The sequence below is a fragment of the Chenopodium album genome, chromosome 23, assembly GCF_948465745.1.
Source record: "Chenopodium album chromosome 23, dcCheAlbu1.1, whole genome shotgun sequence".
Lineage (NCBI taxonomy): Eukaryota > Viridiplantae > Streptophyta > Magnoliopsida > Caryophyllales > Amaranthaceae > Chenopodium > Chenopodium album.
In genome coordinates, this window is record NC_137856.1 from 23414475 (window position 1) to 23485225 (window position 70751).

At 38.0% G+C, this 70751-nt stretch overlaps 6 protein-coding genes and 1 long non-coding RNA gene across 12 annotated transcripts in view; 5 read left to right on the top strand and 2 right to left on the bottom strand.

Moving 5' to 3' along the window:
- The first annotated feature begins 11363 nt into the window (after positions 1–11363).
- On the top strand, positions 11364–18680 carry LOC145607963 (protein CDC73 homolog). Of its 5 annotated transcripts, none has more exons than XM_081663562.1 (4): positions 11364–12449; positions 13206–13288; positions 13409–13523; positions 18368–18680. In XM_081663562.1, exons 1-3 carry the CDS (start codon positions 11405–11407, stop codon positions 13496–13498), a joined length of 1218 nt encoding a protein of 405 aa, XP_081519688.1. In that variant the 5' UTR covers positions 11364–11404; the 3' UTR covers positions 13499–13523; positions 18368–18680. The 5 variants fall into 5 exon arrangements, with proteins under 5 accessions (XP_081519688.1, XP_081519687.1, XP_081519685.1 ...); XM_081663561.1 differs by lacking the exon at positions 18368–18680 and adding an exon at positions 17578–18103; XM_081663559.1 differs by lacking the exon at positions 18368–18680 and adding an exon at positions 17622–18103.
- Positions 18681–19956: 1276 nt separating this feature from the next.
- On the top strand, positions 19957–23571 carry LOC145607801 (MLO-like protein 1). 2 transcript variants are annotated; one of them, XM_081663395.1, is made up of 14 exons: positions 19957–20140; positions 20229–20286; positions 20377–20561; positions 20825–20941; positions 21073–21136; positions 21247–21335; positions 21480–21554; positions 21749–21837; positions 21915–21964; positions 22068–22108; positions 22230–22439; positions 22535–22602; positions 22706–22766; positions 23194–23571. In XM_081663395.1, the coding sequence occupies exons 1-14, from the start codon at positions 20006–20008 to the stop codon at positions 23332–23334; spliced, it is 1383 nt and encodes a 460-aa protein (XP_081519521.1). In that variant the 5' UTR covers positions 19957–20005; the 3' UTR covers positions 23335–23571. The 2 variants fall into 2 exon arrangements, with proteins under 2 accessions (XP_081519521.1, XP_081519522.1); XM_081663396.1 differs by having other exon boundaries at positions 19958–20140; positions 21079–21136.
- A 1968-nt stretch (positions 23572–25539) lies between these two features.
- On the top strand, positions 25540–27684 carry LOC145607153 (MLO-like protein 15). The gene is made up of 9 exons (XM_081662901.1): positions 25540–25551; positions 25633–25749; positions 25861–25918; positions 26019–26104; positions 26816–26890; positions 26993–27081; positions 27162–27211; positions 27296–27336; positions 27451–27684. The coding sequence occupies exons 1-9, from the start codon at positions 25540–25542 to the stop codon at positions 27682–27684; spliced, it is 762 nt and encodes a 253-aa protein (XP_081519027.1).
- Positions 27685–27755: 71 nt separating this feature from the next.
- LOC145609407 (uncharacterized) lies at positions 27756–28501 on the top strand. The gene is made up of 3 exons (XR_014106024.1): positions 27756–27824; positions 27934–27994; positions 28096–28501. It is a non-coding gene; the product is annotated as an uncharacterized LOC145609407 (long non-coding RNA).
- Positions 28502–29613: 1112 nt separating this feature from the next.
- On the top strand, positions 29614–33457 carry LOC145607154 (MLO-like protein 15). Its single transcript, XM_081662902.1, has 14 exons — positions 29614–29733; positions 29976–30033; positions 30121–30320; positions 30768–30884; positions 30977–31040; positions 31178–31251; positions 31936–32010; positions 32090–32178; positions 32273–32322; positions 32442–32482; positions 32605–32814; positions 32929–32996; positions 33089–33149; positions 33263–33457. The coding sequence occupies exons 1-14, from the start codon at positions 29614–29616 to the stop codon at positions 33455–33457; spliced, it is 1422 nt and encodes a 473-aa protein (XP_081519028.1).
- Positions 33458–69024: 35567 nt separating this feature from the next.
- Positions 69025–69543, bottom strand: LOC145607156 (uncharacterized). The gene has a single exon (XM_081662903.1). It carries the CDS (start codon positions 69541–69543, stop codon positions 69025–69027), a length of 519 nt encoding a protein of 172 aa, XP_081519029.1.
- A 205-nt stretch (positions 69544–69748) lies between these two features.
- The window catches only part of LOC145607157 (uncharacterized), a 1203-nt gene continuing 200 nt past the window's right edge, over positions 69749–70751 (bottom strand). Inside the window, exon 1 of the mRNA XM_081662904.1 lies at positions 69749–70751. This exon is cut by the window's right edge and continues 200 nt beyond it. Coding sequence (XP_081519030.1) covers positions 69749–70751 — 1003 coding nt within the window.

A 70751-nucleotide genomic window follows, 5' to 3' on the forward strand; every position in this document is an offset into this window, starting at 1 on the left:
AGGTGGCATGACCATGGCTGGGCCCCACTAACGGCAAACTTAACAGAAGTTGGACGGAGGTATTGAAAGCTACAGTTATGTGTTTTTGGAGGTACCAATTTAAAAATAAATTTTAAATGGGTACGAAAATTCAATTAGCCCCATATTTGAGGTACCAAAATCCAAATTTTCCTTATATTTATAAGGAACAATCTTTTCTTAACTAGGTGATACTTCTTTGTTAAACTGATGTCTAACCTCGTTTGTTAAAGCAAGTTGTACTTGTTTAACTTGTTCTTTTAGCTCACTTAAATTTTTATTAGTCTCTGATATTTCTGTTAATAGCTTATGTTCACTGCTCATGCAACGACAATGTATGCTACCAACTTCTACCTTTAGCTCACCAATTTGATCTACTATATAATTAAGGATTGGGCCAAAATTATTAGTGTTTTCAGGACTATGATAATAATGCTTAAACTCAGGCTTCTTACACTCAGTAGAAGGTCTAGTATTCTCCAGTTTTACTTGATTATTAATAACCTAGTTTAGCATTTAATCGTATGGCTCTGATACCAATCGAACGCAGCTAGATACCAACAAAGTCGGAATTAGGATACCAACTAATTAAACATAGCTTGATACCAACAACAATATTTGTTTATTTATGACACCAATCGCAGTAATATGACAATACCAATCTATCGTAGGATGGTATTTTGATACTACTAAGGATGATATTGGCTATATGTCTTGTTGGTACTGAAATTTAGTTTACAGATAAGGTACCCTTTTTTTTTTTAAATTAAGAAAATGACCTTACTAGAGACCACTTTGGTCTCTACGTGAAAGGAATGGTGTCCATCGGACAAGTGTATTATTCTGATAGTGGGTTCCGAAGTATTAAAAAGATAATATATTCAGTAAGGTCAAGTGATCGGAATGCCTAGGTGGAGGCCGCTTCCGATCAGTAATATTAATGCATAATTAATATTACAGCTTTATCTTGACTGAACCCTTCGGGTCACACCCATAGCAATGTACGAACCGACTCGACGAATTAATCCGGAAGAAATTAATTCGTCGCCCGAGTATTAAATATTTAGACGTCGGAAATTCGAGCTTGGAGCGTCAAAACCGAGCGTCGGAGAATCTCAAATGTCAGGCCAAATTTTAGGATTTGGCGAGACAGGAAAATGCTTCAAGTAACAAGTAAAATCCTACCCACGCAAAAGGCTAGGACAGCGTGCCACGTGGCAGCGTACCATTATGGCGGTGCCCCATGGTGGCGATACATTTGGCAAGGGCCGTGGACCAGGGGTGAAGGGTCATGGTCACAGGCCAAAATAAAATGGCCCAACCGAACCCAACTTGGGGCTCAAGGTTAGGTGACACATGGTTAGTTCACATTGCATGTGAAATGCCTTGGGGACCAAGTGAGCAAGTGGTCCACTCCTAACCATGTGACACTTGTTACTTATTCCTTGGTTTATTTGACTAAGTGTTGAATTCACCAATCTTTCCATGTGGGATCTTATGTTAAAAGTCCCACATTGAAAGATGAGTGAAATTCACAAAGCATCCTTCCTTATAAATAGTCATGGCATGGCTTGGGAATTCTTTGCTTGTGTGGGAGTTAGAAAGAGCATTGCATTTTGGCAAAAACTCTTAAACTCCATTAACACTCGGGTTTTGGTCGGACCTTGCTAACTCCTAGGTAGCGGACCTAAAAAGTCGGTGTTCGTCCTTGCGGGTGGATACCGTTGGAGGCTCGGTATTTTCGGAGCTAGAAGCTTTCAAGTATGAGCCCGTTTGTGAGGGCGAAGCACGCTTCAAAGGTATATTCCGGTTTTAACCTTCTTGTGTTTATTTGTTATGCTTTATGGTTTAATTAATTGCGAGTGGTTCTTGGGTCGGGGTTGTTTCCGCTGTGAGTCGGACTCACCAAACCCCAACAGCGGTATCGGAGCCCCACTCGTTTATATTTAAAATCATGTTTTTCAAGGCTATTTATGGCTTTTTTTCTGGTTTAAGTTGCTAATTAGATTAGTAGTTCGGTTTTATTAATAGTGAATTTTGGGTGGAAAAGGCATTCTGGAAATGGTTTCACCCCTTTGGAACAGTGATTTTAGCCAAATTCCGACCAGAAATGCCTTTTTTGGGGGATTTTTCATTTTGACGAAAAAATTTTAAGTCTTTTCTTACCTTGAAATTAATGGCATAACATGGTGATTATGTGTTTGATTATTTGCATTATTTTTCTGCATTGTTAATCTCTTTAAAGTATACTTACTTGGTAGTATTTGATGCTTAAAAGATTGATTTATTTTCACCTAATTGCAAACTAATTGCATTGTAGTGTGAAAATTTTGTTTTTGATGTTTCCAAAGTGCTAAAGATTCAATCTTTAATTATGTTAAGTGATTGAAACTTTAAAAGTCACTAAATTCCATGAATTTTGTGTCGAACTTTGTTGTTTTAATCATTTTGGTTGATTGGAAACATAAAGTTTCAAACTTTGTGATAGAAATTTGGTTATATCTTCATGTTGGAAGATATAATTTTCAAGGATTCACAAAAGTTAGAAGTTGGATTTTTTATTTGAACATCAAAGTTCATATTTTTCCAACTCCCTCTTACTTTGTCAAAACCTCAAGATCAATTTAAATTGATTAAATTAATAGTGAGTAATTGCCTTTTTATGTTTTTGCACCAAGCTAAACCAATTTAATAAAGAATGGTTCTTGGGAATTATTTTGGTTGGATGCACTTTGATAAATTTTGTTTAAGTTAGACTTGTTTAAACTTTTCATTTTTTGCTCATTGAATTAAATCTAAAATTAATTTAGAATTAATAATTTGTCACGCAAAATTGGGATTGAAATCCCGAGGCTATGGCACGCAAATCGAGCCAAAGCTTCTCTTGGCTAGCCGGGTTGCATAGCAGCCCGCATTTGGCAGCCAAAGGGGATGCTCGAGGGTTGCGTGCGGCCGTGTGCGTGAGTTGTGCATGTTGGTTTTGGTTGAACTCATCGGTATGAGTGAGGAGTCCTCACATACCGTGGCAAAAGAGATACATCGTCAAGATGCATTAGATGCGACGATTATCTAACCAAGAATGGCTTAGAGCCATTAGCAAGGAGTTGCTTACCTTAGAAGATTGAGTGTTGTTAAGACAAGCCAAAGCATGCTTAACCACTCTTTGTTTCTTTGGATCTTGGAATCGCCTTATTTTCGCCAAATAGGGACAATTTTTATGCGTAAATAAGACGTTTAATAAGATTGAAGTTTGCATGAATGCTTTTAAATTTCAAACTTATTATGTTCTTGATAAATGGTTATACTTTGCACTTATATTTATAGAACTCTAAATCAAATAGTGTTGTTTCCATGATAGGTAAAGGAGTTCCTTGAGAACTAGAGAGGAAAGCATTTCTAAAATACTATTCTCATAAATGACATTTAACAAAGTCCGAAAGGACGGTTGGACATCATGTATTCAAAATACTAGGTAATTTTGATAAAACATGAAGTATTGAGTTGCAAACTCAAATTGTCAATATTTGACAACAAACGTATCTTTTCGCCTCATACATAAATAAATGAGTAGGACTTATTGATGTAGTAATTCAAGCATGAATTAATGGAAAAGATGGAACTTTGTTTACGGCGCACTAGGTGCTTGATTATGCCTAAAGAAGTATAAAAGTCAAGGTACTTAAAGAAATGATTCTTAAAGTAAGATTATAGGAAAGAAGGAACGAAGAAAAGGAATTGGATTCCATTTTAACCCATGAGTTCATGTTATTGTAGTTAACTTAGCAATTCGTTATCTTCACAAGTATCAGATACTGCTTGAGTGTTCCACCTTGAAAGTGACCTCAAACTTCAAACTATTGAAGTGAAGCTAAGTTATCGACTTAAAAGCTTAGAATGAAGCAAGAAGAGCTACATAAGTTGTAAGGTCGTATGCTTTGTTTAAAGACCTTTTAAGCAAAAGGCTGGAACAAGTAATGGTTATTATTATGTTCCATAATCAGCAATTGATCCGTTTACACACGGAAAGACTCACATTCAAAGTAATGAGCAATAGTTGCGAGATTTATTTGAATGGCATAGTTATCCAAGAGTTGAGTCAAGAATGCTTGATTATAAACAAACATTTCCCTAAACATGATAAACTCACTAAGTTCAAGTCATGGGCATACTTTGCGTTCCGAATATCTTTAGCAATATCACATCGACAAGAACGTACTCAAGGCTCTATTAGATAGGCTCTTGATATTTGCTCGATTTGGAATCGTTCTAAGACAAGCAAAGTCTTACTTGTTGAAACCGACAAAGCAGAGAGCTATTGTTCTTGGTATAGACAATTGACTACGAAGGCTAAAGAGGATTCAATTACTTCAACGTTTCACAAAGAATTTGAAAGGATATGGCTATATTCATCAAATGTGAACAAACTTGACCTGAGTAGCTCAAGAGTATTTTGAAGTATAGAATCAACTTGGCAAGATACCAAAACGTCTAGATTAGATCAAGTGATGTTTGCTTGAGCCAAGCGTGACTATCTCAAAGTTATGAATGGAGATTTTTATAAATAACTCCACAAAGAACATAGTGTGTCCTCACGGAGAGCTCGATGTCATTTGAAAATGACTCGAACGATGATGGTTCACAACCCTTCCTATAAAGTTCTTAAAGATTTTCACAAATGACTAATGTTACACTAAACGAAATGTCGAAGCTAAGAAAGGACGCCATATTCAGTTATGGATAGAAATAACTTCTAAACGTCTTTTCAGGTATATGTCTAAGGCTCTTAGTCTCAGAGGGAGCTCACTGGCTCAGTGGGAGCTAAGTGGCTTAGTGGGAGTTCACCGGCTTAGTAAAAGCTAGGTGGCTAAGTGGGAGCTGAATAGCTCAATAAAGACTAAGATAGCTCAAGTGGGAGCTAACTGTTTGTTTCACAACGAACTTTTACCCAAAGACAATATACATGTCTCTTTGTAAGCATTCAAGTGAGACTACGGGCATTAACTCCACAACCTAATTGAGAACATAATGTTTGTTGCAATAAATGGTGTCTTTCTGGAAAGTAACACATTTCCAAAACGACAAGTGGGAGGAAAATAAACTCGATGACCATTGAGCCTAGCAACAAACTAGAACTGAGAAATCTCGGAAGACCTTAAAAGGATTTCGTGAGAATGCTTGATCAATACTACTCAAAAGGACTTTACAAGTGCCTTAAAAGAGAATTCATTACTCAAAAAACATCAGAAACGTTGGAGTAAGATCAACATAATAAAAGGGCTTTGGAAGAGCCTTGAAACTCAGTGGTTGATGCAATTGCCCCGTATAGGTATAGAATTCACCAAAGGCTTGGATTGAATCCTATAAATTTATATTGAGTTAGAAATAAACCTAAGACTTACAAGCACACTATTAGATAGAAAATGAACAATGTCTTGTAAGATAGCTACGACAAATCCAAATTCCGAATAATGGTTAGAGGCCATGAAAATCCGAAATAGACCCCATGTTTGAAAATCATGTTTGAAACTTGATTAATTTTCATGAAGGGTGAAAGACCCATCAGTTGCAAATAAGTTTTCAAGGAGAAAACTAACAAATATGGAAATGTATATGCATACATAGTTAGATTGGATGAAAAGGATACAATTAAATTCACGAAGTTGATTTTAATAAAATTCCATTCACCAATCGGAATGCTCAAGTCTTTTCGTGATTGATCTAGCAAAATTGCACATATGAAATATGGCAAAATAGATACCAAAACCGCCTTCCCAAAATAGGATTTTGGAAGTGACTATGGGATAGTGTAAGGGTTTTGAAAATCTAAATAATGCTAGGTTTGAAAGCAAGCTCAAGGAATCCGTCATGGGATTAAAGGAAGCATTGCATATAGGAATTGGAACGTGTTTTCTCATAAATTTAATAAGAGGATTGACTTATGGAGAAACATAGAAATTCTGATGAATAAGAAGTTTAGTGGGAGCAAAAGTAAAGGTCCAACGAGAAGTTTACGAACTCTATTCTGAAACAACTATCAAATGCTAAGGGCTCGTTTGGCATCGCTGTGATTTTTAGTTTTTTGGTTTTTTGTTTTTTAAAAGTGTATTATATATTTCACATAATGAATCAAAAAATATATAGACTTATTAAAATCATGATAATTTTGAAAATTGACAACAGAAAAGTGGAAACACCTTTTTCTTGTTTCTTTTTTTTTTGGTTTTTGGTTTTCAAAAAAACAGAAAACTAAAAACCAAAATTGATGCCAAACAAGCCCTAAATGTTTAGATTTGAAAGTATTTTCGACAATGGACCAAGCTAAAGACGATACTTAGTACATGTTGGGAATTAAGTTCTATAGTATAGACTTAATTAAATGTTTAAATGAGTAAAGGAGTTTAATTACCATGTTAAAGTTGAAGGACTTTGAAAAGCCTTTTGACCCATATGTATAAAGCTAAGTAAATGTTTGAACTTAGTATAAGCTAGGCTAAGTACTAAGTCAAACAAGAAAGACTCTAGTAAGAGACTTTCAACCATATCACATAGCGAACAATTTGGCAAGACTCAGTGTAACTGAATGAGCTAAATGTCACATAGATGGAATAAAATTGAGAATCATTCTAGAATTAAATCCATCATGTAAAGCTACGATATGGAATCGTCAGAAGACTTACTTGCTTAGAGCACGTGAAGTACGTATGTAATACCAATCAACATTAATCTAAGTGTTAGATCACTAGATTATAGTCAAGAACATCCAAAGCACTTAGATGAGCTAGAGAACGAGTTCTTGACGCATGGAAACGAACATAATTTGAGCATTGATGTTGCAAGCACAAATTAAACCTTAACAAGGATCAGATCCGTAACAAGGAAACCATTTGTAAGCAAGAGGCAAGAATAGTCGTGGCTTGAGAATGGTAACATGGATATGCATCCATGTATAATGTGCGGAAATTTAAGGTAAATTTCCATGATCACAAGTTATTGGGGTATCCCAAATCATTGTGAGTCATTTGGAGTGAAATCCAAGCAAGGCATCATCAGGGAGTCTACTAAAGTATATGTTGAGAATATTGTTGCATTGAAGGCAATAATAAGGAAGATGTTAAATGGAAAGCTCGTTGTTTAACGTTGATGATTGTAGGTTGTCAAGCTAAAGGTCACAAATCATGAAAATGAGTGGGAGCCTTCGCTTGGACAAAAAAAAAATCCTAAATCACATGTAACCCATTAACACTCTCAAAATTTTATCATCTTATTATGGAAATGGTGGATAATGAAGATGCTAAGATTTGCAAAGTAATTATAAATAAACCTATGCAATAAGTGAACGATAACATTCACAAATTGCGTGAAAGAAATCAAGCATGTTAGATATGGGTGTGATAGATTTCTATAAATGTTTTATGAAGAGTACTACTCTTAAAACATTCGGGAAAACCATTTATCATTAGATGAAACATTGTGAAGTTTCATAGTGGAATAAGATATTTCTAAATATTCCACAAAACTATTTAATTGTGGTTTAGAATTAAATAATGAGTCCATTCGATTTTAAACAATATTCAAAATAGGGTATCAAGACAATGTCTTGGATAAAGAAACACCTATTAAGTGAACATTGAATATTTTAATCGAAAATTATATCTAATCAAGGTCATTTATATGGTGGACGATTAATGAACAATAGAGATTAGTGTGTAGTATGATTTATAGCACTGTTTCTTATGCTATGAGGATATAAATCATTTGCACAGGTATTGGTTTAGAACCATACTGGATCGACCTATGAGAATACTTTAAGAGATTCAAAAATCGTCATAAGTATTTTTCTCATTATAGCTATCGGAACTCTTTTCCTCGACCATGAGTAATGTGAGGTCTCTTGTTTGAGTAACTAGTTTGCTTTGATGTCGCTCAAACGTTTGCCGTAAATGGGGATCATAACGACGACTATCGGGCGGCTAAGTTCTCTTAGTAAGAGAAGCTACATTACAATACTGGGAATGTCCCCCTATTAACAATAGGGAACATGTCTTGTTGTTTACAAGGCCTCTCGAAGAGCGAGACTGTGAAAATGCATGGCCGTGCTCAGATGGATTTTAGAAATCATCTGCTTATTGATAGCCGAACTCGGATTTCAAGAAACACTTCTGGACGTAACAGGGATGACGAATAATCTTACCCTGTAGTTCATGAAGAGACATGAAGAGACATAGGAAAGGGGCTATACACTAAATGCTCACTTGTCCGGAAGGACAAGTGGGAGATTGAAAGGAATGGTGTCCTTTGGACAAGTGTATTATTCTGATAGTGGGTTCAGAAGTATTAGAAAGCTAATATATTCAGTAAGGTCAAGTGATCGGAATGCCTGGGTAGAGGCCGCTTTCGATCAGTAATATTAATGCATAATTAAAGTTACAGCTTAATTTTGACTGAACCCTTTGGGTCACACCCATAGCAATGTACGAACCGACTCGACAAATTGATCCGGAAGAAATTAATTCGTTGCCCGAGTATTAAATATTTAGATGTCGGAAATTCGAGCTTGGAGCGTCGAAACCGACCGTCGGAGAATCTCAAATGTCGAGCCAAAATTTAGGATTTTGCGAGACGGGAAAATGTTTCAAGTAACAAGTAAAATCCTAGCCACGCAAAAGGCTAGGACAGCATGCCACGTAGGCAACTTGCCACGTGGCAGCGCGCCATGGTGGCGGTGCCCCACGGTGGCGATACATGTGGCAAGGGTCGTGGACCCAGGGTGAAGGGTCATGATCACGGGCCAAAATAAATGGCCCAACCGAACCCAACTTGGGGCTCAAGGTTGGCTGACACATGGATAGTTCACATTGCATGTGAAATGCCTTGGGGACCAAGTGAGAAAGTGGTCCACTCCTAACCATGTGACACTTGTTACTTGTTCCTTGGTGTAGTTGACTAAGGGTTGAATTCACCAATATTTCCATGTGGGATCTTTTGTGAAAAGTCCCACATTGAAAGATGAGTGAAATTCACAATATATCCTTATAAATAGTCATGGCATGGCTTGAGAATTCTTTGCTTGAGTAGGAGTTAGAAAGACCATTGCATTTTGGCAAAAACTCTTAAACTCCATTAACACTCGGGTTTTGGTCGGACCTTGCTAACTCCAAGGTAGCGGACCTAAATAGTCGGTGTTCATCCTTGCGGGTGGATACCGTTGGAGGCTCGGTATTTTCGGAGCTAGAAGCTTTCAAGTACGAGCTCGTTTGTGAGGGCGAAGCATGCTTCAAAGGTATATTTCGGTTTTACCCTTCTTGTGTTTATTTGTTATGCTTTATGGTTTTATTAATTGCGAGTGGTTCTTGGGTTGGGGTTGTTTCCGCGGTGAGTCGGACTCACCAAACCCCCAACACTACCTACTTAAGACCAAGAATTTCTCTTTTTGCATTTAAATAATGTTTGTTAATTGATTGATTATGCAGACATAAAGGTTCATACTTTATACTTAGTATATGCTGACCCGAACTTACCAGACCTACCCGAATTGACCTGACCCGAAATTGACTCGAAACTCGAACTTGACCAGACCAGAATTGACTCGAAACTCGAAGTGACCTGACCCGATTTTAACCCGAATTGACCCGACCCAAAGAGACCCGAACCGAAGTGAGCCGACCCTAAGTTACCGGATTCCTTTAGTGAATATGGTAAAATTGTGAATTAGTTAGTTTAGGGTTTCTTTCTTTCGTTCCTCAGTAATAGGTAATCATCATGGTTTTTTTTTAACGATTTTAATTTATTTTTTCAAATTTTTTTTAAAGTAAATTTATTTTGGTGACCCGACACAAACTTGACCCGACCCGAACTAACCTGACCTGACCTTAATTGACCCGACCAGAAATGACCAGACCTGAAATTGACCCGACCTGAAATAGACCATAAAATTAGTCTAATTGACCCGACTCGAACTAACCCGACCCGAATTAACCCTACTCGAACTTGACCTGACCTAAACCTGACCCGGAGTGCTGACCCAAATTTGATCCGAACCCCGAATTGACCCAACCTGAATATGTGCTGACCCGAACCTGACCCAAACAACCCGTTTTCCAGGTCTACCCCACAAGTGAGAAGGCTGAGAACAAAATCCCCAATTTCTTCCCCAATTCTCCGCCATTTCAACCCCAAAACCTTCAAATTCAGCGAATTTCCGGTCGAAACTGGCCTGCAATCCCGGCATTATTCCAATCAACTACTCTAAAACCCAAAGAAACCCTTATTTCACTTTGTCAGACCCTTGATTTAATTTGTATTTTGGTATATGGTTCGATTTCTGGTTCAGTTCGAGGGGTTCGGATTTATCGAGTTCGATTGCTTGATGGTTGGGAATTGTCTAGTTGTTTTAATGATTCTGATTTGTTAGGGGTTGTTAAGTCGAATTTGGTTGTATAGTTCTCTCCTACTCCTACTCCTGCTCCAATTACTAGAAACAATGGCGTCAAATCAGATTGCAGGTTTTCCTGCGTTTTCACCTTAAATTGAGCAAGTTCAGGTGCCGAGAGTGGGAAAGGGGAGGGAGATGGGCAGAGTGGGTGGGAAAAAGGGAAGGGGTGGGGTCGCCGACCGGGGATGGTTTGGGCGCCGGCAGCCGGCACATGGATGGTGGAGGGGTGGCTGAAGCAATGATTTTTTTTTAATTTTTTTAAAAATAAATGAAATCATTATTTAATGAGATAATGAGTCCACTTAACAGAACCCTAACGATTTCTATTAAATGGTAGCAAAAGCTATGTTTTGTAACTTTTGGTGGTAGCAAAATAAAATAAAGTTTTAAATAGGTAGCACAAGTCAAAACACGGTATTTTGGTGGTAGTAAAGTTCAAAATTTCCTAAAAATTAATCATTAATGTCATAGGTAATAATTATAAATAATTTATGATTATCGTTAATAATTAGTATTTATACAATTACGACTTAAATTAAAAAATATAGTGTTACTTTTTTGTTTGATAAATTATATAGTGTTAGAATCTGTTCTTTTCAGATTATTTTCACTTCAGTTCAATTTCAATAAATTCAATTCAGTTTAGTTTTTAATTTCCTTGTCTCACAAAAGATTCAATTCAATTTAGCTCTAATAAATTCAGTTCAGTTTAGTTTAATCAATCAGAATACACTCTGTGTAAAAAAGAGATTGTAATTTGAGAATTGCGGAATTGGAGTTTTCCTAACATTATTTTAGGAAAGGACTCATATAAACCTCTTTTTTTTTTTTTTTTTTTTTTTTTTTTTTTTTTTTTTTTTTTTTTTTGCACTGTTTTCCCCAAAAATAGTCTCACCTTCAACTTCAAATTCCCTCCACTTCACTACCACCTCTCTCTCTTTCTCGCAGGCTTCCATGGATCCTCTGTCAGCGCTGCGAGATTACACCATTCGAGGTGACCTAGACAAAATCCACCGAGTCGGAGACGAATTCCGATTCTCAACTCACTACTCTTTCCCCTGTAAATCCGAAACTGCTTATCGTTCTAAGCAAGGTAATCTCTACACTCTCGAAACCCTAGTTTTCTTCATCAAAAATCGCCATATCAAGCAACCTGAGTACATCAAAAATTCCACCAATCAAGGGATTCCTCCTGTCACCTACGTCGATCGGAAGCCTCTCCTTGATTATCTTGAAGGCCGGGTTTCGTCTTCTGAAGCTATTCAGTTTGTTCTTCCGAATGTGACCGATGTTGAGGAGTATCGGCCCGATGATCCCCAGTTCTTTAATTCGATTCCGAACAACAATGGGGTGAGTAATTTGGGAATTGAGGATGATTCTGAAATTAGGGTTTCGGAGGAGGGGGGTGGGGGTGGTGGTGAGGGGGTTGATTTGATGGGGTTGATTAGGGCGAGTGAGAAGCCGCTTCGAGATCGAAACGCTGTGTTGCAGGTTCGTAACCGCGATTTTTATGGTATTTATGTTGGGGCGTTGAGGAGGGAGCAGGAGAAGCCGCAGCAGAGGAAGGAGGCGAATGTGGGTGGGAATAAAGGGCGGCCTTTAGGTGGGGAGAAGGATGAAGGGTTTCATTCGGGGCCGAAAGCGAAGATGCTTAAAGGAGGGGGTAAGATTGGGGAAGGGGTGCCTATTATTTTGGTTCCTAGTGCTTCTACTACTTTGATTACTATTTATAATGTGAAGGAGTTTTTGGAGGATGGTGTTTTTATACCTACTGATGTTAAGATGAAGCAGATGAAGGGGCCGAAGCCGGAATGTGTGACGGTTCAGAAGAAGTTTAGTAGGGATAAGGATAAGGTCATGACTGCTTATGAGGTTAGGGATAAACCCTCGACTTTGAAGGCCGATGATTGGGACCGTGTTGTGGCGGTTTTTGTGCTTGGGAAAGAATGGCAGTTCAAAGATTGGCCCTTCAAAGATCATGTTGAGATATTTAATAAGAGTAAGCTGCCAAAACTTTGATTTGGCTTTCTGATGATCACATTGTTTTCTGAAGTGTTGTGGATTGAGTTTTGTAGCTGTTGTAGCTTGTTTCATATTGTTATTTGATGCCGACATCTGTGTCATGCAATTGTTTGTTATATTTGTATTACTTTGTTGTGTAATTAGAAATACTACGTAACCAGAATTTTTTTAAAAAAACTCTAGAGTAGAATCTTATTCTTTGGTTTCCTCTTGGAATCGTTTGATTAAATACTGTGGTATGTATTGAGACACATGTGGGACCTATTGTGTCGGACACTCTGAAGTAGGATACGAGCTTATGTCGAATGTATAGAATAGAAAATTAAGCTATTAGAAAGTTTGTAACATTTTAACTGCTGAGGGGAAGAACGTTTTCTAATTCCTTGTCAATTTGGTGTGATTGCTCAGTGATGTTTCCTGCCAGAGTTAAGAATAATAACGATGATATCTGATAGAAACGGGGAAGCTGTAGTAATGCAGCCCTTGGTAACTTTGTTGAATTTGAAATTTTTGTAAGCTGGTTACTTCTTGCTTTCTTGGTGAAACTCAATTATAACTTAAATGTCATCTTTCCTTGTTTACTTTACAGTTTATGGATACAATTGAAATGTATTCGTTATAATTAGTAAAATACGAGTTCAAGCTTTGGGATAAAAATCATAGCATTTTTTACAATGTGTGGAACTGAAGCATTTTAGTATCTGTTGCCTTATTTTGACTGTATATTTGACAGTTATTGGTTTTTACATGCGATTTGAGGATGATAGTATAGAATCGGCAAAGGTTGTGAAACAGTGGAATGTAAAAATAATCTCGGTAAGTGTGACCTTGCCTTTATTTCCTTTCATATGCATTTGTTTTTGTTTAAATTCCTATTGGTTGGTCAATACAAGTGTATCATTCTAATATCACAAAGATTTAAATGTATTGATACAGATCAGCAAAAACAAACGACATCAGGATAGGGCAGCAGCCCTTGAAGTATGGGGCAAGTTAGAAGAATTTGTGGCACGATCACGCTCTTGAGGCTATCTTATGTGTCAGAATTCTTGTAAGCTCTTTTGGCAACTATTTTGGCCACCTCATTTTTTGAGAGTTAAATTTTTAAATGACAGGAATTGAGATCCTTGGATTGCTTTTATGGATGTTGTTAGTCTTTTAATAACATTTGTATGATTGTACATAATGATTTAAGTTTTGTTGTTAGCATTTTTTTTGCTCTATATTGCCCTTTTGCATGAGCTATGTTTTAGCTGGTTTCTCTAAGTAGCGATTTTTTCTATGTTCATGTGGTACTTTACCTTTTATGTCAATTTTAAATGAGCCTTGTAGATCTTTTCAAAACTCTCTTGCTATAAGCAATTTAAATTTTGTCTTTAAATAAGAAAACTTAACAGGATTAATCTCAACTATTGGAGGTCTTCTCAATTTAATCTCAATTGTTATTGCCGCCGACAACTTAACATCACCCTACCATTCTCTCTTAGATCTGGAAGTTGGGTGGATTTCATTCATGTGGGGTTGTTTTTGGGGTGGACAAGGTGATTTATAAGGTGGGCAAGGTAGTTTGATTGTGGGTAGGTTGATTGCAAGGTGGTTGTGATGGCTTTTGTGGGGTGGTTGGAAGTTGAGTGAATGGTGGTTTTCAGGGCTATCCTGATGGGGCGGTTACTCTTTTAGGGTGGTGTTGGTTGGATGACGACATTGATGGTGGTTGGGAGGTTGTTTATTATTGAGCTGTCTAGGGAGTGAGGCTTGGAGGTGGATAGGGTGGGCTGGTTGTGGTTAGGTTGGTGGTCAGTTGGTGCAGCAGGCTGGTAAAGAGAAGGGTGGTGGGGGCAGGATGTGCAGTGGGCTGGTGTGGTGGTCAAGTTGTGGGGCGGCATCTGATGCATAGGATAGGAAGAGGATTTTTTTTTTAAAAATTACCTTTTCTACAGGTCACATATCATGTTGAATGATTTGGGAAGTATTCTCCGAATATTGGTACTTCTTATTATATTGGGTTAAACAACAGTTGGGATTAAAATGAGAAGACCACTCATAGTTAAGATTATGCCTATTAATCTTTAACTTGAAATAATACAAATAGATGTAGATATTATGATTACCCTTGTATACAGGATATAAATATTTTTATTAGGAAATTAATGTGATCTTTTCTAGTAAGACCTATGTGTAAATAGAGTTGTGTAAGCTACTTTCTAAAGAGATTTTCTTTAGTAAAATAAGTATATGGTAAGAGGGTTAGATATATAGAGCTGGGATATTTCATTTACTCAATATCCTTTCCTAGTCTGAGAGTGTTGATATTCTGAGATGTCAAGTTGCAGTACTTATTTCGATGGGTTAATTCAGTAGAATATTCTGTGGATGAATTTCTAAAATTCTAGTACAAGTGCCAATTGGTTGAAACTGTTTGGTGCTTTAATTGTGTGTCACATCAATAAATCATTTGAATGTTCAATTTGGACAAGGTTTACTTACCATAAAGTATTTACGTAATAATACAGCTGATGAGCAGAAATATAGATCAATCCAAAGTGTCCGAAATGGTGATGACATCAAAATGTTGTTATTCATAAGCCACAAAGAAAATTGTAGCACATGAAAGTGTAGTTATAGATGGGAGTGCGAGGTTCAAGGCTGTTTCTCTATCACATCCGTAAGATTCATTCTGACAACCCCCCCACTGCAACGAACTAGCGTGGTGTTGATAAATAAAATGGACGGAAGGTTGATTCGGATAAATAAAGCTCGAAGCTTTTCGTACAATCGTCAATGGCTTTAGGCCATCACTCTCCAAGACTCTCTAAACTTAATACTTTCTGCCTAAAACTCTCTACTCTAGACTAATACTATTTATACTACTACTACATTGCATAAGTGGCAACAAGGCCTTAATTACTACAACTACTACTCTTGTCTTCTTCCTACTTTACCACAGACTGCTTGTTGTTGGTCTGCTGCTCTGCTTGTTGTTGTTGGGCTGCTGCTCTGCTACTGTCCCTTCTGTTGTCTGCAGTAGGTGAGAACAGTGGGTGGTGCATTGCACCCACCCACCCCCCACCCCCCCCCCCCCCCCCCCCCCCATCTGCAAAAAAAGGAAAGAAGGGAAAAATAGTGAATACGTTGAGCCAGTGTCTCTCATATCCAAAGTAGTGATCTATATGGAATATTTGTGAACAACTAACTGACATAGTTCCCGTATTATTTATTTTTGGGTCGTGGCACTACCAAATGACGGGTTCTGTCCAGTTACTTGTTTATGGGTCTAATTCTAACATTTGACAATTTACTATTTCATTTGGTTTAAATGACAATGAATGAATTTTGATTTATAATATCTCTTCTCATGCTCATACTCATATTCATCACTTGCTTAATTACAAGGGTAAAGGAAGTTCATAAAGTGCATCTTCGAAGAAGGCCAAACCACCTCATCCCATGCAAAAGAAAATGATTAAATTCACACATATAGTTTTCAATTTAAGGGAATAGAATTAACATTAGGGTGTGTCAATGGATCTAATTGGGGGTGAATTCTGTGTACTTAGAGGGAATTTTTAAGATATTATGGCTTTTCTTATTGCCGAATATTAATAAAAAGTTCATATTAGTTTGTTTATAAAAATAAACGTATTTGGTAGTTCGTAGTTGCTTCAATAAATAGTGTTAGTGTTAGGTAGCACACAAACATTTTCCGATTTTATTTCTTCTTTTATTGGAGTTTATTAATATTGAGTGGCTGGATTTATTTTCTCGCCACACCCGCATTACTCCCATGTGAATTGTGGCTAATGGTGTTAGTTGGTCATAGTTAAGGACTTGGAGGACCACTTCTTTTGCCTCCAGATGGTTGATCCTATTACGTTGAAAGAATTGGCATCCCCTAAAATTTGAGCGTTACTTTCAGTTGCTTCTAAATTTCAGGCAAATTCTTGCACTCCAGTCCATTGAGGGAGGCTGCTTGACAGTATTTGTTAGATCCTCGTGGTCAGGGAGGATGGCATTTGGAGATTGATGGGGATGATGGATCAGAGATTACTTGCCTCTGGCTTTCTTTTTAGGGTAGGTGATTGGTGCACCTGGGCAGTGGTTTTCTCATGACGGGGTTTGCGGCAGGGGAACTTGCTGTCATTTATTTTCCTTTTTGCCATTGTAGCTGAAGTGCTGGATAAATTGTTTAAGCGGGGAGTGTTTTAAGCACTAATGGCGGATTTTTGGGTGGGGAGAAGTCCTGGTGTCCCATTTAAAGTGATAATTATTTGTTTTAGCTGCAGATATTGATATTTTATTAAGAGGGTGCTCACATTGCAGATCATCAAAATTGATTTCAGGGTTAAAGATTAACTGTACTAAATGTGGCCTTGCTATTCTGGAGTTTGCTGCTTTACGGCTATGTGAAATCCAAACTTAATCAGTTATTTGGCTTTTCGAGGCAGTACTTTTTAAGAACCTTTCAGGAACCCTTGGATATAAGAAATATAATAGTGTTGGATATTGTGAAAGGTGTTCTGAGGGAGACTTTCCTTGCGGCAATCTAGCCGGCCTTGCATTCCTCTTTACTAGCTCTCACCTTTTGAGGTTTCAGTTGAGGCTGTGAATAGTATCGAGAAATTTTTAAACTGGTGAGCGAAGAGACCATCTTGTGCTGTTTTGGTGTGTCTTACCATGGAAGGAGGTTTAGTTTCTAAAAATTTAGCTCTTGAAGGAAAGTGGTTGTGGCATCGTGTTATTAAGAGCAAGTATATGTTACTTTATAATGGGTGAGATCTCTTCAGGCTCTGATCATTTTTTCTCATTTGTTAGAAAAAAATTTGGGTTACTGATTTATAATATTAGGAAGATGTTTGGAGTGGGGAGCAACTATTTTGTGTAAGTTCTTGATCACGTTATTTTGTCCACACTGTATGCTGGCAGTGTTTGGGAATTTCATTTACAGGGGCATAAAGACAAGGCAATAGATAATTGCGCTGTAATTGTTTTGTAACTAATTGATCATAAAATTAAGCTGGAATGCTGTAATTGTTTTGTACCTAATTGATCATAAAATTAAGCTGGAATGTTTGGAATAATAGTGTGAATATTATGTGCTGCTGCAGCCTACCTTTGCTCTTCTTGATGTTTGAAGTCTGGACTTATGCAGGAATCTGGCTAGTTTACTGCTTTTGTTGGCTAGTTTACAGCTTTTGTTTGGTTGATGTTGAGAACCAATGAAAAACCTCCACTGTACAGATTACGTGACACACTGGTACTTGCTAGTTGATTTCAGCACTTGGGTGGCTTTGATGAGTTTTGAGAAATGTTTGAAGGCATGGTAACAACAACATCATGCCTTTTCAGTTTTGCTATTTGGTGGTCCTATCTAGTATCTATTGAGGTTACCCTGGAACGTGTATATGTATTTTGGCCACAGATGAATTGTATTGGGTTATTTAGAGCCCTGTGTTCAATGTTAGCTCTGACATTGGTAAATGGTTTAGGATTCACTATCAAATTATCAATTTATAAATTTTTCTGTTGGTTTAGGAACAACATTTTTGCGTTGTAATAACAGTAGCCCTCTCCAAATTCTCTCATCTAAGGATGCTATAGAAAAAAAAAAAGTGTCAGGAAGTGCCATTCTCATGCCATCATACTGCATACTGTGAAATTTTGCAATTTTGTTAATTTTCGGAGCACTCTGTTTTTAGTTGTCTTCTCTAGGCACTATTGCAGTTTGGAATCATCAGAGCAACCTTTATGAGTTCTGTTTCCGCAATTCATGTAGAAGCTGTTTTTCTCATAATTCTGGATATCATATAAAGCAGGGCAGGCCTCATATTCTCTTGACTATGGTGACCTTTTTAAACCTCTTCTGGTAGGTCATTGGTTTGATGTTTGTCATTACAGATTTTCAGGTAGAGCAGGAATGGTGGACAACTGATCTCTTTTGTGTTAAGTACTGTAATTCAAAGGTGAATATAGTTGAAATAAGTAAACAACAAATGCAGGCTATAATCATAAAGGGAAAATTACCAGAAGGAGAGAACATCAGGAAGAGGAATGCAAGGATATTAGGATCTTTACTTCTGGGGAAATGATCTCTGCACCAAGTTTGATACACGCACGCAACACACCCCAAGTCCTAATTTGAGAGGAGTGTTTTGCATAGAAATGGAGCACATGAATTTGAAAATGGTGTGCGGGAATCACCAGCCTTGTTTCTGCTGCATCTACTACCTGATGTTGGCACTGAAGTCCATTTTGAGATGCGCAGACAGAAGTTGGAGAACCTGTAAAAGTTACAGCAAAATGTTTGTTAATTTTTATTACCCCTGCTCTGAGTTGAAAGAAGCTACATCTCAAAACACCCAAAGAGGCAATACCTTCGATACTGAGTATGCACCTGTACGCTGAAAATCAACTTACCTATTAAATTGAAAATGAACTTACACTTTTAACAGGAAACTCAGTATACTTGTAGGGTGATGCAAATTGTCACAATAGTTTTAATTGAAAATGTACAAGCAGCATTATAACCCTATAAAATTAATATCTAGTAGGGTAACGTCCTTATCGTTAGGAAAATTTTGCCAATTATAAATAACCTCCATCACTTTCATTTTACTAAGTATAGACGTATAGTGTAATAAACTGTTTTATGGGCTGCCCAACTTCATAATGGTTGTATAGTATTTTGGCGATGTAAGGATATAGACATGTAGGTGTTGGAAAGTTTGGTAAACAGTTGGAGGTATGGCTGTTCAATAACTGGTTCGAATCGGAAAATTGCACTAGACTAGACCGAAAAGAACCATATAGATTCAAAACTTTTACAAAACCTGTCTTGAACTGAATTGATATTTTGCTTACATTTATGCATATATAAAAACCTCTACATGATTATTTTTTCTCCTGTGGTTGAAAGAATTAATATAATGATCACTTTATATTATTTTGAAAAAGACAGTAAACATATTCTTTTATGTTTTCATTTTCTCCATAGTTGGTTCGGTCTGAGTTTCATCGGTTTAGTCTGGTCCTATTATAGTATAACATAACCGGTCTGGTCTCCGGGTCTTGAATTTTACAATATTAGTATTTTGACTTGGTCTAGTTTTGGATTGATCAACTATCTTTATTAGGAGGGTGTGGCTTAGAAAGTTTCAATTTCGACATGCTATTTCAGTCCTTACATATTACATCTACTCTTTGTTGTTTAGTGATTATTAAAAATCAACTGTCTAAGGAATAGAACATTAGTACAAACTATCTCTAAGATAAGTCGACATCAGACAATAAATATAATCACAAAGAAGTATAAAACAGAAAGTAGCGTTTACTAATATTGTAGAAATTTTTCTAAAAAAACAAAAATTACTGTAGAAATTTCAAAGGGTCAATTGTGTATTGGCCCATAGTACACGTTAATGTAGTTATGTCATTGAATTGATGACATCATGCTTGCTAAATATATACTACGTATATGCGAGTACTATTTAAAGAAGTCCGGTATTAGTCGTTTGATCTTGTTTAGGGAAGATAAAGATGGCTGGAGGAGGAGGAGGAGGAGAAGGAGGGCTTGACTTTAAGTCTACACCATCATGGGTGATAGGATCAGTAGTTTTTGTGATTGTTGTTATTTCTTTGTTCATCGAAAAATTTCTGAGTTACCTTGGCAAGGCAAGTGTTCTTTACTCTCTTCGACTAATAGACGTTGTTTCAGAGCTGACAGATTACTAAAATAACGTGCTGTGTTTCATGTTTGTAGTTTTTGAAGAGAAAGGAGAAGAAACCTCTTAATCTGGCCTTGAAGAAGATTAAGGAAGGTGATTTTCTTATTAAATTTTCGCCTTTGTTTGATTGTTGTAGCATGCTGATAGCTGACTGCTGTCCTATACAACTGTTTGATCTTGTAGAGTTGATGTTACTGGGGTTTATATCTCTGCTGCTTACTGTTTTTGGAGATAAGGTTCATGCGGTGTGTATACCAGAAAAACTTGCTAAAAAATGGCTCCCTTGTAATGATGATTCGGGGGATGGTCTTATCACAGGAGGAAAACGCCGCCTTTTAGCTGGCAGTAGTGAGCCTAAATGCGGCCAGGTATGACACTCTCCTATCTGGCCAGTACTGACAACAGATTACTATCATGAATTTTTTTACATATCATGAGAAGGCAAGCGGCTAAGTAGTGTATTGGCATGATTCTTACTGACTATTGCTCAATATGCTCTCAGATACTGTAATTGACAGCTTTCAAGATTCATGACCTTACCAATAAACATTACAGAATAGAATAAGAGAATGAGATCAAGGGAGAAATGAATTACTGACTTAGGGCCTATTCGTTGTCTTTACATTTGCAGGGAAAGGTACCATTCATATCGAGTGGTGTCCTTCATGACGTTCATTACCTCATCTTTATATTAGCAGTTGTCCACGTACTGAGCTGTATCCTGATAATTCTTCTTGGAGAGATAAAGGTAATTTCTTATGCATATCATCTCTGAGTGCACAAGAGCCATCCATAGCTTAGATGTATGAACTTGTGCCAATAAACCATGTTCCCAATTTGGTACTAATGATATTCTACTATGTCATAACAATTCACAAGCTGCAGATATTTCAGTGGCGGAAGTGGGAAGATGCAATTAGAATGCAGATTGATGCAGATTATGGTTATGAATTAAAAACCTTTTATTTGATTAGGATTCTGATCAGAATTATGAAAATTCCAGCGTTGTATTGTGGATCTCAATTTTTTTTATTGTCGCTGTTGTTGATACAGGTAACAATCACAGAGTAATAGATGTTAGAAGCCTCTCATTTATCAAGGACCGGTTTGATGGTAATGATGCCAAGTACCGTAATTATGTGGTATGTTGAGTTTGTTAAAATCACTTTTTTTCAACAATCCAGTGTATATAAGCATATGTTCCCCCTAAAAACGGAATTAGTATAACTTAAGTAGACGAAGGCAAATCATCTACAGCTTTATTTACATTTACATTCTGCTTTCAGATTTCATTCTTCAAGCACCTTGCTGGGATTGTAACTAAAGCTGACTACACAGCTATGAGAACGGGCTTCATTTTGGTAATTGTTATCTAGTTTTTTACAAATAGGGCAAATATTTGGTAATTGGTTATAACTACACTTCATATTGGTAGAGAATATGTATTAAGAATGGATATATAGTTTCCTTTCATTGCTCTTTTTCTCATTTGATTTTTACACAGTAAAAACAATAAAATCACGGCTTCGTGAGCTCATCTTTATTTCTTTTGCAGACACATTGTGATGGAAATCTAAGGTTCAACTTTCACAAATACATTGTATATGCATATGAAGCAGACTTTAATAAAATTGTGTCGATCAGGTAAATCACTTTTTAAGTAATTCATGAGGTCCTCAATCATTCATTCTTATGAATATCTGCATTATTTCTGGCTGCAGTTGGTTCATGTGGCTGTTTGTGGTTATCTCATTGACACTGAATGTTTCTGGTATGTTATCTAACATAATAGACTCCCTATCTTCCTCAAATGTGTGATTTATATAAATGAATGGTGCAGTGGATTGTCTTAACTTCATTTGTTCCATGTGCAGGTTGGGAAATATATTTTGCAATTGCGTTTATCCCCTTTATTGTAAGTATTAATAGATAATGCAATCAGTAGAACGCATCCTCTTTGTTTGTTCTCTGTAATGAAGTAGAATCTCTTGATGTTTTCACTACTTTGTATTAACGAAAAGAGTTTTTGTCTTCAGCTCTTACTAGTAGTTGGCACCAAACTGGAACAAGTGATCACAGAGCTAGCTATCTATATAGCTCAGAGGCATACTGTCGTTTTCGGAGAACTAAGAGTTCAACCATCAGATGACTACTTTTGGTTCAACAAACCCAGGATTGTCCTGTTGTTGATCCACAGCATACTTTTCATTAATTCATTTGGGTCTGCAATCTACTTCTGGACATGGGTTAGAGCTTACCACCTTGAAACTAAAATACTATTTCGAAACTAAAGATATTATCTCAAGTTCTTAACTTGATCTTGACACATGATCTGCAACAGTTTAAATTTGGTTTACACTCTTGCGAAATGGGCAGACCAATATTCGCGCTCCCAAGAATCATTTTGATGTAACATTACTTTCATACCTTGTGTTTTTTTTTTTAATCTCAATTTATCAGTCTTTACACTTCTATAGACTAATTAACCTCGTTTTGTGCTTCCTTACTTCAGGTTGTTGGTTCAAATCATTTGCAGTTATAGCACTTTACCGCTCTATGCTGTTGTTACACAGGTAGATCATCCTTCTAACTATACATTGTTTTACATTGCATTATAGAAATAGTAGTGATTAATGTTGTGTATCATTGGGAACGGAAACAGCTAAACACAATCGAGAGAAAATAAAGTACAAAGTGAACTAAAATAACACACAAGATTCTTAGTAAGGAGGAAAATCCACAGTCCCGATGTCCAGATCAGTATTTTTAAAAGATTAATGACAATCACTATAATTATGTTCATCTTAAGTAGAAAAAAGCTGTAAAAGTACAACTTAAGGTCTTCCTCATTTAAAGATGCTACTTCCTTCAATATATAATAAAAATTTGAAGCTGCTACTTTCTAGCTTCTAAAATCTACTGCATAGTTCTTTCTTTATTAATTTGGGATTTGGGGGGATCATCCCAACATGTATTTACTGTGTTATTTTGTTATTAAAGATGGGAAGTTCATACAATAAGGAGGCTATGGAAAGATACGGCAGTGGGTTAAACAAACCTAATGCCAGTGCAGACCGGACTGCAGAAGGAGCCGATGCAGCAGCATCAATTGAGATGGCCAATCACCAGGAACAGCATTGAATTCTTTCAAACTGCAATCGGTGTTATGCGAGACTAGTTGTAAGCCACTTATAAATAAGACTTAAGAATGTCATGCGTGAAAAATGTATAGATTAACACCATTGCAGTGTTACAAGGTCTTGCAGATTGGATATATATAGTACATGTTTATCTAAGAGTTTTATTTTTTCCTAGAGCAAACAGTCAATCCCTTAAATTGTATAATTTCTTGTTCTATGAATTTACTCTGAAATAACATTCTGTGCAACACAATGGGAACAGGAAAAAAAAACGAAAAAAAAAAAAAAGAAAAACGAAAAGAAATTCTAGTTTCAGATAGTATTACTGAACTGCAATTTATTTTGCATTCAAATAGATCATCACAACCTGTATCTCGCATCTAATTACTTAATTGACAAACGCAGAAGGAAAGTGTATGACACATGACAAAGTAAACATCATAACGCAAAAACACATTAGGAAGCTGGCACTTTTCTTAACTTTTTTAGTTGCAGACATGATAGAGCAGCATATGGTCTATCATATAGGGAGAAAATGCAATTTGAAAGAATTTGAAACCAGAGACCCAAAGTACAGAAATGAATAATGTACAACGGTTATGCATGAGTGTAAGCTATAAAATTGCAATGTAGGGATATTGATAGCAATAGATCAAGATGCACCAAGCAGGCAGACAATCTAGCTAATTGTCGTCTGTTTTGACTTTTATAATTAACGAGCCAAGGGTTAGACAGCATGATTATGCTTATTTTAGACCATATCTATGTCCACACAAGCTAACATAGATACAGAGCATTTGAACCAGACTTCCAATCACAAAAAGAAATCTCAGTGTATGATTGGGTAATTCTGAACTACTCGGATATGGATTCTGCACTCAATATATATTGAAGTTTATATTCCGAAAAACTTAAATATATCTTAAATGTTAATATCTGCAGTGCAGACACACAAATCATCATGGGATATAGTATTTAACTAACAAGTTATATTAAAAAAATATATATCTATGCTGAAATCAAATGAATAATCTTCAAATGATTTTCAACTGCAACTTAAATAGCACTATCTTAGCAATTAAAAAGCAAGTAGCCATGAGTCAGAGAATTGAGAAAGAAACTGGGATTGACTTTGAAACTTGGAAGACAACTTTTAAATCTTCCTAATATAAACTAATGAATTAATCCACTATTGGTAAGTCAAGGCATTACCATTTCTTCTGAACAAAGATGTGCAAGCACATTCATTACGATAAATATATCATAATGTTAGAATACTATTAGCAGAGACAATTAGAATTGGGTGACACCGGAAATCAGATAGATGGCAGGAGGAGAAGGAGGGCCATCGTTTGAGTCTACACCATCATGGATCATTGGAGCAGTGGTGTTTCTGATGGTTGCTGTTTCTTGGTTTATCGAAAAACTGCTTAGTTTCCTCGGTCAGGCAAGTCTCATCCTACCCCTCCCATAGGCGTCAGACCTTATTCTCTATACATTTCTCTCTTTTCGAAGCTAAAACCATAAAAACGCTTGCAGATGTTGAAAAGAAAGGAAAAGAAGCCCCTTTATGATGCCTTACAGAAGATCAAAGAAGGTTATTTACCAACTTCTAGTTCCATGTCTTCTTTTGCTTCTTTTTTCTCGCAACTGAGTTCTGAACATTCTCTTGCAGAGTTGATGCTGTTGGGGTTTGTATCGCTGCTTCTGGCTGTTTTCCAAGATGATATTGCAAGTACGTGCATATCAGAAAAATTAGCCAAGAAGTGGATCCCTTGTCATGTTGAAAAGTCAACCAGTAATGATATCTCCCATTTTCAGACCTCTCTCTTTCCCAGTGGAGGACGCCGCCTTTTAGCTGAGGAGGCAACCTTTTCTTGCCCAACGGTATCTTTTGTGTCTGAAATCTTTCTTGCTAACAATGTTTGCCTTAAACACAAGTAAAATCCTTCATTTTTTTCACTTTTAAAATCTGCAGGAATTCATTGTCTTTTTTTTCTGTTTTGAATGATATATATCGGGCATTTTGTCACATTCAGTTATTATAATATCAACTTTAATCCTGCTCAGTAAAAGTCTAAAAGAGTAGGAATACATTGCATGAAAAAAGAAAAAAAAAATGAAATGCTTAATTCCGATGAGCTTTCTATGATTCTGTAAGAAACTAGCAGTAAACTTATTCTATCCTATCTTACAAAATTAATGGATGAAATACCAAGCATATTAAAGCACAACTTCCACATTCCATCGGCCCCATTACAATTTACAAGCTCGCTCATTCCTACTTGTTGATGTGCAGGGAAAGGCCCCTTTTGTATCTGTTGGTGTACTTCATCAGCTACATTACCTTATATTTATATTAGCAATTGTTCATCTAATAAGCTGTACAGTCACAGTTCTTCTGGGAGAAGTGAAGGTGAATTTATCTGCAATGCAAATCTGAGTGGTTTTGAGACATCATACAGTTTTATAGTATAAAAATTTTCCGATCTAATGATTCTCTTCTTGTGTGCATTGCAAGCTGTAGATAAGTCAGTGGCGGAAGTGGGAGGAATCTATAAGAAGGCAGATTGATGTTAACACCGGTAATCTCTTTCTGTAGGATTGCTAACTGTACGCTAAGAGTTGATTCCAATAAGTTCCAACCATTTTAATTTTAAGACTATGATGATCATTTTCATACAGATACAGAAAGAGTCATCGATATCAGAAGCCTTACATTTATTAAGGAGCGGTTTGAAGGTGTTGATGCTAAGAAACGGAATTATGCAGTAAGTAACTTTAAATCACTTGAGGCTGATTTAAAACTAATCTTGTCATCAATTGCAATTTTCAGTTCACTATTTGATGTTTCTATATGAAATCATGCTTAGAGTTACAAAGTGATATAGATTACTGTATTGCAATGCTACTTAGAGACATTTCCTTCACTGGAAACCTAATGAAAGAGAGATGGCCAAAGACAAGATGTCATGCCAGTCATTCAAAGCAGTAGCGAAATTTATAAACTTGCACTGTTGCACATACCATGATTAAGCATAGGTTTAAGTTCAAACCTGTATGATGGCTGTATGAGAAACTTAACCCTGAAGACCATTTCACTCATTATAGCTTTAAAAATACAATGCACTTAATTTCTTGGAGCACAAATTCCAGAAGTGAAACACTGAAGCAACTATGACAATTCCAGAGAAAAAGAATCATGAAACTGAATAGAAAAGATATACAGTAAATAATCTTTAGCATAAGAGGAATGGAGGAACTGAGGAATTACTCAGTTGATCATGCCTTGGCTCAAAAAATTTTTATTTATTTAATTATTATTTTTTTTTTTAATTTTTTGATGAAACTGATTGTTATTAAGTACATGACAAATTGACAATGCTAATTCCCATTTCTTGAAACTATCCTTATTAATTGCTCACATGTATATTATAAACCATAGAGGAAGTCTCAGTATAACTTTCACATTTTTCTTGCAGATGTCATTCTTCAAGCACCTAGCCGGGATAGTGACAAAAGCAGATTACACAGCAATGAGATTGGGCTTCATTTTGGTAATAATGCCATGTAAATGACATGAAGGCTTGAATAGAGTTAATTTTACAGCATTCTCTGTTTCATGTTTTGTAACACCGAGATCCTTTTGACTTCTGCAGACTCACTGCAACGCGAATCAGTCATTTAACTTTCACAAGTACATGGTGTATGCCTATGAAGCTGATTTTCAGAAAGTTGTCTCGATTAGGTAACTACATTTCATACTAGTAATCTATTTAATATACATCAATCTTCTTTCTCTAATGTTTACTATTATTTTGGCTGCAGCTGGTTTCTTTGGATTATGGTTGTTACTTCCTTGACACTCAATGTGGCAAGTAAGGAGGACTAGTATAGATAAATTAGACACGCACACACGTATATGGCTGTATGTATATTTGATTCATCAACACTAATTGCAGGTTGGAACATATACTTTTGGATATCATTCATCCCTCTAATTGTAAGTAGTACAAAACAAAGTATACACTGTGTTTATGAATGCATTGCAGATCATATTACAAGTTAACTTATTTACGAGAAATACATAGCACTAACAGTTGATTTGAATCAACAGATCCTACTTATTGTTGGCACCAAACTGGAACAAGTGATCACAGAGTTGGCTATCTATGTTGCTCAAAGACATTCCGTGCTTGTCGGAGAAGTCAGAATTCAACCATCAGATGAATACTTTTGGTTCAGCAAACCTAAATATGTCCTTTGCTTGATCCATGTCATCCTATTCCTGAATTCGTTCGGGTTTGCAATTTTTTTCTGGACACTGGTTAGACCCTCAATCCCTTGTTAACTACTAGTCAATCCAGACTATAAAAATTTCTTAATACTAACAACCTCATGGTGTTTGATCTGTATGTGACAGCTTAAATTCGGCTTCCACTCGTGTGTCATGGGTGAAGCAAAATATGTATATGGTAGAATAAGTATAATGTAATACAAATCCTTTTGCTTGTTTATCTTATTATTAATGAATCACATCATATCGAATATAAATATTCTAATCTAAATCTCATCTCGATCTCGTTTTCTTGTGTTAAAGGGTGGCTGTTCAAACTATTTGCAGTTATAGCACTCTACCACTTTATGCAATTGTGACACAGGTAAAAACAGAACAAATCAGTTACTCCATATTACTCGATATCAAGTTGTTCTAATTTCTAGTGTGTTACTGTTACTTAATTGTTATGTTATTTTGTTGAAGATGGGAAGTTCTTACAATGAGGCGGCAATGAAAAGGCATGGTTTTCTGAGGAACGAAACGCAACAACTTGAACTGAGATGACAATCAGCAGGGAGGATGATAACATTTCTGAAAGGATAAGAAAAGAACTAAACAATGTGTAGGAATGGGAGAAACATCAACTGGACTTTCTCTGCTTTTTTCCTTATCAATGTCATCACTCATCATAAAATCTAAGAGCAGCAGGGACCTTTTCAGTATAAGTGTGTGACCCAAGCATTGTCCCGGATTTTTACTAATAACAATACATATATACAGGTGATGCTAGCAATAGATTAATGGAGGATTATATAGTTGACAGCACGTACACTGTATAATAATTTGGAACATAAAGTTGAATATATCGAAAAGAGAATTTAAAGAGTCTTATTATGATTCTCTTTTGCTTTTGGATTGGATTTTTTTTATTCTCAATCTAAATATAAATTCGTGTATCTATGTGAATGGATAAACGGATAGAGCATGGTTTGTTGCTAACTTAGATGGCAAGAAGGGCAATTTTCATTCAATGAGGTTTGGCGTTTGGAACATCTATGATCTATCTACAACTGTATGCAGTGCTTTCTGGCCTCGCTGTCTATGAACTGTGCTAGCTGAAGTAGTTCAAGTAGAATCTAGGAATTTATCAAAAAAATCTAATTATGGTCAATCATACCTGGAGAAAAAACAATTACAAAGAAAGGTCTTCATCATTCTTCAGGTTTCAAACTATATATTAAACCACGATTATGAGGCACGTACCTATTATGATAAACTTTCGGTATAGAATAATGAACGAGGAATTGCTATAAAGGGCTGTCAATATACTTGTATATAGCAGACAAATTTGACTGCACTAAGAAGCCAGATAATCTGATGGTAGTTTAAGTTAGTTGGCCTTAATTATTTCAGTTATATTCTAATTTACATTTGACAATCTTAAGAAACTCATGAACTAAGTCAAGGACATGGCAAAGTAATTAATCACACGTTTATTTTAAAATCATATCTATGTCAACACTTTCCGAAACTATAGGAATAGACTATTACACACAGCATTCATTACAGGCTTTTAATCGCGAAAATAATTTCTGTGCATAATTCTTATTCATTCCAACATGTATAACATATAGTACAATATTACCTTAGTGTTAAACTTGGATGTAAAAACAATAGTACCTGTACTGTACTGCAGAGTGCAGACATCAATTGCGAAACATAGCCTTGCAAAGCCATTGAAATTTGATTGACTAACCTTCCAATGATTTCGATTCCATCTTACATAGAAAATATACTAGGAATGGTGGTTGCCTTTTCAATATTGCTAAAAACCCTTTGACAATTCTAAGGCTAGCTATACCATTATTAATTAATTACGAATACAGATGTGCAAGCACACTTTTTTTGTGACATATATTGTATAAAACCATTAAGGTTATCATAGGATAGATTACCGAAAAAGTTGGGAAGAGTGACTGCACAATAACTAGGTAGGAAAGGATGGCCGGAGGAGGAGGACTACCCTATGAGTCTACACCGTCGTGGGTGATTGGCATAGTGGTGTTAGTTATTGTTGGCATTTCTTGGGTCATTGATAATATTCTTTGTTATCTTGGAAAGGCAAGTCTTTTTCCTCCCATCCCTAAACTGTTTTTTTTTTTTGTTTTTTTTTTTTTGGTGTTAAAAGAGCTGCAAAGGAAGTGATGTAGAAGAAATTTGATCTCAGGTCTCGAATACTACCCCTAAGACTTTAACCAACTAAGCTAGTTGACATGCATCCACTCTTGTTCCTTAATTGTAATTAGTCCCTAGAATTTTGTATCTCTCGAAACTAAAAACAGTATGTATGTTGGCTGTTGCAGATGCTGAAAAGCAAGAAACGAAAATCTCTCTATAAGGCCTTGCAAAAGATCAAAGAAGGTGATCAGATATTATAACCTGTACCTGCCATACCTTCTGTTACATTTTCGGCTTGTGTGTTGTGTCATAATGAAACTTCTGTTGCAGAGTTGATATTGTTGGGCTTTGTATCTCTGCTGCTTGCTGTTTTCCAAGATGACATTGCAAATAAGTGCATATCAGAACAATTGACCGAGAAGTGGATCCCTTGTCGCGATGACAAGTCAACCAGTAAAGCTACCTCTCATCTTCAGATTTCCAATGGAGGACGTCACCTCCTAGCTGAGGATACCTCTTCCTGCCCATCGGTACTCTTCGTGTCTTAAAGTTGTCTAGCTAAAATTAAATGCTTGAAACATAAACAAAATGAAACTACGTACATAGAAAATAATTGTAGAAACAAGGCTTTTGATGATCAATTTCACCATGTTTTCTGCAAAATTCATAGTTTGTTCTCATTTTTGATCCAACATTTATTCTCTTAGTGTCTTTAACATGAACTTGAGGAATTTCTTACATGAGTTACATCATTCTCTACTCGAGTAATCACCATATCACCCATATAATGCATGTAACCCTGCGCGTGCAGTGGGAATGTTAAGCATGAAACATTATAAAGTGTTTAGTTGTCTTAATGATTATAACAAACTAATGAATGCAACATAAATAATAAACATCATAAGTCAAACTTAATAAAAGTATATTCGCGGTTGGATCCCCTGCAATCTAATCATCCACATTTTGTTATTGTGTAGGGCAAGGTTCCTTTTGTATCTATTGGTGTTCTTCATGAACTCCATATCCTTATCTTTATATTAGCAATTGTTCATGTGGCGTGCTGTACATTGACGGTTCTCCTAGGAGAAGTGAAGGTAATTTCTATAACTTTAGACAGCTTTGTGAGCTCTAAAAACTCCTGCGAACTGATAAATCACTTGTGCTAAATTCTCCTCACACGCTACAGATAAGTCATTGGAAGAAGTGGGAGCGATCTATAAGGAAGAAGAATAAGAATGATGTCAATAATGGTAATTCCGATAAAAACCTATAGTGTCTACTTCCATTTTATGAAAATCAGTTAGGGATACATTTGAGGTTTTCAAACAATTTTATTTTTTAACTGCTAACATTCTATGATCACATATTATTGTAGATAACAACAGAGTCATACATGTCCGAAGCCTTACATTTATTAAGGAGCGGTACAAAGGTGATGATGCTAACAAACGACATTATGTGGTAAGTACTAATAGGATGGACTGATGTTAATACAGTTATAATTTCATGAAATTGTTGTTAAGAATTACAGGTATCGTTAAACCATCCTACACAAACTTAAATGGAGCAAAGCAATAAGAAATATGTTTTTAGTAATTTGTATATCCAATTATGAAACAATCTCTTAGCATTTATTTTTTCATTTTTTTTTCCCCTGAAATCACAATCTCTTAGCATGTTACTTCAAAGCAAGTTGCCTAGCAGCTTAACTATGGTACTCAAAATTTAACAAAAGCGACTTGGCCTTTGTAAAAATCATTAAACAGACTAGACAATCGATCTGCCAAACATTCAGAGCAGCCGTGATATCTATGAACATTATTACACACCATATGCATATGTTTAACCACAATAAACATAGGCTTAACCACATACATTAAAGATCCGAACTCTGTAGATCCCTTCACTTACTATAACTTTGGAATCATAACAAACCTGAAATATTCCAATATTCGATTTAATACATTGCAGACTGAGATAACACTAATGTCACAACTTTTGGCTCAGCTAAATCTCTCATCAGTCATCAAGTACTTGAAACATACATTATCATTTTTTTGAAACTAGTCCTTGTTAAAATTAAGTATAACCTGTTAAGAAAGATCTATTATACTTTTCAGGATTTCATATTTTTTCTTTCATCAGATTTCATTCTTCAAGCACCTAGCTGGGATACTAACAAAAGCAGATTACGCAGCAATGAGATTGGGCTTCACATTGGTAAATCATGTCTTTGCGCGATTAGTATCATATTCTGATGAAATAATCTTAACAAAAAGATTTATTTTGCCTTCTGCAGACACACTGTAACACGGATCAAAGATTTAACTTTCAAAAATACTTGGTGTATGCTTATGAACATGATTTTCAGAAAGTCGTTTCAATCAAGTAAAATCTCATTTCACATGGACTTCTGTAACATCTTACAAATATTGACTACAATCTTTACTGTCTCTAACATTTGCAAAAAAAATTATTGCAGCTGGTTCCTTTGGATATTCGTTGTTATTTCCTTTACACTCAATGTGGCAGGTAAACTGTGTCCAAAATAACACAAAAAACTCTGTAATTTACATTGAATTACTTAACTTAAAAATGGTGGCAACTAATTTATTACTTATACACACATAACACGTTAAGATTCATTGCAGGTTGGAACATATATTTCTGGATATCATTCGTCCCCTTGGTTGTAAGTACCTTAAAAGATAGTCATAGTTTTTACATTGCGAACTAGCTAGCAGTACATAACTGGTAACACTATGAGATGGATTTATACAGATTTGAGATATCAAAATTCATGTTTTTTAATAGGTCTTACTTATTGTTGGAACCAAACTAGAGCAAGTGATCACAGAGTTGGCAATCTATGTTGCTCAAAGACATACCGTGATTGTTGGAGGAGTACAAATTCAAACTTCAGATTCATTCTTTTGGTTCAGCCAACCAAAATATGTCCTCTTAATGATCCATATCATCCTTTTCTTTAACTCTTTTGGGATTGCAATTTTCTTCTGGACATGGGTTAGATCCTCCTACACTTTACCTACAGTTCTAAGTCTCAATTCTCAAATTACTAATTTTATAACTCATATAGACTGACAACATCTTGGTTCGTTGTTGATATGTATGTTACAGCTAAAGTTCGGTTTCCACTCGTGTGTCATGGGTGAAACTAAATTTGTGTATGCGCGAATTGTTATAATGTACATTACTTAAACTTTCTGATTACATTTAATTATGTTGGGGTTTAGGGTGTAACATAGTCTTATGAATTTTGTTTCTCATTTTTTTGAAGGGTGATTATACAAACTATATGCAGTTATAGCACTTTGCCACTTTATGCAATTGTGACACAGGTAATTGTTTTATGATCTTGCTCATTTTTTAAGAACAGAAAAAAGAATGCAATATAAACTATGTAATATGAAAGAAATGTCATAATATGTATGTTGTATTGTTCATATTGAAGATGGGAAATTCTTACAATAAAGAGGCAATGAAAAGGCTTAGCATCGAGTCTAGCAACCGCGTTACAAACGGCAGCAGTCCTGAAAGATCTGATACAGTTGTATCAGTTGAGATGGAACATCAGCTGGAAGGACAAGGAAGTATTCAGAGTGTTGAAGGAACAGAATACATAAGTCATAATTTAGCAAACCACTAATGTTCTGGATAACAAGAAAACATTGGGCAATTTCTAAGATAATAACTATTGGTTATCAAACCCTAGTTAATAACCGGTTGAGTGAGATCATGCATCATAGTATTTTTTAGTTGACATTGTTTTGACTTTGAAACATTTTTAGAAGTTCTACTTTAACAATCTTTCGTGAATTACTCCCATCAAATGTAATTGTGTAATATGTTTTTGGATTAATCTCAAGGTTTATTTTCATTTATTATATTTTTCAAACATATAATTTTAATAACATAGATTGTGTGTATTTACTATCAAACTTTTACATTGACATGTGTGCTAGTCAAACTATTATTGCAAGTATTTAAGAATGGTGGGACTATAATAATTGCAGAGTATGATAAAACATAGACACATAAGATTTGGTTGTCTAATCATCTAAATGTATGTATAATTTTGAAAAATCAACTTTTTTTCAAGCAATCACTCAAATATACAGAATATAATATTTAAAAAGTAAAATAATCTTATAATGACCTCCTTCAAAAAAAAACAAAAACAAAAAACCAAAACAAAACAAAACACACAAAAAAAAAAAAAAAAAAAAAAAAAAAAAAAAAAAAAAGGTAAAGTAGTTGGTAGGTAATCTATATCTATATCTATACCTATACTTAGTATTTAAAAACACAAACCATCATCCCCATCATGCCATATGTAAACTTTAATTTTCACCGATGCCACATGTTACCTCCCTATATTAATCAATCCCTTTCTTATATTCTGAAAAAAGAACTAGCTTTAATTCAACACATGTATGAATGCTCCCTTCAAAAAATAAATAATTAAAAACATGTATGAATGTCATTTGATTCTTCCCCCAACTTGATATCTCTACAATTACATTCAATTATCCCCCCTTATTCTCCTTTATAATTATTTACTAGTATTTGGGCCCGGGCGATGCCCCGGATCATTACTTTTTTAATTTTTCTTCTTGTAATTAAGTTTGTTATACATATTAAATATTTTGTATCAAAAAATAACATGAATATCACATAGCTTGGTGGTAAGATGCTTAGTTTTAGAATGAAAGGTTGCAGGTTCAAATCTTGTGGAGACTTATTTTTTTATTATTAGTTATGAGTGCATGACATTCAATGAGAAACATATAGAAAGGAGATCCACGTGGCGTTGAGTGGGTGATGACATGGCATAATAAGACGTTTATTGGATGATGTGGCGCAATGAAAGGATCCTCGTGACACATAGAATTTTTTAGTAACGTCTTTTAATATATAGTATAGATTTTTCAATTAAAACATATTAACAAAAGTTACTAATGTACACCTTATAAACATCCTATGCATTGCACGGGTCAGAAGGCTAGTTATAGTTTTAATTAATTTAGAGAAAAAAAAAAACATAATGCACATAATTGAGTATTGAGGATTTGGAGGACGACTATGATAAAAGAATGGATCATTTTTATTATGTAGTATAATATACTCACTTCGTGTTTTAATAAGTGTTACACTTTGATCGGCACATAGTTTTATACAATATAATTGACTTATATAAATTAAGAGGTGAGCGACCGCTTTTGGTAAGTGTAACTAATAGCATGCTATTTTGTATGATTATAGAGTGGTTTTTAACATTGAAAATGTGAGAAATCGATGCCTTATTTTATTTTTCACTCTATTTTATGCATTTTTGTGTATTGCGTGCTTCACGGGTTGTTATTATTTTTGATGACATTTAAGGTCCAAGCACTACAAAACATCCCGAGAAGTATGCAAGGAACTTTAAGCAATTCAATGAGGAAAAGGAATGAAGCAAAAATAAAAAAGAAAGAAACAAGATCGATGAAAGAAGTGAAGAAAAGGCCTTAAAAGACCTTGCACGGCCGTGCCAAACCTTACACGTCTGTGGAGGAGTGCTCCAGCCCGACCAGAAGTTCCTGCCTCACCATTTCAGGAGTTGCACGTTCGTGTAGAATCCTGCACGTCTATGCCACATCATGCACATATGTGTAGGATGCCTCGACCCAAAGTAGTAGCTACTAATCCCATTTTAGAGTATCTACACGGGCGTGCACATCATGGCACGTTCGTGCAACTTAGGCTTCACGTTCGTGCCAATCCTGGCACGTCCGTGTAAATCTGTAGTCAAGTTGATTCTTATTTTCTCCGTCCTTTTTATTTGGGGGTCTTTTAATTACCTCCCTTGAGCTCGTTTATATGGACTTCTTCCCTTTATTTCCTCTTAGACCCTTATCTTTTAGTTAGCTCTCTAAACTCTCATTAATTAGCTTAGTTTCTCGCAACTCAATCATTAAAGTAGATTAATTGAAGTTTGTATTCTCAATTTCAACACTTTCTCAACTTTGAAGCTTCATTAGTAATGTCTTTCCTCTATCTCCTGTTCTTTAATTTCTCTTTTATTTACTTTGAATTGTTAATTTCTTCCTTAATCTTTGTTAATTGCTTTTGCACGTTCAATCCATCCTTGCTTTATCTCTCTCCTGGCTTACTTGAAATTCATGAAAACCCTAGATATAATTGTTAGAGTAGTTCCCACTATATTTAGTGAGTAGTTAATTAGCTAGGGGTTAGGTGAAGACCCAACCAAGCCATGGATTGATTGATGTTTGTGCTTGCATGCTCATTTTGGGTTGATGATTGATTGTTAAAGAATTGGTTAATTGCATGTGTAATTATATGGCCACTTATTGCTCATGTACTTACTTCTATGCTTGCATTAAGAGATGAGGTCTAGTTGTGAGCCTTTTCTTATATGATTATGTTAAATTCCTCTTGATTATGATTCCTTGTTTTGATGATGTAGTAGTCTTAGTTGCAATAATTTGGTGAGAAATCCCGATTACTTGTGCCTTAATGCTTTCTTGGACCGATCAAAAGACAAATCCAAGTTAGTAGTCTACTTCCCATCGTTAAGACTTGGTTGGCCAATCTTGTTAGTTGTGTTTGGTTTAGAAATTCTTAGTATTGTGGCTTCGAAAGAAGGCAATGTTTAGTGACTATTCTATCACTGATGAATCACATTTACATAGGATTTATAAGCACGTTTATACTATTTTAATAGTTGATTTTCAAGTTTGTTGTCTCTTTTAGGACGCAATTGCATAAGTTGTCCATTTTTGTGCTCTATTACATTTCGTTTGTGTTTTCTTAATATTCAGGTAGTTTCTATAACTATTTGGATGCTTTAGGAGTGGTTTTGGAAGAATCGGTCAATGAAAGGATGAAAGGTCGATGAATCGAGGTTACTTAAAGAAGGATAAGTGTTTGTGGAAGCTTAAGTTGAGATTTATATGCATGAGTAATGAATATAGCATCCACAAGGGTCGTTATGCACTTTTTGGAAATGGATTGAGTTAGAAACAAAGAAAAACGATGGTTTGTGAAGGGTCAAAACAGACCTTTGCTCATTCTTTTGATCATAACTTTAGTTCTACATATTGTATTGTAACGATTCAAATTGCGTTAAAAACTAGACTTGAAGAGCTTTCCAACGATAGGTCACACGCCTCTATAAACTTCCTATAACTTAAGATATAACCCTTAACACTTTGTTTGGATAGGAAGAAACGGAAGGAAAAGAAGAGAAGATAAATGGAGGGGGACAAATACTCTTGTTTGGGTAAAGGATTGGGGGAAGGAATGGGAGGGATTCATTTTCCCTCTCTCTTTAATAAGCATAATCTCTCCAAAATTGGAGAGATTTACGCTTTGTTTGGATAGCAAAGAAGGAAGGAAAAGAAGGGGAGGGAAAATGGAGGAAGGGAAGGGAAAAGAAAGGGAGGGGAAGGTGAGCTCCATTTTCCCTCCAAATCTCTCCAATTTTGGAGAGATTTTTCTTATTAAAGAGAGAGGGAAAATGGATCCCTCCCTCTCCTTCCATTTCCTTCCCCCAATCTTTTACCCAAACAAGAGATTTTGTCCCCCTCCATTTCTCTTCTCTTCTTTTCCTTCCATTTCTTCCTATCCAAACAAAGTGTTAAAGGGAAAATGGAGCTCAACTCCCCTTCCCTTTCTTATCCCTTCCATTCCTCCATTTTCCCTCCCATTCTTTTCCTTCCTTCTTTGCTATCCAAACAAAGCGTAAAAGATGACCATGTGTACTAGCAGACGAGCTGCGGGCGCAGCTCAGCACTCAGCTCCCAGCCACGAGAAGCTACTTCTTGGGCCGCTGGTTAACCAGCGTGTGCTGTTTTGTGCACCTACAGCAGGTCTCGTGATGGGCCTCGTCTTCCCACCTTCGCAAGCTTCATCGATTATGATACCATATGTCGCCTTAGTCGACTAATCATAACATAACTTTTGTTATTGCTGTTTTTCTGATTTTATTTTATTTAAATATCTTTAGATTAGTTTTAGGATAATAAAAATACTCAAGCGATATTATTTTTCCCTTATGCCTTTTTGCCTTTTATGCTTTTTTATTATTTTATGTTCTTTTTAGTTTTCTTTCTATCCCTAGTTTCTCATGGCATCTCCATGGGTTCTTCCATGGATGATTCTTGGGTTTATTATTTTAATTTCTTGCTTTTATTATTATTTCTATTTCTTGCTTTAATTATCTTTTATTACTTAAATTTAGTTTTATTATTTATTTCATGCTAGAGTGGTTTATTTCTAGGGTTTGGGAATGTATGTTTATATTATGAATCTTGATTGATAATTTTAATATATATTTTGATTATTGGTTTCTCTAATTGATAGTGTTTCATTGTTAATCTTGCAACCTAATTTATTGTTTACTTAATTATTGTAAATAAGAGTTTAAATCGAAATATCTTACTTTTAGAGGCTTTACCTACAATTAGCAATTTGATTATGTTAGCGACCGAACTACATGTGCTGATTGAGAGCGTTAAGACCCGAGTGTAGGCTTAGCAATTTCTCTAGATAATTGATTGATTGAATTGTTATTGATATTTAATAGATTTAGAGATATAAATATGGTGAACCATAACCCAAGGTCTTTTTATTAATTGTTTTATTCGTATTTTAGTTTAGACTACTTTTCTATCCGAATTTCATGACATATATACTTTAGTTTCACCAAATCCTTAGAAGTTAGATTGCATACCATATCCCTATGGGTTCGACCCTACTTGCCCTACAACATTGATATTTTCCCTACCTACTTGCCTATCGTTTTGATCCGTCGGTTTGGTTGGTGTCGATTCCCATTTTCCCTTAGTGTACTATTTGTCTCCATACTTCCATATATAGTAGTTACTTAATCAAAACCCCCTAATTTGTGACCGAACTAGCTTACAACTATTTCATACTCTTGGTGTTCTTTACCTATTCCATGTGGATACGATCCTTTACTTGCCCTAAACTTGTCTTAAGTTGATTCAGGTAGAATTATTGTTTGACTTAAGAGTGGTATTGTCCAACAACCGATTTATCCCTCTACTGGTAACACTTATCAAAGCACGGAGGAAGTAGATTAGATAATTTGAGATACTTAACCTTGGCAGAAACATATTCAGAGTAAACAAATGCTCTGTTCAATTCACCTTATTTTTGCCAAATTGAAATTATTTTTACTGAACTAAAATCTTATTTAATAAATTCAATTATTTTAACTGAATTGAGATTAATTTTACTAAACTGAAAATTTATTTTTGCTGAACTAAAATTATTTTTATAAATTATATATTATATTCTATTTTATTTTTTTAAAAGTTGTTTGTTTTGAATAAAAAAGGAAACACGGCCACCAGTCCAACCACCACACCAGGCCACCACCACATTGCTTCAGTTTCCACAATTTCTGCTAGGGTTTCGAGGGAGGAGTAGGGAGGGCTAGCCGGCGGTTTTACGGGGATAGGGAGTTGATTTTAGGGTTTTACGGGGGTTGTGGGATGTTTTTGCGGGGGAGGGGAAGACATCGAAGGTTGGGGGAGGGGCGGCGAGGCTCAGGGCAGGGTCAACGGTGGTCTGGTATGAAGGTGGGCTAGTTTCCGATGGTGTTGGTAGGTAGGAAGGTGGTGATGTGGTGGTGATGTGGTGGTTAGGGAATGGGAATGGAAATACCTAGGGGGTGGGGAATGAAGTTAGAGGGATTGGGAGAATGAAGAGGGAAAAGGGAATGGGAAAAGTGGTCTAACAAATAACAACAAAGGGAATGAGGGCAGTTGATTCTCATTCCCTTTGATGATTAACCCCAACCAAACGGCCCCTAATAATCCAAATATAATCAAATCTCAACCCAATATAATAATACAAATACTCCGCATTAGTAACCCTAAAACCTCACATTAATACTCCCTATAAAACAACATTAAAAACCCTAAAAATTAAAACTTAATCAATCATATAAAACACTATTAACAATGCAATTAAATCTGATCAAATCATATAATTATATACATGAATCATACATATTAATAGCAAATCAGACAATTATTATATAAAACATGCAATTGAGATAGCATGATTACCTCTCGAAAACAAGAAAATCAAGGGTTGTCTAACTTGTGAGATATGGGTAGCCACCCAGGATAAGGTAGTGGAAGTTAAGTGTTGGTGAAAGTTTTGATATTCACGCACAAAATCATAATCCCCCATGAAAGAAAACACTCGACTGCAATTATTATAGAATACTCAAAGAATATTAGGGTTTATATTTATAGGATTTAAAATAGTTTATGTACAGTGCTATTTAAACGAAATAGGGTTTTAAAACTATTCGAACTCTAAATTAAAAATATGATATTAGAAAAGTTATTTAATAAATAATAATAACTACTTTTTTATAAAAATATATTATATAAAATCATAAAATATTCGGGCATTACAATCTACCATCCTTAAAAAAAGTTTCGTCCCCAAAACTTAAAATAGAAAATTATAGGGTATTACAATCTATCATCCTTAAAACAAGTTTCGTCCCCGAAACTTAAAACAGAAAAAGATTATTACTTGTTAATTTAAGAGAAAGTAAAAATTAAACCAAACATTTCTTTACATATAAAGTACTAAAGTATTATTATTCAAAAAAAAAAAAGTACTAAAGTATTAAGGGTATAACATACTATCCCTCTTAAAAAGGAGTTCGTCCCCGAACACAAAGTTAGTCACATTAAAAAAAAAACATAACAAGCACGAGCACATATAGAAACACTCTTGAAACGGCTTATCCTATGTAAATTTTAATCCTAACTCTTTAGTAACAGGTTCATTCTTAAAACCAAACCACGCTGGGATATAAAGATCCTTGCATAAACTCCAAGAACGATTAGGCTCTGAGTACCATTTTGTAACACCCCGATTTACTAGCTAATAAAAACAATAAATAAAGGAAAAAAATATAAACAACCTTTAAATAAAACTGCGGAAGCATACACCTAAATCTGAGGTATCACTGCCACACTTAACAGTACAACTTGTCAAGTGCTAAGGCTTACAATATCCCAACAATACAACCCAATAAATCTAGGTGAGCTATTTATACATCTTTACAACTCGTTATAAATGACTAATCAAAACACTTGATGAGCTCCTTTAGCTACGATCACTTGATCAACCTATAGATAAACTTGACTGCTCACCATTAAGGACAAATTCCAAAATAGATCGTCGTAGAGCCACCATAAGAAAAAGACATGGCCGCAAACACAAGTAGCACAACAAACAAACAAACACGTCAACAAAAAACTGAGTAAACATCACATATCAGACTGTAGAGAATAGTAGAATAATTAACGCTACTAACTCAATTAAACAATGTAGTTTAAAACTACATTACACGTTGTACTCTGAAAATAACCTTTGTCAACTAAACCTCAAATATTTATACGAACTTTTACTCGAGCAACTCATCTATCCCATAACACTAGTATAAAAATGACCTATGGTATCACTTTCAAGGCTATAAACTTAACTAGCTCATAAGTAACACTATTGTAACACTTTGACATTGCGTAACACTTGATTGTAACACGTTGATATTAAGTAACACTGCATTGTAACACTTTAATATTAAGTAACATTTTATTGTAACACTTTAATATTAAGTATGTATTAGTAATAGAAAATTTAAAAATGAATAAAATAATAATAATTCACAGTTTCACACATGATTTTTACGGACTTGCATAGTAATTCCTAACCTGAAGTCCAGATTGTTCCTCACCTCTCAAACCACCATCATTAGTTTTCTCCATCCTCCTCACAGCCACTAATTCCCTTCCCACCACCACCACCAATTTTCACTCTCTCTGTCACCACTATACTCTCTCCTGTCCTCAGCTCCCTTCCACTATAAATTCTCATCTCCTCCAATTTTCACGGTGGCAAAGGTGAAGAATGTTTTCCACCACCTCATTCTAGCCACTTGCAGCAACCATTCAAAAGTCGCACCCTCACCTCTGTTCCCTCCTACATAACAGTGCCATCATCAACACCTCCCATTGTAAGTTTTCGTTTTTTTTTTTATATAAAATGTTCTTCATCTGTCGGGGTCAATTGGCTTCTCCTAGCATAGCCTCTATGTTGTCACATTAGAACCATATACTAGGAGGTGCTATCAAATAACAATTGATAAAAATGAATCTTGCTAGGTCCGCTAATGCATGCATTTTGCAAGTAGATTGAAGGATATCAAGATTATAAAGACTTTAATAAAAATAAATCAATTCCAAACCCTAGAACATGCTCAAGATCCAACTACACCACAACCATCCCCTTAATGGGGAAATTACTCACTAATCATGATAATAACAAGATTAATTAATTGACAAATAACCAAGAATCAACATGATTGACAAATAATACCAACAACAAAAACAATAATCAAAACAAAGCAATGAAAATAGAGGAGAGAGAGTTAGAGATACTCATTAATTGAAGGTGAAACCCTACAAGCAAGATGATCAATCTTCCTCTTCCTGATCCAAGCTCAAAAATGGTGAAACCCTCACTTTCTATCTCTAAACTACTTTATTCCTAAGCTAAATCTAGAGAGAGAAGCTCTCAACCTAAGCTAAAATATGAGAGAGAAAATATAAGCTTAACTAAAGTTGTCCCCAAAAATTAAAATGTCTCAAGTATATATATCAAGGGAAGAAAAAGGGCTCGGCTAGCCTGTGGTGGACACGTGCCGTAAGGCCCGTGCGTGCGCACAAGAGGGTGTACGTGTGCGCGCGCGCACCATAGTGATGGTCGTGCACTTGGCCTCTTGTTTTAGCTCTAGCGCTCACAAGCATGCTCCTCATCGACGCTCTCGTATGATGCTCACGAAGGGGGCAGCCATTAAATCTTCATTTTTGCGTATTCATGATCAAGACATGCGATTATGGTGATGCACGAGAGCGCTAAAGCCAAGAATAGGAGCTTGCTTCTTGCCTTGAACTCTACCAACCAAATGATATATCTGAGGTCATTTCCCGAGCATCCAAAAGACTTGGAGAACCTTTCAAAGTAAATCCCGAGACCCAAACAAAGCCGACAATACAAGAGAGTAGAGTGAGTCAAGTAGAAAAGACGAAAGTACCCTTAGAATGCAAGACATCACAAAATAAACTATAAACTTTATTAATGAGAAAACAAGAGAATAAAAAGGAAAAATAAAATAAAACAAGCACGGAAATAACTCTAAAACTACTCCCTAAGAGTGACATAATGTCATTCATCAGCATTCCACGGAAAAGCTTAAAAACTTGAGGACAAGTAGAAAAACTTAATGCTCTCTAATATTAATAATGTTTTACATTGATATTCCAAATTATGGTCTTAGTCAATTAATAAAAAGCACGTCAATGCATGGTCACTACTAGCTGGCCGATGTCGTCATTGGACATTTTTGGACGCAAAATGTACAAATTTCGAAGGTTACAAATACAGAAGCGATGATAGAGTATTTGAGCATCAGTTAACAAAGGTTATTTCTAACCACCCAACTTAAATAAAGAAAATCAAAGAGAGTTGCCTAGAATTTGCAGCAGAGATGATGAGGAAAAACATTTATTTAATGTCTCTTTTAATTATCATTGCCATAATCATGGTGACCACCATTTGTGTGCCAGCAGTAGCCAGGGGTATTGCTGCGGACTCTAAGATCGGTGATCCCAGGGTATTTGTACAAGGTCATGCGCACGGTTGCGATCCCGATTGTCCGGATTATTATTGCGTTTGTTGAGGCACAACTCTAAAACTACTCCCTAAGAGTGACATAAATGTCACTCATCTGCCCCTTATCAGCCACTTCTATAGTAAATGCCTGAAATCCGGGCTCACGCGGGGCTAATTTTTCGTCTTTAAATTTTGTGATAATAAAAACAACTACAACTATATATGCACCGTTGTGTACAGGTTGTTGTTGTTCGTCTTGTTCAGTATCAATCACTTCGAATTCTGATTAAAAATTTCTCATTTATTTATGTGTGTATGATCTAAAGGCTATAACACCATTGTTTGTCACTTCGTCCGAGTACACATTTGCTGCTCTTTCATTACTGAGCTTACTATATGCACTCCGTGTATAATTTAACCAAAACTATTACAAAGTCAAATCCATCGAATCTTATGGGTTAAATGCAAGTGTCATTTTAAACTTAAAAGAGTTGAGATTCATTTTAGAGTAAAGCCATTGGTTGCCCAAACCAATGGTGGTTATCAAATACTACGTATTTGATACATATCTCTCTCTTCCATTTCATTTATGCTCAATTCTCATACCCACCTACGTCTATATACTCTCATTGGTTACCCACTACTTGCCCTGGTCATAAATAATTTCTTAATTATTGTAGGCGTCGTTCGAAGTGCGCCTACTTAAAAGCATGTTGTGAATATGCTTGGCACTCACAGGAAGTGGGAATTCACATTACGATTAGGAACAACGATTAGGGACAAGGAAAGTAGGGAGCCGCCAACAAGTTTTTAAGGAACTTGTAAACCGTTCACGGATCATTATAAGGCAACTACGTAAAGGGACAACGATAGGCAACAACGATTGACCCGTGAAGGTTACACCCCATTCATAATCCATGAGATTACTAACTCCATATGGTTCGGAACCACGAAAGGAGGATCGGGGATAATGGTACGAAGTGAGTCATGGAGTCACATTCGCCCGTATTGGCCTCTACTCGATTCTTATTGTGAATAACATTCCTGTGATCTCAAAGGCATACAAACAAAATTCAAATTCGCTCCAAACTATTATTAAGCTAAATTGGTTTAATATTAATGCAACACATAATTCTAATTATTAGTGATCACTTCAATTAATAATAAGATTAAAGGAACCTAAACCGGTTGTCCAAATTATCTTATTAGTCGTGATTTTCAAATACATATTCCCTTTAACATGAAATATGGTGATCAATAAAAATAGACATTAATAAACATTAATATTGGAAGCAATATAGCAATAAATCCAACAATATAAAATCGTTAGAAAAATAATAGAAATAAGAGGAACATAATTCCTTACTTTGATTTTGTTTGCTTGCTACTATAAAAACAATAAACGCGTTAGTAACTTCAAGGAAAATTAATTAAACAATAATTAAAATGGAATTAAATTAAATTAAATGAGAATTGATTTGGGGCCAAACCCTCAAACAGTTCTACCTTTCACGCCGTGGTTTAAGGACAGAACCCCGGGTAAAGTACGGACTCCTTGGAGTGCTTAAGGAAGGTATTTTGAAAGAGAGAAGGGTAGGCTAGTGTTTAGGCTAGAGCATAGAAGAGAAAATGAGAGAATTATTTGATGCCCCGTACATCAGAAATGAGGGGTTATTTATAGGAAAAATGTACTGAGGGAACACGCGGAACCCTAAAATGGCAGAAACCCTAAAACAGTATCCCGTGACACGGCAAAGTGTACCGTGACACGGTAAACTCCACCGTCAGACGGGAGAGAATCCCGTGACACGGTACTCTTTTGAGTGACACGGGATACTTTTAAACAAAAGGGGGAAGAAAACGCGTTAGGGTTTACGTGGAAGGGACACATACTGTACCCGTGTCACATCAGGTCTCCCGTGACATGGGATACTTTGCCGTCAGACGGGAAAGATTCCCGTGGCGCGGGATTCCTTGCCGTGACACGGGACAGTTTTGTCCTTTTTTCCGTCTAAATTCATTTTTAGCCCTAATTTCATTCAGCATTTTAAGTGCCGATTGATAATTTCGGGCCATTTTTCTGATTGGGCTAAAAAAAAGAAAATAAATAAAAGGAAACAAATAAAAGGTTTGGGCCAACAATAAAATAAAATATAAAAGGGTTTTGGGTTGAAATTAAAAACTATGCTTTTACCAAACACCAAGACTGATCCAGAAATACGAATTTAATTAAATATGATTTTTAAGCACTCTCGGGATTAAATACTAAACCCGACCAATGGTGGCGGCGAAAGGTTGTTCATCATCGGGTTTGGTTTTGGGGAGACATTTTAAGGTGTCTACAGAAGCCCCCACTTTGACTGAGTTTGTAGAAACGTAAGTTTCGAAAACGATAGTCAAAGTATTCGATAGGGACGGAGAATGATTTAAGACGTTCTGCGATCCTAAACCACTCTGTATACGCCGATACCTGCAGAAAAACATTAGTTCTACAGATAAAAGTGTAAAGGGGTAGAATACGTATCTGACACCAGTGTATCGGTGACAAATGATGCTTGGTATCTTCCTATGCTTGAAGGAATCTACCGGATGATGTTTCGCTGAAATGCTTTCCATGCCTGAGGAAAGCCGACTGATGAATTTGGTAGCTTTCTATGCTTGAAGAAATCTACTGGATAACATTTTCCATGCTTGAGGAAAATCGAATGATGATTTTGGCGATTTTCTATGCTTGAAGAAATCCACCGATAATGCTTTCCATGCTTGAGGAAAACCGACAGATGAATACTTTCCATGCTTGAGGAAAGTCGATGAATGAATACTTTCCATGCTTGAGGAAAGTCGATGAATGAATACTTTCCATGCTTGAGGAAAGTCGATAGATGAATACTTTCCATGCTTGAGGAAAGTCGATGAATGAAAAATAATCGTTGACTTCTTCGTGTTGAGAGGTGACAACGACTGACAATTTTCCATGCTTGAAGAAAAATTTGTCTATTGAAATTACAAGTCTCTGTGTATCGAGAACCTTGTGCCGGAATGTTAGTGGTTCGATTGTCCCCGAACGTGGGCCGTAGATGATTTACCTTCAAGTCGACTTTTCGACCATATTAGGTGTTAAAAATATCGAAGAATAGACTTTGACGCTCGCTAGGGGTAAAATAGTAATTTTGGTCCCCTTTAAATATCAGTTAGAGCCTTCGCGCTTTTTCCGTGACAAAATAACTGTCCAAAAACCTCGGAAAAATTGTTCAAACTAGTCAAAAATGCCAAGAATATTCGCTTACGGCTTCGAAAAGTGTGCAGGACAAGCACAAAGTCACCGTGCCACGTGGATAAATCCCACAACACGTTGAGACTTTGCCGTCTGACGGGATTAATTCCCGTGTCGCGGGATTTTGGCTGTTGCAGAATTGGTCAAACGGCTCGAATTTTTGTACTTTTGACCGCCAGAAATGACGCGCCACGTCAGAAAGTTACCGTTACAAGGTAACGGTCCCCGTGGCACGGTGATCGGGGCCATAACGGCTATATTTTCTGCTTTAAATTCACGCTCATGTTTCGCCATTTCGACATTTTCATTCCTCACTTCCCCATTTTCATTCTTTGCTCCCTTCAACCTCTTTTTTTTTTTGCTCAGATTTCTGTGCCACGATTCCCGGCACCGGTGCTCGCAGATTTTCAACGTGACACGGGTGGTGCTACCGAGGCACGACGGGCTTTTGTTTGCGTTCTGACGCTGGTGGTGCTGTGCGAGGGTACGGAAGCTACTTGAGGTTCGTTGCTGCTGTCGGAGGTCCACCGTTGTTGCCGCCGGAGCTCCGTCAATTGCAGGCCTCACTGTGACACGTCAGTTTTAAACCGTGTCACGGCGTTTCTGACCATGTCGCGGCGGCTGCTGCGGTTTTTCGAGCTTTTAGAGCTCAAATCTCCAACAATCTTGCTCTAACTTTTTTGTTACTTCCCTCATTTTCGATTCTCCACAAGGATCTATGTAAGTTTCCTTTTATTTTCGTCTCAAATTTGCTTCAAGTGAATAATTTCATGTAAAAACCCTTAAAAATCAATTTGGGGATTTTTGATTTTGAGTTTTTATGTTGAAATTTTTGCCATGAATTTACTTATATATGTGTGTGTATGCTTTTGTGAGAAATTGGAGACAAAAATTGCATGATTTGGTGGAGAATTGAACAAAACGCCATTTTTGAGTACTACTTCTTGTGAAATAATGTCGTTGTTGCTCATGTTATTTCTTTGCACTTGAAATGGTGGAATATTGGTGGTAGATCTTGTAGAATATGCCATGATGTGTTGATCCATTGTTTTTGCACAATTTTGAAGTATATTTTTGTGTATGTACTATATTGTCATGGAGAACATAGCATCATGCGGCTAGGAGAACTGTAGTATTAGTTTGTCATGGAGAAACTTAATACTAGGAATAATTCTATTATTTTGCTAATTTTTAGCCTTGAGGTAAAAATTTAGCGTATAACAGAAAATGCAACCGGAGATAATTGATAAGCCATAAATAAATAAATAACTTAGGAAATGATGCTAAGCCTTTAGATTTTTATTTTTGAAATAGCATGCCTAGACAGCGGGATTGCGATCTTTCCACACGTGGCCGGCGTCAGGCTTTTTGAGAGGACACTCACACAGTTCCTGAGGGTGCGGAGGACGACGCCCTAGATACCGAGCCGCACGCTTCTTCGAGTAGGGGGAGATGGGTTCCACCTCCCTGGACACCCGATCAGTTGGTTTTCTGTCGTGAGAACCATGTTTCTCACCGTCCACTTGCCGGCATAGTCGATGGCACGCTTCGCCATCATGGATCCGGAGCTGGAGATTTGATTCCTCGTCTGCATGAGATTATCACGGGGGATCCTGTTACGAATGCCTTGTGGATATCTGCTGGTTTAGTGGACTTCTATTCTGCGGTCGTAGGGTTTCGCAGCCCCCGGGGTTGCGGCCCGACAGTTGTTCATGCATTGTTGGAGTATTTCTGGGATACTACCAACACTTTTCATTTTTCTTGGGGGGAGATGACAGTGACCCCTTTGGATTTCAGCATGATCACCGGTCTGCGCTTCACCGATCAGGCCGTACGACAGCTTCCTGACCTTAGTTGGGGGCAGCTGAGGTAGCGGATCTGTTAGGTCCGGTCGTTCAGTATATTAGGACTCGACCGGTATCTCGAGGTAGTCCGAGGAGCGGGCGATCGGAGCTGGCCTCCGTTCTGGCCCAGGGTTTCGACATGGAGGAGACGTCTCTTGAGCAGCGAGTGCGGATTTTCATTTTGATTCTGATTTCTATGACTCTTTCTCCTGATAGGAGTTCACGCGCGCTCGTCTGCTATCTTCCTTCTTTAGTCAGGATCAATGAGATAGGATCTCTTAACTGGGCTAGCATTGGATATGCGGATCTTCTCTTGTCGTTGCGTCATGGCTGCAGGCAGCTGAATGACTAGTCCCCGGTGACTGTTTACGGCTTATGGAGAGTCGTAGAGGTAATGATCTTTCCTTTTCTTGTTTTGTTCGAATCTGTTTGATTCATGTGCTCAGAGATTACCTTTTCATTGCAGCTTTGGTTCTATGAGTATTTCCCGGGATTGGCCCCTCGTCGACGTCGTGGAGCGGTTCATGACTTCCCTGTTGGAGATAGCTGGCGTGACCGAGGCGAGTCACGAGTGGAGTCTGTCTCTATGCTGCGCGGGTTGTTACGCCGAGGCACTACTTTTGTTGGTTTAAGAGTTAATTTTGCAGCCTACCATTCTTTATCTTGACGTCATTTTCAGCATCTCATCGCAACTTTTTATGGTTTTCAGGTGGGTTTTGACGTCCAGTATCGGCCTTGGGCTAGGATGACTGACCTTCCTAAGGCCCTGCAGTTTCAGCACGCCGTACTGTTTTTGTTTGTAATGGTCGCTTTGTTTGGTATCTTGGAGAGCGTGTCGTTCGCCAGCACAGTGATGATCGCTTTGTGGTGCCTTTGCCTCCACCAGAGTCGATGTTGGACTCACGCCTGGTCAGGGACTTGATAAACAGAGGAGAGCAGTTCACTTTCCCTTGGCAGGGTCTCGTGCACATGGGGGGTGATTACTCGCAAGACGTGCTTCCCCTTTTGGCTCCTCCACCCCGTCTTCCCGAGGTATGGTTTCTTTTGAGAATTTTATCACTAGTCTCTGTTTAAATCGTCGAATAACCTGATTATTCGATCGTATTTTCAGACGACTATTCGCCCTGTGGGGAGGATTGAGGTACCACCTCAGTCTGTCCGTTACCCGGGGACTATTGGTATTACTAAGGACCACATTGCTGACGCGCCAGAGGGTTTTAGACAGGCGCAGGAGTCTTTGCCTGACGTGTTTGAGCCGGTAAGCTTTTGATATATTGTTCACCCTTTTTAAGACCTCTTGTTACTGATTTTCCTTTGCTTTGTTCTCAGCCTAACCACCCGGAGATGATGGGATTCATGAAGCTGGTTGACGCCTTGAAGTATTGCATCATCAAGCTTCGGCGTGGCGCGAGTTGTCGAGGCGGTTCTAGTGATGTTCTTGAGGTATGTTCACCTCTTTATTTTTACAATTGTTCTATCTTGCAACATTGACATCTTTGATTTCGTGTTTTTCAGGAGCGACGGAGGTCTCGATCGCGCTCGAGGCATAGAGACTCGGACGAGGGGGAGCCTAGTCGTGGCAGACGATCTCCACAAGCTCGTCGGCATTCTCAGTCTCAGCGAGAGACTCCGCTTTCTCAGCCGTCTCGTGAGGCTCAGTGGCAGCAGACTCAGCCTTCCCAGCCATTTCAGCATTTTCAGGGTCAGTGGCAGCAGCATTCATTTTCACAGCCTTCACAGTCTGAGTTCACTCCAGTCATCACTCCTGTGGATCGGGGCTTATATTCAGCTCCGTTGTCAGGGGGGATACCTTCACCGGTGCTTGGCTTGTTTTCGGTTCCACTGTCTGGGACGATGACTTCACCGACGCTTCCTACTTCATGGAGTCAGTCTTCGCCGTTTACCAGCTGGACGGGCCCTACTTTGACCATGTCTTCTACTGGAGTTATTGGGACTAGTAGGGATACTACTCCTCGTACTCGGATGATGGAGGGACTCTTTGGTTCTCAGCCCCCGTATACTCAGGATACTCAGGCTGGAGATGATACTGATAGTAGTTCTAGAGATTTTTTGACCGAGGGTTTATATTTGTACTTTGCTTGATGACACTTGACACTATCTATGTACTGTGACTTACTTTGTATATTTTATTCACACTCTATGTTTTTTTTATAATTTATTCAATGTGTATGTTAGTGTGTGCTTGAGACTAATTGTGTGTGCTGTGTGTTTATTAATGACGCGAAAAAATACCGGTATTTTTCGTAAGTGGAGGGTACCGACCTTCTCCCAAAAGAAAAAAAAACAAAAGAAAAGAAAGAATACAAAGGCTAATTTTACAACTTTCCCAGAATAAAAATGGAGCGAGTTTAATAACTTCCCCAAAATAAAATGAAAAATAAAATGGAGCAAGTTTAGCAACTTCCCCAAAAATAAAACAAAATAATAAAAAAAAGAGCAAATAAAATAAATAAAACAAAGCAAATAAAAATAAGATAAAATAAAAACCTCCCCAAAAAAATAAAAAAAAGGGGAATTTTATTGGGAATAAAACTCTCGAAATAATAGCGGAAGATAAACGGTAAGCAAAGATATCCGGAAAAATAGGTCAGGGATAAAAAATGGAAAGCGTGTGCGCACCGTGACACGTAATATTGTACCTTGTCACGGTAAAATGTCCCGTGACACGGTAGGGGTTCCCGTGTCACGGTGGGATTTCCCGTGTCACGGTGCAGACTCCTGTGACACGGGGATAAAAAAAAAAATTGCAGCCGCATTTTATACGCGTGTAATTTGATAAATTTTTACACGTTCCGCCCCTTTTTCGCCTATAAAATACGACCCATAATTCATGATATGCATCATTACAAAATACAAAATAATTAGAATTTTATATTTCAATAATAATGTCTCGGAATTTTGATAACATATTGCGTGATTGGTCATATTCTTTGACTGCTGCTGACAAAAGAGAATTGGAGTTGTTTTATGTGAGAGGTTTATTAGCCCTGAGACATGTTGCGATTGAACATGATTTTCTGAGGGCAGCCCTAGATTACTGGAGTCCAGAAACGCATTGCTTTAAGTTTAATTATGACGAACTCTACCCTCTGCCAGAGGAATTTGGTGCTATTTTTGGCTTTCCTGCTAGGAATCTCGTTGCCATGCCTACTCTGCGCGAATACTATTACCAGGATTTTGAACGTCATCTAAATTTGAGAGATCCTGATTTGAATAGGATTGTGTGCGGTAATGAAGTATCTAGAAAAGCTTGCAAATTTATATTTTAATCGCCCTGTCTCTGAGTCATATCATGTATACCGTAGAAGGGCTTATATTTTTTGCATGTTTAGCAAGCTTTTATTTGCAAACGGTAGGGTAGGACATGCTTGTTTAGCGTCTGTGCTTGAACATGTTGAATCTGGAAGATCCCCTATGCCTACTTGCCTTGGAGAAACTTTGCGCGGCCTTGACGAAGCAAAATCTGACCGGAAAGCCATCAGGAACGGCTCTCTAGTACTGTTGCAGGTAAAGACGGCCTCGGATTAATTCCCGTGACACTTGGCAGACACCGTGTCACGGTAAAGCTCTCCCGTGTCACGGTGTCAGTTTTTTTTTTTTTTTTTTTTTTTTTTTTTTTGCAGATTTGGTTGATGGAGCATTTAGAACTCTTTAAAGCCCCCGACGATATTGAAAAATATGGTCCCAATGATCTAGTCCGAAGGAAGAAAAATTACTCTGCAAACGTGTCGTATGATGACTGGAAGGTGTTCTTTGCAAAGAGAGAATTTTCCATTCGATGGGTGGTGCCTTGGTGGAGACTTACTAGGATGGTTGGGACACATGATACACCGTATTGTTGTATTCCTAGTATATCAAAGTTGACTTTTTATTGTCCTTCTCGAGTGATGCGACAATATGGACTTGAACAAGTAATTCCACGCTATAATGATAGTCCTCGCTCGTGAAGTATCATTGCATGAAAGTAACGTTCACAAGTATGAGCTCTATTGGATTGCAAGACCTATGTGGACCGTTTCTGCGAGTGATCAAGCTCCTCCCCCCTTATCTAGCGCATACAAAGCATGGTTGAATCCTCGAAGTAGAAGGGAGAGGTTTGGATCACGTAAATTTGATATGAAGGAACGTCTTGGAAGTAAGAAGGCGCCCCCTAAAGATCGTCTTGGTCCGAGAACACAAGGAATTGAGTTTAAAACTCGTATAATGCCTAAGAAAAAGACTTATGTGAAAGGAAAGGGTAAAGAAAAGATGGTTTATAGGGAAAAGCAACCTAAGAACTATAAGAGGGATGAAAGGGGTGAGAGTTCGACAAGAGGTGTGACGGTTCGGGCTACAAAGGACACACTAATGGTGAAGGCCGACTTGGTGGACAAGAAAGATGAAGCTTCGAAAGTGAAGAAGGATTAGACCAATATTGCTTTGCTTTTATGATTTTAAGTTTAATTTTTAAATAAGGCGTATGATGCCAATAATTGTAGTCACATTTATTTCAATAATGATAGCATATTTATTTTGCCTTAATTACAATGACTCTCTCTCTTTTTTTTTTTTTTTTAATCCGAGTCTAGAAGTCGGTCGCAATGGAAGAATAATAATAATTACCGAATATTCGAAAAAGTAACAAAAATAACTAAATTTACAGCATTTGCATTGCCGTGTCACAGAAAAATCTGTCGTGTCACGGTTTAAAATAACGTGTCCCGGTAAAATTTAGTGTGTCGCGGAAGCAGTTTGAGTGGCGCAGCATTAATAATCAAAGAACAGGTTTGCCGTGACGCGGTAGTTTCCGCCGTGACACGCTGACATTTGCCGTGTCACGGTGGGTTCTGCCGTGTCACGGTGGATTTTACCGTGGCGCGGTGGCTTCTACCGTGTCACGGTTGATTCTCCTTTGTAATTTTGTTGCGTTTTTCTGCCTTATGTGCCATATTTAGTCGACGAAGAAGGGATTTTTGTTTTTAAAGTGGCCGGGCCCCCCTTGAGGGGTTGCCTACGTATCCTTAAAAAGGAATCAGGCCAAACGTAGCTCTATTGGGTCATGAACCCATGCAACTAGGCATAAAACTTCTTGAGTTGATCCAAATTGGTTAAGTTGTGGAACTCGTTACCATCCATGTCTACTAATTGTGCTGCTCCGCCAGAAAAAATAGATTAAACGATGTATGGACCTGACCAGTTCGGTCTAAATTTTCCTCTTGGATCAAGCACGTTTTTGCGAAGCGCTTTAAGCACCAAATCACCTTCCGTGATATTCCTAATCTTGACTTTTTTATTGAAATGTCGTGCCATACGCTGTTGGTAGGTTTGGACGTGATGCAAAGCTGCCAAGCGTTTTTCGTCAAGTAAGACTAGTTCATCATATCTTGCTCTAATCCAGTCGACTTCATCTTATTGGCTTTCCAATGCAATTCGTAGAGAGGGGATTTCAAGCTCTATTGATTGTACGGATTCAACTCCATAGACCAAAGAGAATGGGGTAGCCCCCGTTGATGTACGAACAGAAGTTCGATAACCCCACAGGGCGAAATGTAGCTTGCTCGGCCAATCCTTATAATTTTCTGTCATCTTTTCGATGATAGTTTTCACATTTTTGTTAGCCGATTCGACTGCACCATTTGTTTGTGGTATGTAGGGTGATGATCTGTGATGCTTGATATGATATTTCTGTAGTAATTCTGCACATTCGGCTTGGAAGTGTGTCCTATTGTCACTGATCATTTCGGAGGTACCCCATAGCGACATATAATATTTTTCTCAATGAATTGAGCTACATGTTTTGCCGTTAACTTAGCATATGAGGCAGCTTCGACCCATTTAGTGAAATAGTCGATTGCTACGAGGATGAATTCATGTCCTCCTTGCCCTGGTGGCGTTATCTTGCCGATGATGTCAATACCCCAAGTAGAGAAAGGCCATGGGGAAGTGTATGTGTAAAGAAGCGAAGGTGGAACATGCTGTAGGTTTGCGTAGACTTGACACTTCATACATTTCTTGACGTATTCGTGACAATCTCTCTCCATAGTAGTCCAATAATATCCTTGTCGTTGAATCTTTTGGACTAACATCTTAGCATTCATATGTGTTCCACATATTCCGGCATGAAGGTTCTCCATGGTCTTATTTGTTTCTTTCCCGGCTATGCACAAGAGATTTCTCCCTAGCGCAGTCCTTTTGTGGAGTTTTCCCCTGATGAGCACATACTGTGAGGCCAAGAGCCTCAAAGCACGGCGTGCCCTTTTTATCAGTATTAGGAGGGTATTCACCCTTGGTCACATAGTTAAGGATATCCATATACCATGGTACTTCATCTTCTTCTTGTGACTCTTGTTCATCATCAAGTGCATGAACATAGGCTGGCTCGTATCTTCGCTTTATAGTTAGTGGCATCCTGATTGTGTCCGTTGGAATGCGCACCATTGATGCTAACTTTTCCAGTGCATCAGCAAATTGATTTTCTTCTCTAGGCAAGTACGTATATTCCACTTCATCTAGTTGCTCCGTGAGAGTTTCCAGATGAGCTTGATACGTAGCGAGACTTTCACTTCTCACCTTCCATCTCTTAGAGATCTGGTTAATGATTAGTGATGAATCACCATAAATTCTGAGCTTCTTAATTTCCAAGGCCACCGTCGTTTCTAATCCCAAAATGCATGCTTCATACTCTGCGGCATTGTTGGTGACATCAAAGTCGAGTTTCATGGAAATTGGGATGTGCTCTTCACTGGGTGATACGAGCAAGACCCCTACACCACACCCTCTTTGGTTTGAAGCTCCATCGAAGTAGAGCGTCCATCTATCATCTTCAGTCATAAGTAGATCCTCGTCAGGGAAATCATACTCATCTTCTTCTTTCTCAACTTCTTCCAGTGGAAAGTCCGCTAGGAAGTCAGAAACCGCAGAACCCTTGATGGCCTTTTGTGGTACGAATTTTAAGTCAAACTGAGCAAGGTTGACTATCCATCTTGACAACCTACCATTGAGTGTTGCTGTTTCGAACAAGTATTTGAGAGGATCCATCTAGGACACGACATGTACTGTATGAGTAAGCATGTAATGTCTTAATTTCTGTGCAGCCCACACAAGTGCGAGACACAACTTCTCAAGTAATGTGTATCGTGTGTCATATACTTGAAGCTTCTTGCTCAAATAGTAGATTGCATTCTCCTTGCTTTCAATCTCTTATGCTAGCATTGCCCCTATCGTTTCTCTTGTGACCGTAAGGTAGAGTCGAAGAGGAAAGTCAGGCATTGCTGGTGCTAGCACAGGTGGGTTTGACAGGTACTCTTTGATCTTGTCGAAAGCTTTTTGGCAATCGTCATCCCATGTCACTAGAACATTCTTCTTGAGCTTTTTGAATATAGGTTCGCATATCGCTGTGAGTTTGGATATGAACCTACTTATGTATTGCAATCTTCCAATAAAGCCTCGAATCTCCTTCTCAGTCTTGGGTGGTGGCATGGCCATGATTGCTTTGACTTTCGTGGGATCTATTTCAATCCCTCGAGAACTGATCACATAGCCAAGCAATTTGCCTGATGTAACTCCGAATGCACACTTTGCTGGATTTAATCTCATGTTGTACTTGCGAAGTCTTTCAAAGAACTTGCGAAGTGCAATGATGTGGCCTGGGCGATCTTTTGATTTGACGATCATATCATCAACATAGACTTCCACCTCTTTATGCATCATATCATGTAATAATGCTGTGGCTGCTCTTTGGTAGGTGGCACCCGCGTTTTTCAACCCGAATGGCATTACCGTATAGCAATATGTTCCCCACTGTGTAATGAATGTAGTTTTCTCCATGTCTTCCTCGGCCATAAGCACTTGGTTATATCCAGCGTAACCATCCATGAAGGAAAGGAGTGCATGGTTTGCTGTGTTGTCGACCAGAATGTCAATGTGAGGTAGAGGGAACCCATCTTTTGGACTTGCTTTGTTGAGATCCCTGTAATCAACACACATTCTAACCCTTCCATCCTTTTTTGGGACTGGAACCACGTTAGCTATCCATTCCGGATATTTCGACACTTTGACGAAACCTGCAGCTAGTTGTTTTCTGATTTCTTCTTTGATCTTGAGAGCCACATCCGGCTTCATACGACGCAACTTTTGCTTGACGGGCTTCATACCTGGAATGAGTGGTATAGTATGTTGTGTAATATCCCTGTCAATACCTGGCATGTCTTGGTAAGACCAAGCAAATACATCAACAAATTCACTAAGTAAGTTAATTAACTCTTTGCGTTCTTCTTGACTTAGTGTTAATCCAATTTTTACTTCTTTGGTAGTCGTATCATTGGAAATATTGATTGTTTCTGTATCTTTGATAATTGCTGTTTTATTATCTTGTTCTTCCATTGCTTTTATTATTTCTTTGTCATTTTTATCATTAGCAAAGCAATATTGATCAGGGTTAGGGGAATGACACACATCATAAGCAAAGGTACTCATTTCATTGAAATCATTGTTCATTACATCAAGGAGGGCAAGGTCAGTTGCGACCTCGCCAGAATTATTTGGAAAAGAAAGGGAAGACTCAACAAGAGGCTCAACACTAGAGGGAACGAACTACAGAAAAAGACTCGATAGCAGAAAGGGGGTCGGCCTTAGATCCTAAGGGTTCATTAACAGACTCAAACTTGAACTCGGACCCAGACGATTCAGGTTCATCAAACATGGGGCCTTCGCCAGCGGTTACTTCAAGTTTTTCTCCATTTGGCATGGTAACCTTCACCGTCTTGCTCCATCCTTTCAGAGCATCATCAGCTGGGGCAATTAACTCCGAAGGATCAAAATCTTTGCTTGACATGACCGCTTGAATGAGCGCAGATTCGTCATTGTTGGTGGGCCTAGGTTCATTCTTTTCCAACCCAAAAAGAAGACTAATGCTCATATCATCGGAACCTGGGCTGGTTGGTTCTTCAGCCGTTGAGGAAACATCACCTTCGTCAATGAAGTCACAATCCATGAACACCTCAAAACCTGGTTCACGCTTCCCCTTGTAGATGAAAGGTTCAGGAAATTCGTAGCACGGGAAGTTCTCTCCTTCCTTGACGAATTGACCTTTGAGCGTGAGGGGATAGGGATTTATAGCCATCTCCTTATTCTCTTTTCGAGCTGCGTTCCGAGCAACCATATCTTCCTTTGTTGGTATGAATCCCAGGCCAAAGGTGTCCTTCTTTAACGAGCCTGGATGGCCCCAAAGTTCAGCTATCTTCTTCTTGATGCCAAGGGTCATCCCAGGGAAGTGCCCTTGTTTCTTCATAATCGCATTGATATTATCTTTAGAATAGGGGTCAAACTCGAGGTGGCACTTCTCGTCTTCCTCGATCATAAGCACATCTTCTAAAGAAAATCCCCAGAGGTCCTCATCTTCCTCATCATGCTCGACATGAACGATAGGGGTATCAATGACTTGGATACGCATGGGAGAAGCATCAATGGTGATCGGAACTCCTCCAACTATAGCCTTAACTTTCTGGTGCAGTGATGATGGGATCGCCTTCAACTCATGAAGCCAAGGGCAACTTAACAGTAGATTGAAAGAAGCCTTGATGTCCACCACCTGAAACTTGGTGCGACGTTCAATGGCTCCAGTAGTGATATTCAACATGATAGTACCCACGGCTTGACGGCGAGTATTATCATAAGCTCGGATTCCCTGAGTAGAGGGAATTAATTCTTCATCTTTTATGCCTAACTTCTTTGCAGTGCGCAACGGGCATACATTGATTGCTGAGCCATTATCAACTAGGCTCATGGGAATATTCAATTGCCTACACACCACAGTAAGGTGTAGGGCTTTGTTATGTTGATCCCCTTCCGGGGGCAAATCCTTGTCAGAAAAGGAAATCAAGTTGCTAGGACTTGGCAATTCAGTAGTGAGAAAACTGACTAGTCCTTAAGGAGTCATGTCACTATCAACTCCTATCTTCACAAGAGCATTCATCACAGCCTTCCGACGCTCATGAGACGTAGTCAACAGCTTCCAAATGTTCATTTCCACCTTGGTTTTCTGCAATTGCTTGATCACATCGTTGCTTACAAGATCGATGGGATCAAATATTGGTTGCGCTTGCGGTGGAGGTGTGGATGGAGTAGGTTGCTGTAACCTTCTGGTTCTAGTGAGAACCTTGACTTCAGTGTCTCCCCAAACATCTTCGCTATCTTTCAGATTAACAGTGCCAAGAGATGAACAAACTATGTCTTTGAGATAAACGTCTTCATCATCACTATCCCAAATCCCGTTAACTTCTTCACAGCTTGAAATATAAAGAACTTTCGGTAAGGGTTCATCCACAGGTTGGATGAGTGTTGACGGATCAAAGGAGATTTCATCTCCCATGATAGCCAAAGCATCAGAAAGAGGACCTATTTGAATATTAGGCTTCTTGCCCCCTGGAGGGACAGGAAGTTGATTAGCATCAATCAAGTCCTGGATCGCATCCTTCAACTTCCAACACTTTTCAGTAGTATGACCTTTGCCTTGATGGAACTTGCAATGAGCATTGGGGTCATAGCTAGCAGTTCTGTTCTCTGGTCGAGGTTCTGGAAAAGGTCCAATTGGCATAATCAGTCCTTGACTATGCAAACGATCAAAAGCAGCATCATAAGTCATTCCTAAAGGCGTATAAACCCTCCTTGGCCTTTGGAACCTCTGAGGAGCAGCATTGAGAGCCAGCACATCATTGATATTGACATTGTTGGTAGCATTATTGGGCTTGGAAGACGAAGAAGAAGGACTGTCGTTCTTCTTGTTTTTCCAAGTGTTGTTGTTATTATTGTTGTTGCTACCAGCAGTCTTCATCAATTCATCTTCGATATTGATCCCAATATCGTATACAGCTTCAAAAGTGTTCAGTGGCAGGAATTTCAAGTGTTGCTTATACTTGTGAGTCAGATTTGCAATAAACAGGCGAACCATCTCTTTCTCCTTAGGAGGATCCACCAAGAGTGCAGCTGTTTCCCTCCACCTGCTTAAATAAGTAGTGAAGCCTTCATTCTCTTTCTGTTTGAGAATGGAGAGTTCACGTTCAGAAGTTTTGGTTTGGATGTTACACTTGTAGCGGTTCATGAAACTTTCAGTAACGTCCTCCCAAGTTGCAACGTGCTTGGATTCCAAAGAGTAGAACCATTGTTGACAGGCATGCTCCAGGGAAAGAGGGAACACGGTAGGGAAGAGTGTCACATATAACCCCTTAAGAGCCATAGTTGCAGAAAAGGCCTTCAAGTGAAACATAGGGTTATCAATAGGCTTGAACTTGGGAATGTCAGCAGTGGAAAACTTCTCAGGGACCCTGTCCCTTATGTTCAGAGAAGTGGCAGGTTGTTCTACATAGGTGAACTCCTCAGAGATCTTACTCATTTGTTCTCTGATTTTGTCTATCGCAGCTGCAGCGGCATTGCTTTGATTGTTTTGTTCTACCGTGTGAACCCTGGTAGTGAGTGCTTCCATCATAGCCGATAACCTGTCAATGGCATGGTTAAGGTTTTCCATATCTTCGTTAGTAGCCATTGGTTGAAAGTAAATGGGAGATGGATTTCGTGGGGATGCTTGTGGTGGTTTTCTTGTACGCCTCTTAGGTTGTTGAGGTAGCGACTCAAATCGTAACAGTCTACCCCTGCTTCTTGACCAAGTGCTGTAACATTGAAATAAACGCACATTTAATGACTAGACTTATCCTTGACCCATCCGGAAAATAAGAAGGGAAAGAAGAAAAAAAAGTTTTGAAAACAAAGAAAGCATGTATGGGAGGATACCATCCGACTTACTCCTAAAAAAACGGAAAAAAGACGCAAGACTTTCCTAATGTACGGTCACGAACAAAATAGTGAAAGACTCGAGGAAAAAGTGTGTGAACTCGACACGACTTGTGAGTGATTATGTGAGGTTATGGACACGTGTTATGACCGTACAGCTATACATGACACCAAACTGGACACATAAACCACGTACGCACACAGAACCAAAAAAGGACTGACGGGACATTTTCCTGGGCACCGTGTCACGGTGCTAACTTTCGTGACACGATACAGCCCACCGTCAGGCGGTAAAAAGTACCGTGCCACGGCATTGTTTACCGTGTCACGGCAGACTTGCTGTGACACGGTACTCAGTTCCAGGCGTTTTTCCAGATTTTAATCAATTTTATGGTCCGTACTAATTACTAAGTGGAAATAAAAACCCTCGGTCATAGATTAGTCCAAGAACAAAATGAACAAACACATGTAGGTTAGTATCAAATAAACCACATAGAATTTAGTCACGATGACGCAAAAAGTTCTCAACCTAAAGTCAAGTTCTATGTTCGACTATGGTCAAGTTTTGGGTGTCTAAAGGGTACCATGGTTAAGAGTTTGGACGCGTTAGCAAGGCAGCCTCCCTTGAGGGTGTATGCCAACGGGCGGCTCCGCGAGTTCGTGATGAAATCGAACTCGAATCCATGGTTTGGGTGGATTTAATAACTCGGATGAACCCTTATTGCCATGAGCGTTTTTGGGTTGATAGAGCTTAAATCCCCCGGGGCTAAGATGTATGTAGAACACATACGGTTTTTCAGAAAAATCGAAGGAAGTCAACTGTGAGAAGAGAAAATAAGCCACCGGACTGATTTTAGAACTGCCGCGACACGGCAGAAATTCCCGTGTCACGGTACAGTGCACCGTCAGACGGTACATTGTACCGTGACACGGCAGTCAGAAAATCTGACTGGTGCCCTATTTTTCTTCGTACGCAATCAAGTTGTTCAATTTTTCCTACGGGACAGATCTAAATTCGACGTTAAAACGTCGATGTTTATGCAAAAATGCCAAATTAATCACAGGAATATTTTTCAAGAATCTTTCAAGTCTCATCCACTCATCTCGATTAAATACCGATCACTCAAATCGATAAATAACCAAGAATCCTCCCCAGTGGAGTCGCCAAATTGTAGGCGTCGTTCGAAGTGCACCTACTTAAAACCATGTTGTGAATATGCTTGGCACTCATAGGAAGTGGGAATTGACATTACGATTAGGGACAACGATTAGGGACAAGGAAAGTAGGGAGCCGCCAACAAGTTTTTAAGGAACTTGTAAACCGTTCACGGATCATTATAAGGCAACCACGAAAAGGGACAACGATAGGCAACAACGATTGACCCGTGAAGGCTACACCCCATTCATAATCCATGAGATTACTAACTCCATATGGTTCGGAACCACGAAAGGAGGATCGGGGATGATGGTACGAAGTGAGTCATGGAGTCACATTCGCCCGTATTGGCCTCTACTCGATTCTTATTGTGAATAACATTCCTGTGATCTCAAAGGCATACAAACAAAATTCAAATTCGCTCCAAACTATTATTAAGCTAAATTGGTTTAATATTAATGCAACACATAATTCTAATTATTAGTGATCACTTCAATTAATAATAAGATTAAAGGAACCTAAACCGGTTGTCCAAATTATCTTATTAGTCGTGATTTTCAAATACATATTCCCTTTAACATGAAATATGGTGATCAATAAAAATAGACATTAATAAACATTAATATTGGAAGCAATATAGCAATAAATCCAACAATATAAAATCGTTAGAAAAATAATAGAAATAAGAGGAACATAATTCCTTACTTTGATTTTGTTTTCTTGCTACTATAAAAACAATAAACGCGTTAGTAACTTCAAGAAAAATTAATTAAACAATAATTAAAATGGAGTTAAATTAAATTAAATGAGAATTGATTTGGGGCCAAACCCTCAAACAGTTCTACCTTTCACGCCGTGGTTTAAGGACAGAACCCCGGGTAAAGTACGGACTCCTTGGAGTTCTTAAGGAAGGTATTTTGAAAGAGAGAAGGGTAGGCTAGTGTTTAGGCTAGAGCATAGAAGAGAAAATGAGAGAATTATTTGATGCCCCGTACATCAGAAATGAGGGGTTATTTATAGGAAAAATGTACTGAGGGAACACGCGGAACCCTAAAATGGCAGAAACCCTAAAACAGTATCCCGTGACACGGCAAAGTGTACCGTGACACGGTAAACTCCACCGTCAGACGGGAGAGAATCCCGTGACACGGTACTCTTTTGAGTGACACGGGATACTTTTAAACAAACGGGGGAAGAAAACGCGTTAGGGTTTACGCGGAAGGGACACATACTGTACCCGTGTCACATCAGGTCTCCCGTGACATGGGATACTTTGCCGTCAGACGGGAAAGATTCCCGTGGTGCGGGATTCCTTGCCGTGACACGGGACAGTTTTGTCCTTTTTTCCGTCTAAATTCATTTTTAGCCCTAATTTCATTCAGCATTTTAAGTGCCGATTGATAATTTCGGGCCATTTTTCTGATCGGGCTAAAAAAAAGAAAATAAATAAAAGGAAACAAATAAAAGGTTTGGGCCAACAATAAAATAAAATATAAAAGGGTTTTGGGTTGAAATTAAAAACTATGCTTTTACCAAACACCAACTGATCCAGAAATACGAATTTAATTAAATATGATTTTTAAGCACTCTCGGGATTAAATACTAAACCCGACCAATGGTGGCGGCGAAAGGTTGTTCATCATCGGGTTTGGTTTTGGGGAGACATTTTTAGGTGTCTACAATTATACTTGTACTAAATAACTAAAAAAAATATAAAAAATATATACTGTCAGCCAATTATAGAAGGACAAGTGGCGGACTCTAATTCCTTGCCCATTTTTTGCTAATGGTCATGGCCATGACTTGGTCATGGCATTTCTCTCTCCAAAATTGATGAAATTTTATTTTTTAAATATTATTTCATCTTCTCTCTCCTCATGCCCACTACAAAAGGGTAACCAATGGATATACTCTTACAAGATATGACAATAATAATGACCACTGCTTTTTTTTGTTTCAAAATTTTATCATAGGGCATACCTGGTATGAGGGTAACGGGCCTTAAAAATTAAGGGGGTAATTATTATGGCCATAAACCACATGTCTGGAATGAGGATATAATTTTGGAACATAAATTTTAACCCTCCATTTGAGGGTAATGCACTCCTAGGGTAATTGGGTCATTTTCATCAAGTCATTCCCATTCTAATGGTTAAATGCAACCATCAAAGCTTCGAATCTAGAGCTTTAATGGCCAAAGTCAACCAATGAAAGGGCTACATATAAGTATTTAATTTACTCTAGAAAATTGTTTAAATCTAAAAAATCATGACAAAAACACACTAATTACACCGATTTGCGCGTGTTTTTGTCATGAATTCCTAACTTTATACATTTTCCAAGAGTAAATTTAACGCTTATATATAGCCCTAAGGGCTTTGTATAGCATTACCCTTCTTTTTATATACTTCCTTAGATTTATTGGGGTTGTCAACGGTGATTGATGGTGGTGAAGGCAAACGGTGTTGGTGGAAGTCACTACAAGAAAACAGCTTAATAGCGACGGAAACATTCCGTCGGAAACACCCTGTTTTCCGTCGGAAATAATCAGCCTTTTCCAGCGGAATTTCCGACGGAAATTCCGACGGATTTTAGCGTCGGAAGAGGTTTTTCTGGGTATGGGAAAGTCCGTCGGAAATTTCCGACGAAAAATGATTCCGTCGGAAATTACCGAATAAAATTCCGTCGGAAAATCATTTTAAAAAACAAAAAAAAAAGCCGCACCACCCCATACCACCACCTGCCCCCACCTCTTCCATAACCACCCCATACCACCAACCAACACGAGCCCCCTAACCAACCCACACCAGCCCAACCACGGATAACACCAGCAACCACCAACCCAACCATATACAACCACCAAACCTCCACCAGAACCCCTACCCACCGAACCCTAACCCACCCAAATACAAATCTACAACCCCAATGAACCCAGATCTACAACCATAACCCTAACACCCACCGTAATCCACCACTGCCGCCGTCGAAACCCAAAAAACCACAGCCAACCACCCTACCACCACCTAAATCCACTACTGTCGCCATCGAAACCCAAAAAACCACCATCACAACCCAAAAATTAAAGGAAAAAAATCCCAACCCAACCCCTTATATTCAAACTCCAACAGCCACCAACAACAAAAAAAATCAAAAAAAATACACATACCTTAATTCGACCTCACAAAACCTTGAAATTGGGTTTGCAAGGCTAAATTCGACCATGAAAACTCTAGATCTAGAGTTTTCATGGTCGAATTTGACCCGAAAACCTTTGATTTCATCATCAGGGGAGATAAAAGGCGAAAAAGGAGTAAATTGTAGTTGATTTTCAATGTCTATATGTTGGTGTTGTCCATGGTATTGTTGTTGGTGTTTTCCGTGGGAGGTAAAGAGGGGAAAGAAGAGTAGAGAGAAGGGGGAAGGAGAAGACGTAGAGGAGAGAGAAGGGGGAAGGAGAAGACGAAGAGGAGAGAGAAGAGGGGGGAGAACGAAGTGAGGAGTGAGAAGATGAAGAGCAGAGAGAAGAGGGGGGAGAACGAAGTGAGAAGTGAAGGCGAGAAGAGAGAGGAGGAGAAGTGGAAAGAGAAGGAGAAGGGGGGAAAAGAAAAGTGGAGGCGGAAGAAAAATGTAGGGTATTAGGGTTTTAAAAAACTTTTTCCTTTATTTTTAATTAGATTCCGACGGAAAATTCCTTCGGAAAGTTTCGACGGATTTTTAGCCCGTCGGAAATTGTACTTTCTGACGGAATTTCCGTCGGAAAAGTCCATATATTCCGACGGATTTATTTTCTGACGGATTTCCGAAGGAATTATTGAATTCGTCGGAAATATCCGACGGAAAAAAAATTCGTCGAAAATTTCGGTTTTTCCGACGGAATAATGGGTCCGTCGGAAACAGTCCGTCGCTATTAAGCTGTTTTCTTGTAGTGAGTGTTTGGGGTTGTTCCAAAATCATTACTCACATTCATTTCATTGGTAATAGTTCACCTCCTATCTACCCTGTTTAGGCAAATCTCAAAAAGGACATATGAGAATCTGCTAGGTTTGAGGGGTAATAACAATCATACTACCAAAAGCATATAAATCTACTATGAACGATTGATAAAGCAATAGATAAACAATAAATAAGCAATAAGTAAACGATGAGAATTCGACTATGTAAAGAGAATAAGTTCAGATACAATACTGAGCAAGGACAAGCCTCCTTCTTCAGTAGGGATGAAGCTCCGTAGATAAAAGTAGAGTAATTCTATTATATTTAGAGTATGCGTGTGTACATGAATGCTGAAAATGTCTAATTACACTTATTTATACCTAGGGATCTCTAGGGTTTACGAATATCATCAGAATCTATTCAAAATGAGGAAGATCTTCTTGATTTATCTTCTTCCCTGTTCTGCAGGTGTATCTTTGGCAAGTATCCTCTTGATTGATAGGAATGATGTTGCTTTCCTTGTTTACTCTAATCAAGCCGTTTTGCCTATTTTTGCTGAACCATTGGTCTTGGATTGATGCCCTAAATGTAATGGGTCGTATGATAATACGGGCCCAACAATTGCCCCTAATTTTTATTTCCAAGTATTGGAAGTGAAAATTACCTAAAGAAAATGCTTAGAAATATTTTGAAATTCATAAATTGCTCCAACGGTTAGCAAAATAGAAAGTGTTGGCGGTTTTAAGGCAACTTCCTCTTTAACTGTGAAGGGCGGTTTATTTCCGTCTTTGGTATTTATTGGGTGTGCAGGCTCTTGTCTAATCACTTCAATTGCTTTGCCCCAATTTCAATTTCATCAGGTATTTTCTCTCTCTTCTCTATTTGCTCTGTTTTTCACTTTGTACTTTTTCTCTTGTTTTTGCGATGGATGATCATGTGAAAGTGATGTTTGCTGGGGTGGATGAGGGTGTGAAAAAGCCAAACTTGGTGGCGCAGAACGTCTTTCCTGCCAAGGATGTCTATCCTTCCACTATTACGAAGGAGGAGGTTCAGAACATCGCTGCTATTGCGCGATTTCCTGATGGGGTTGTGGTGAAAATTCCATCTTCTAGGGAGAGGGCTGACTGGACTGCTCCTGGTTCGGTGTGTTTCTTCGAGTATCCCTTTGTAATTGGGCATACTTTCCCTTTCTTTACTCTTGTTCGTCAATTTCTTTCTAGAGTTAGGGTTTCGCCTTGTCAGTTATTGCCCCAGACTTGGAGGGTGCTGAGAATTCTGGATTTGCTGAGTGCAAAATTGGGTATAGAGCTTGATGTGAAGGATTTGTGTTATCCTTATACTATTAGGACCAGTGGTAAGGGTCGGGTTGATCTTCGCCTGAAGGATGGTGTTGGTCCTTTGGTGACTGATTTGGAGAAGGCGTTTGACAAGAAGTGGTATCACAAGTTCTTCTTTGTGAGGATTGATTCGTTAGGTGATGATTGTGATTTTTTGATTGACACTGTTGAGGCTGAAGGTATTTTGTTTTCTTATTCTTCTATGTTCTTCTCTCCTTCTTTGTTGATTTGGGCTTATTTGCTTGTTGGTTGCAGTGAGTAAATTGAAGCAGCGTTCTCAGTCTCCGTCCTTGATAGAGAAGTTGTACGAGTTGAGTGCAGACGAGAGATCCTTCATCAAGTTGATGCAGCCTGAAGCAGTTATTCAAATCAAGTCTCTGGACGATTCTGATTCTGAGCAGAAAGTTGCCCCAACTATGTCTCAAGGTTTGTTTTCTTTCCTTCTTGTGCGTTTTGATGTTTTGCTATATTAGTTTTTTGTAGATGTTTTTGGTTGATGCAAGTTCGTTTTGCTTTTGCTTGATTCAATTTGTGGGTTTTCAGTTTGTTTGTTTGAATCAGTTGTATCCTTACTGAATATACTTGTTGTGTTTCCTGCTGGGCATGTCAATTGTGTTCCTTGTTGTGCTCCTTTTTGAATTCCTCTATGTTCCTTGTAGATACGTCGAGGTCACTAAGGTCTCATGATCTTCTTAGCTCGTCTTCCATCTTGGGTCGTCTCAAGTCTCGCTTGTCCCCTCAGACCTCTGAAACTGTTCCTATCAAGATGGTTGCTCCAAAAGATGTCCCTCCTCCGCCTCCGCCTCGCACTAGTCTCAAGAGGAAGCTGAAGATGCCTATCGATGTTGATGCTGCTGAGTTTTCTTTTGATTCTCTGGCTCCGCATGTGGATACCTTGTTGTTTCCCTCTTTCAAGGATCGTCAATCCTCGATGACTTTTGCTGACCTTTCTCAAGAGGCTGATGTACAGTCCATCCAGGTATAGTATACTCCAAAATTTTTTTTTTTATAAAATCAACATTACTAAGTTATGCTGCTCACATTTTAACTTTGTTTTGCAGAGCCTTCAGTCTTGCCTGGGTGTTCTAGGCAAGGTGTCAGAGTTTACTCGGGTGTATGAGGCTATGAAGAAGGAGCGTGATGCTTTGTCTGACAAGTACAAGGCTGCTACTGAGGCCCTGAAGGCTGAACGGACTAAGCATATGGACTGCATTGCTGAGCGAGATAGGCTGAAGGGTACCCTGAAGGAAGCTGCTAACGAGGCCATTGATTTTGCTACATACTACTATGGGAAGGCGCGTCTTGAGATGATGGAGGAGTTTCAACAAGGAAAGCATGAGGCTTGGGATTATGATGGTGATAAGGCTTCCTTCGAGAAGGCATTTCCTAAAGGGACTGATGCTCCTGGCTCATTGCTGTTGAGCTTTGCTGATGAGGAAGTGAACTCCCCTCACAATGAAGAGGTCAAGGATGCTCGAGAAGTTATGAAGCCTGTTGCTGAGGAAGTGGTCCCTGCTGATAACATGGGGGAGAATTAGTTTAATTGGTGTTGTGTCACCTTAAAAAAAATGTAAAGCTTTGAATGATGTTTGTGTTTACTGCCTTAGTGCAGTTGGATAATTTGTCTTTTGTGCTACATTTCTGTAGCTGGATAATTTGCTTATTTTGTTGGAATGCGACTAAGTATTTCTGTCTTTCTGCTATGTTGATTTTGTTTCTGTATAGTGTGTTGTGATTGTGCTATAGTTGTATTACAGTTGTATTATTGCTTATATGTGTTTGCTTGCCTTGTAAGGATAGTAGGTCTGTTCTGTGCAAGAATGACTGATCATCGTTTTGCGGTGGCTTGCTTCATTCTTGCCTAGTAATGTAAGTAATGTTCCTTGCAAAACTAAATAAGGTGAGGGGTGGCCGTGGGTTTACCCAACGGCCCTCCGATGCCAAAGTCAGTATAATCAAATTGACAGAGAGTAGGGAGAGAGGAGTACCTTTCGTGCTGATTTTGGCTGTTGGAGATTTTTGTGTTTTTGTGTTTTTGTGTTTTTGTGTTTTTCGTTTTTTTTTTTTTTTTTGTATTTTTGCTTGTTTTTCTGTTTTTTTGTTTTTGTAAATTAAAAGACAAAATTAAAATGACAGCTACGTACCTTTGTTTCTTCAGAAATGATATAGTTTTAGGTGTGATGCGTTCCAGCTTCGCTGTACTTCTTTTCCTTCTGCATTTCTGAGTCCGTACGCTCCATTACCTACTACCTTAGTGATCTCATAGGGTCCTTCCCAGTTATGTGCTAGCTTTCCTGCATTTATTTCCCTGGTGTTTTCGTATACCTTCCTGAGAACCCAATCTCCTAGCTTGAAGACTTTGGTTCTGACATTCTTGTTGAAAGACCTTGCTACTTCTTGCTGATATGCTGCCATTCTCATTTGCGCGTCTTCCCTAAGTTCTTCCATTGTGTCTAGGTTGTGGATTAGTTCTGCTTGGTTCCTTTCTTCTGTCATTAACCCATACCTTGCTGTAGGCACTTCTACCTCTGTTGGGATTACTGATTCACATCCGTACACCAATGAGAAAGGAGTATGGCCTGTAGCGCCTTTAGGAGTCGTTCTATCTGCCCACAGTATGTTGGGTAACTCGTCTGCCCATTTTCCTTTGGCTCCTTCCAACCTTTTCTTCATGTTGCCTATAAGGACTTTGTTGCTCGACTCTACCTGTTCGTTTGCCTGTGGGTACCTCGGTGTGGACGTGATAAGGGAGATGTTCCATTCCTTACAGAACTTGGTGGTCTTGTTGCTGATGAACTGGGATCCATTGTCTGTAATGATCTCTGCTGGTACCCCAAACCTGCTTAGAATGTTTCTTTTTATAAATGAGATGACATGCTTATCCTTGATTTCCTTGTATGCTTCTGCTTTGATCCATTTGGAGAAGTAATCCGTCATTGCTAAGAAGTACACTCTCTGATGACGGGGGTAGCTTTACTATATCCATTCCCCACTTCATGAATGGCCAAGGTGTCAATGTTGGATGTAGTTCTTCTGATGTCTTGTGTGTCAAGGGTGCATGTTTTTGGCATGCTAGGTTTTTTTTGGCGAACTCTGCTGCGTCCTTTCTCATGCTGGGCCAGTAGTATCCCATTCTGAGTGCTCTGTTGGCTAGATTCCTTCCTCCGGAATGATTTCCGCATTCTCCGCTGTGTAGGGATTGTAAGATTTGCTGAGCTTCTTTTCCTTCCAGGCATCGTAAGAAAGGTCCTGCTGCAGATTTCTTGAAGAGTTCATTGCTGATTAGACAATACTTGGAGGCTTTATGAGCGAATGCTTGAGCTGTTACTTTTCCTGTTGGTTTCGTGTTGCCCAAGAGGTATTCCTTCAATGGTGTTGTCCAGCTGTCGTCTTCTTCTTCTGTAAGGCTCGTTTGAATTTCGTAGACACTCATGGTTGATTCTTTCTCTATGGCTAGTGAGAGTACGTGCACTAGGGGGATAGCTCCAAATTCTTCTGGGTTGATGTTTGATCCCAAGTTTGCCAGGGCGTCTGCTTCAGTGTTCAAGTTTCTGGGTACTTGTTCTATCTTGAATTCCTTGAACTCTTTGATGAGCTTCTTTGTGACTTCTAGGTAAGCTATCATCCTGGTGTCCTTTGCTGCATATTCCCCGTTGATTTGGTTTACCATGAGTAAAGATTCAGAAATTACTTCTAGGTGTTGTATCTTCATGTCTTTTGCAACGATTAATCCTGTTATTAGTGCTTCGTATTCAGCTTCATTATTGGTAGCCTTGAAATTACACCTTATTGCCTGTGCTATCTTGTCTCCCTGGGGTGATGTCAGTACTACTCCTAAGCCTACTATGCGTATGTTTGCTGCACCATCTGTATGAAGTATC

What these genes read in the sequence shown, in the direction of transcription:
- LOC145607153 (XM_081662901.1), top strand. An exon ending in GCAGATTGATGTTAACACCG is followed by an intron (nt 25,919 to 26,018) that starts GTAATCTCTTTC and finishes ATTTTCATACAG; the next exon opens with ATACAGAAAGAGTCATCGAT. An exon ending in CTAAGAAACGGAATTATGCA is followed by an intron (nt 26,105 to 26,815) that starts GTAAGTAACTTT and finishes TTTTTCTTGCAG; the next exon opens with ATGTCATTCTTCAAGCACCT.
- LOC145607154 (XM_081662902.1), top strand. Translation starts at nt 29,614, where the DNA reads ATGGCCGGAGGAGGAGGACTACCCTATGAGTCTACACCGTCGTGGGTG. An exon ending in TTCTCCTAGGAGAAGTGAAG is followed by an intron (nt 30,885 to 30,976) that starts GTAATTTCTATA and finishes CACACGCTACAG; the next exon opens with ATAAGTCATTGGAAGAAGTG. An exon ending in CTTTACACTCAATGTGGCAG is followed by an intron (nt 32,323 to 32,441) that starts GTAAACTGTGTC and finishes GATTCATTGCAG; the next exon opens with GTTGGAACATATATTTCTGG.
- LOC145607156 (XM_081662903.1), bottom strand. Translation starts at nt 69,543, where the DNA reads ATGAAGAAAAGGTTGGAAGGAGCCAAAGGAAAATGGGCAGACGAGTTA.
- LOC145607801 (XM_081663395.1), top strand. Translation starts at nt 20,006, where the DNA reads ATGGCTGGAGGAGGAGGAGGAGGAGAAGGAGGGCTTGACTTTAAGTCT. An exon ending in GTGAGCCTAAATGCGGCCAG is followed by an intron (nt 20,562 to 20,824) that starts GTATGACACTCT and finishes TTACATTTGCAG; the next exon opens with GGAAAGGTACCATTCATATC. An exon ending in TTGCGTTTATCCCCTTTATT is followed by an intron (nt 22,109 to 22,229) that starts GTAAGTATTAAT and finishes TTTTGTCTTCAG; the next exon opens with CTCTTACTAGTAGTTGGCAC.
- LOC145607963 (XM_081663562.1), top strand. Translation starts at nt 11,405, where the DNA reads ATGGATCCTCTGTCAGCGCTGCGAGATTACACCATTCGAGGTGACCTA. An exon ending in TGTTGAGATATTTAATAAGA is followed by an intron (nt 12,450 to 13,205) that starts GTAAGCTGCCAA and finishes TATATTTGACAG; the next exon opens with TTATTGGTTTTTACATGCGA. An exon ending in GGAATGTAAAAATAATCTCG is followed by an intron (nt 13,289 to 13,408) that starts GTAAGTGTGACC and finishes GTATTGATACAG; the next exon opens with ATCAGCAAAAACAAACGACA.